The sequence below is a fragment of the Pelmatolapia mariae genome, linkage group LG16_19, assembly GCF_036321145.2.
Source record: "Pelmatolapia mariae isolate MD_Pm_ZW linkage group LG16_19, Pm_UMD_F_2, whole genome shotgun sequence".
Lineage (NCBI taxonomy): Eukaryota > Metazoa > Chordata > Actinopteri > Cichliformes > Cichlidae > Pelmatolapia > Pelmatolapia mariae.
The window spans coordinates 31,962,486-32,034,574 of NC_086241.1; the positions used below are offsets into that span (position 1 = coordinate 31,962,486).

A 72,089-nucleotide genomic window follows, 5' to 3' on the forward strand; every position below is an offset into this window, starting at 1 on the left:
TACAGTGCATCAGCTAAACACGGAGTTCAGTTGTGACTAAATGTAAGAAACGTTTTGTAAATATAAACTGGCCGACCAAACAGCTGGGTAAAATTTTCTCCCTAATTAACTTTCTGTTTTGCTTTGGTGTTTCCCGTGATATTTGTCAAAAGTGTGAACCAACCTGACATGTCTTTGGAGCTGAAGTCATGCACTCTGCGTGCCCATCCATTCATCCAAGCACCCTTCTCTAATATAAAAGTCACGCTACCTTCTGCTTTGGCACTGAATATAGACACAGTTGTTTTCAGCTGTCTGAACGAATGACTAATGCCGCTGCCTTTTTTTTCTTTCTCAAGAGGCCAGTCTTAAACAGACATTAATTCATTGCAGCAGACACAAAGATTGCCCAATACCCAATGTTTCCCTATATATGATATCATAAAGTGCACGACCCTGCAACTCAGAAAAAGACATCCAGTTTCTTTTCCAAGCAGCAGGTTGACTGATTTATTACTTTCCAAAGTAAAACAAATCATTCCACATCCATCTATTTTATATTTTAGTCTAGATAACTGTAAACGTACTGCTATGATCTGCTGTCTGCTGTTTACATTTGATGTGAGCGAACAGTCCCGTAAGAAATCCACACAGCCCGAGGAGACATCACCCGATACCTTCCCACACCAGTGTCTCATCAGCTCCCAGATGTTCACTGAACTGCATTGATTAGGCAACATATAAGTGGTGTTTCCCCACCTCTCACCCACACAGACACGTACATAGCCAGTTCATTTCAAGATTTTTCCTGTTTTCTTGATAGTTATACACTCAAAAGGCCTCAAGGCTTTCCAAAAACATTTTCTCTTACTGTATTTGTGACTGCTGCACATTATGATCTAACCTCATCATTCCCCACCCAGAATAAACCGGCACTCAAACAAAAAAACTTTAATCCAGCTGTTCCTCTTTAACACAGTCTGTTGTAGAAAAACGATTTTGGGATTAAATAAAAATTATGATTGAGTGGTTGCAATTTTTTGTGGTTTTACAAGTGAATTATAACGTTTTGTTAATGAAATAATACATTTTAGGCAGAGAATATTTCTTTCTATTTATAAATGTGTGTACTGCATTGCAACACTGGCTAGCTAGAAGTGGTGGTTCTTTTAGCGTCTATTTTGTCATATCATGTTTCAAAAAGGAGGATTATCAATGGTATATTACACTTGCGATGATTGGATATTCTTACTATGACAATTGTACCAGCAAAGGAATGTGTGACTGCTAGCTCACTTGCTAGCAGTAAATAAACTAGAATATGAGCAGCTTTATGCTCTATGTCTCTGTGATCTTTTTTGATATACTACTGAAATGCACAATACAAAACTGTAATATCTGTCTACACAGAAATGAAAATTTACTGACTTTGATTTAAATAGATGAGTTTATTTAGGGGTATACCACACAGTAAATATTTTTCACTGAAATTTAAATGCATCACCTTTATGACTAAGTGTAAAACTGCTGCAATAATATGTGATTTCTTGGTGTTCTCCAAAGGGAAGACATTTCCTGGATGACTCTGTAGCACTCCTCATGACTTCATGCTTTAGTAAAAGGGGATTTTCAGCCCCTCATGTTGAGAGCAACGCCCTTTGTTCCTTTGTTGCCGCCACCAGGTGATAACCACCTGTGCTGTCCAGTTCACTGATGTTATGAGGTTAAATTTTACTGCACCAGCAGCAGCTCACTGCCCACTGTGTAACACAGCGATGAGAAGCAAAGGGATGAAATGGCTACAACACATGAATATAAACAGTGATGAACATTCAACCAAACAGTGTTTCCCTGCAGCCCCCTAAAACAACTTTGACTTTGAACTGAAACTAATAACAAAAAGGCTTTCTACAAAAAACCTCGGCTTCGAAAAAGGATAACTGGACTTCTTTGGAAAAATGTCATTTTTGTATGTGCCTGTTAGAATGTTTCTGTCCCGACTGGCACAATGTGGCAGAACAATTTTCTAAAGTCAAAAATGACATACTTAAATATTATTTTTTTGCTATAGATACATTACACACAACTTTAATTATAAAACAGAACAAAAAGCATCATGCATGTTGCTAGTACTTTCTTCCATTTGCACACACTGATTTAATCAAGAGCTCCAAATATGAGCTGAAGATTTTGAGTCATTGCGATGACCTTTAACCAAACTGGTGAAAACGAGCATCAATTCTACTCGATGTCAAGACAAAACCACAACATGACTCACTACTGAATGCAGACAGATACACAACACCAAACACTCAGTGATTAATAGCATAATCAAAAACAGATCCCATAGAGCACATATTATGTAGGTATGTTTTCAAAGGAGTCTAATGCATTGTAGTCAGCTCTGCTTTGTATACTGATCTACCATCAAAGTAGATAAACTTTGTCTTTGCCAATTCTCTACCATCTGCACCCTGAGTAAATATGCTTATTTGGCCCATGGCCTAAAGTGTCAAACAGAAAATTAAGGACAAACAGCTCCTTCATTAACTCTTTCCTCTCTAGATGCCTGTAGGAGCTGTTGTAAATTGTTGTGTTTATGGGGGAAAGAATTTATAATACATGAAGTTCAACTCAGTGTGCTGATAAGTAGTGTGGACGCCTCCTCGTAATCCCTGTTACACTGGGTAAGGATGTCCTCTAGGAAGTCTCTGTCACAGTTTGGAAAGCTCTTGATGAGCTTCATCAGGGCCTGGTCATACTCAGCCCGTGGGTCTGGAAAACACACAGGAAAGAATACACATAAAGTTTAATTTGTTGCTCTCTTGAGACCCCTGTGGAAAGAGGGCTCTTTGATTGTCCTGAAATATACTTTCTTTCCTTCTCATGTATAGCTGGAGGCCTTATCATACCATGTTTTCATATTTTCTTTTTCAGCTAGCACGATCTGTTTTGCAGAACATTTGTACACATGATTGGTTACCAAAAGCTCTAGAGCCAATCCCCAAAATGTTGATTTGCTTAGATATTTTGTTAATAATCTAGTCAAACAAAGGAAAGGGGGATTCCAATGTTTACAGTCATTTCTTTCAGGCAGCATAGAGACTCTCCTGTCTGATCACTTTAGCAACTATTCCTCTCGAGTCCCCCATCGTTCATTATCATGCTGCTGGGGTATGATGACGCCCATTATCACAGTAATAATAGGGCATTATCATTGTTAAACCTAGCAGATTCATGACTAAAAAATTTATATAATGATCTTCTCTTTAATAAATCTCATTGATGGTGACATTGTAAGAGCTTACACGAGGCTGGTTTCCATTCCCATCTGTAGCAATGAATGGTTGCAGACATTCCCTAAATTAATCATTTGCATGTAAAAACACAGTCTGCACCACAAATTATTGGACTGGGTAATAAAAACAAGAGCGAAGAAGAGGCACACTTTCGCCAAACCATTCATCGGCGAAGTCGAGAAAAAGGCTGTGTTTTTTTTTTCAGTTGATGGTCTTTGATGAGTGGGGCTGGCAAATAGTGAGGGACAGACAGGAGAGGCCTTCACCCAAACAGGTTCCGGCAGAGTGGAAAGACATGATCATCGGGCTAGTTGGCAGATAGCGCTGGTGGCTAGTGTTCAGACAGCAATTAGCGAAGAATGAAAAGCAACTGAGTGGTAGGACAAGACACTGTTTACTACCAATACCAGATTCTAATACATCCTTAGCCCTTCCTTTGTCAAGACCAATTACACCACAGATTAGCTTAGCTTATTTGTCCTTTGTTCAGGTTTTGCCATCGGTGCACTGTGGTCTAACTCAAAACAGAATATGAGGTCAACAGGGCATGCATTAGGTCAATCTGAGAGTTTCAGGAGTGCCTTCCAGTGGACCGCTAGGCAAACTACTTTCAAGGGAGTGAAAAGTGGCACAGAAGGTTTGAATAAAGATGACACTATTAAAATGGGCGTGTGCTCAGCGTTGTCCATAGACTGTATGTAAACATGGACATAGCCTCCTGATCTGAAACCCTACGAAGTCCGATTGTAATCTGAGAAAAACTGCCGTGTTGCCTGAGTTATTATGTCAACAAACATTTTCTTGATGTCTTTATGGTTTCAAAGCTCCACGTCTCAATTAATTATTTCATTTATTTACAGCATTATGTTATTTTTTTGTAAATTATGATCCCACATAGTTACTCTGTATGGGATAACATTCTCTAACAAATAATAAAGAAAGTTAGGGTGTGACCATCTGATGAGATTTTCTGCGTTCATAACTCCACTAGCTGAAAAGCAGTCCCAAACAATGACAGAGCCTCGACCGTGTTTCACAGTGGGCTGCAGACACCCACTGTTGTAACTCTCTTTTAAATGATTACATGTACACTTTCTATTTGCAGAGAGTATTATTTATTAATAAATACGTTAAAAATATTATACATTTCTCTATATATATCATAGTTAAAAATATTAGGAATATAACAATATAAATGTTTTTAACCACAATAATTTGAAAAAGAAAGCACATTTGGTGAACATGTTCAAATGCAATAGGTAGTCTGTTTTCTTTTGTTTGCTGTGAACACGAGTTATTCATATCTGCATTGTATCCAGTCAGGTGTCAATCCAGAACAATTGGCACATCTATCTGGCTCCAGGCCTAGAGTCTGTCAGTCTAGCCTTGCTTCAGCACAAGTAGAGAATTTACCTCGAAGACTGCCAGAATCGTAATAACAAACAGTAGAAGTTTGCGTGTGTCAAGCTTTGATCCTCTCAGTGCCCTGTCTGCTAAGTCACACATTTAAATGTGTTTGATATTTGGCATCATCCGTGCTAACTGCCGGGCAGAAGTGGAAAATACTTTGTTACTCACACTTACAGTATAGAGACACACACACATTTACGGCTTCCCCTTACTAAAAGCACAAGTTTCAGCAGGTTTTGAATGCCCGGAGCTACAGTATCACAACGTACCACACATAGTTTCCTACCTACATTTTTGAAGCATGTAAAGCACCTACACCTAACATAGACTAAACAGGCAGTCAGAGTCCACTGAAAAAGGATGAGGTGGGCAAGTCTTCTCAAATGTCCGATTTAGGTTTGGTTAACCAGTGCTGAGCCAGACTAAAATAAAAAGGCATGAGAAACAGGACAATGAGCGTTATTCACACATCCAGTCTCAGCTCACCAGCTTCTTCTGTCCAGCCGGAGCAGCTCTGTTCTGGATCTGGTTTCAGGTGTGACAACGAGGCTTGACTTTCTGCCTCCTGAGTACTTTCGAATTTTGGCTCTCTCTCGCTCCCTCTGGCTTGACCTTCAAGCTTGTCCAAAAAGGCCGCGTTCACCCTGTCAAAGCATAGCGAACTTAACAAAATGCTTCACATAAAACTTGCAAATGTTCTATTTTACAACTTCACATGCCTGCAGGCTCCAAATGTCAGTGAGCGGGAAGTGTTTGACAGCTTTTTAAACTTCTGTACCCACTAAAATATAGTGGAAGTCGCAGCCACTTAACATCCATCAACCCAGCCAGTCTACACTGGTTTTGTTCCAAAAGGAATGAACAAAAACACACTATTAATCTTACTGAGATCATTATTGCATGGGTAGTTTGTATTTAGTTGCAACATTTTTTTAATATTGAGTGAGTCTTTCATCAAGTGGCTCAGCACCGTTTCTTCCAAATTGTGTGCTTTTATGTTAACTTTACATAAGATATAAGATATAAAGGGTCTTCATACCTCTTGTGTTCCAGCTGCACTTCTCTCAGATTTTTTGATTCCTTTGTCTGTTTACTCTCCACATCTGTGCCCTGACAAAAAAAAAGGGAAAAAAAGAAAATGTCATATTTCCTCCCGCTAAGACTGAAGAATCTGTATTATTGTAAAGGTCATAGGTCTGACAGTTGGAAAAAAAAACATTCCTCTCTCCCACTGACATCACCTCCTGCTGTCCTCATGGTGCCTCTTTGAGGTGAGGATAATTTCTCAACTCCCACTATGTTGTTCTGCTGTAATAAATCATTTTAAATGGATCTGTGCGGTTGGAATACAAACAAAATGTGGTTTGTTGTTATCTTGCTGAAATAAGCAAGACCTTCTCTAGAAATCGTCGTAAAAAAAAAACAAAAAAAAAAACCTGCACTCTGTTTAAATCCTAATGGTTAATGTATCAGATTATCATAAAGGTAGTATGGCCATTGGCAGATTTTAAGATTAGGTAAATACAACCTTAGATTGACATAACTAAGCCAAAATGCAGAAGCATTTTGTGAGAGTAAGTCCACACTTACTGCTATCGCAGGCATTAGGAGGGTAAGTCGCAGCTAGGTGCATTTGATCATAGTTAGCCGAAGTAAATAACTGGCTCTTATATGAGACATGCTGTTTATACAACATATCTCATTCACCTATTCACATACACACTTTTTTTCTACATCTAAGTGCTTTCTATTTAATAATTACACTCAAGCAACTGTTTGTTAACACGATGCCAATTAGGAAAATTGTCAGTGACAATTCTACAACAATTCCTTCTTTAAAAAGGAATTGCTACTGCCCATACTTAGGTTCGCAATGCTGCTTTTGAAAAAAAAAAAAAAGCCCCACAAGATTTGCAGAACAATGTGTTTCAGACAAACAAAACAAAAGTGGAGAGTTTGTCCATAATGCACAGCACCATGTTGTGAGAAAACTAAACATAGCATATCAGCACACACACCTGATAAAAACTGTCCAGCACAGTGGTGGAGGGTGATGATTTGAGCATTATTCATTTTGTAGCCACGGGACCTGGACAGCAGGTCAACCATGAACTCCTCTGAATACCCAAGTATTTTAGAGTCAAATGTGAGAATAATTTAAATTGGGTTATGCAACAGGACAATGAGCCCAAAGCACAGCAGCACATCTACAACAGAATGGCTAAAAAGGAGTCAAGGTGTTGTAAGTTTGATTTAGATTGAGTTTTATACCGGATGCCCTTCCTGAAAGAAGGATTTGTGTCTTTGGCTAGAATCAAAGCAGCACCCTTTTTTTGCCAAGCAAATACATCAGCCACTATACCACTGGAGGAGTTTACACTGGAGTTTGCTTAATTACTGACATGAAATTAATTCAACACACTCATCTCACTCGTTTTCACTCTGTTTTTCTTCCCAGGAGAGTTAATGGGTCAGTGAGGGGAAGACGGAGCACAGCCCACCTGTGTCAGCCCTCTGCTGCATCAAAGCTTAGTATCAAATCTCCCACTCAAACACACAAGCACCCGCCTACAAATAGAGGATATGAAGGGGAGATCAATGTGCCTTATGGAGCCAATGCTGAAAGAACAACAGTTCCCAGGGTCTTGGTCAGAACCACATGAAGAAGTTTGCCTTTTGCTGCTCTGCGGCCGCAAGCTTTCATCTCTTAATCTGTGACGTCGATCTGAAAGAGCTGAAGCCTGGGGGTATCAGCAGAAGGAGAGGAGAGGAAAGGCAGGGAAAAGAAAAAAATAGAAAAGAGAGGGAAAAAAAGCATAGCAAGAGCACAGGAGCAGAGAAGATGGGAAAGGATGTGGAATGAGACATGAGACAGGGAAAGGAAAGAAACTAGTGGTAAAAACAGACAACTAAAGAAGAGAAATGTAGGAGACACGATGAAAAAATTGGAGAAAGCAGGGAAGACAATAGGTGATGACATGATATTATTGGAGAAGGTTGTGTGAGATGAGAAAGTAGAACACCAGGATGAGGTGATGCTTTGGTACTGTCTGTGACCCTACTGTCACAGACAGCACCAAATCATCTATTTATCATCTATCCTGTCTGTTTGTTTCTGTGTGTGTATCCCACCCTAAAATAGAGACTCCTTTATCACTAGAACTGCTTTCTGTGTCTTTCTGCACCAAAGTCTGACCTGCAGTCTCCTTTTCCCAATCTCTCTCACCACTAATTTTCCTGGTGAAAGATTTGCACTACAAGCTCTACAAGATTCAAAAAGAGGCAGAGAGAAAGTAAAACAGTGAGAGAAGCCCACAAAGAAAACATTTCCTCACTTCTTCTCCTGTGTAACGTCACCGATAGGCCGGGTGGAAAGCACGCATGTTATTAGCACTGTTTTACTTTCTGACAGAAGCTTTCAACACTCTGCAATAAAACCAGGTTTTCTGAGCTAAAAATAGCCTTGAATTTTCAGAGGCTTACAGCATCTATTTGTTGTAAGACATTAAGCCATTGCCCCTGCAATGATTAAGAGAAATGGTATTTAGAGTTATTTATAGCCAGAGTAAATGATCGCCTGAGGACATTTTCAAAGTAGAATAATTATGGGATAATTTTATAATTACCATTCAGAATTATGTGGTCGAAAGGTAATTTTATTTTTCTATCTTGTATTGAATTAAGTAGCCCTGCGGCACACATGTGACCTGCTCAGAGTGTACCCCGGCAAAAGGCGGGGTACACTTGAACCACATAAATGGAGGAAAGATGGAATTCATTCAAAAATACATGGATGGAATTATTGATTTAAATTAAATTTTTATGTAAGTTTGGGATTTTTTCACTATTTTTTTAACTTAATTATCTTTGACGTGTTGTTTTGTATTTGTTTCACTTTTTACTGTTTACTTACAATACTCAGATGCTACATTAAAAGTTTGATGTGCAATCTTATGACCTGACATTATTATTGTGTAATTTTTTTAGCCACTACATCAGTCTTAGTATTTTTATAAATTTTTGGACACTTGCATTTTTGGTATAATTATCCTCTCTTAGTGACTCAGAATTTACACATAAGTGAAAATGTATTACTTTTTATACCATTTATTTACTTTTATTTCAGAATTTAGCTTTTTTAAACCTCAGTTTTGAATTTTGTATCTTCTAATACCGACTTGGGGAGTCGATGTTTCAAAGTAAATATGTTTTTTTAATCTGCCATTTTCATACACCCCCATTTAAGTGATTGTCTAATGATTTATGTCTCATTAGAATGCCGGTCATTACTTCCACCAAGAAGGTAATGACTAGCTAACTAGTTATTCATGTCTAGCTGCCTTGGCAGAGGTTTGCGGTCTTTGAGCATTTCTTGTTGGTAATCTGGAAAGGAAGGAAATTGTTTTCCATTCACATTATTAGACTGACAAGACAAGTAACCGGTTAGGGAGGAACAGGTTTTTTTGTTTTTTGTTTTTCCCTCTACATACTTCTTCCAGCACAGTTATACAACCCTGTTCTGTCTTCTGCAGAAAACCTTGCAGTCATGTCATGTTGTGTCTCTGTCTCTGCTCAGTGTGAACTCTGGGAAGTCCCTTGAACTTTCCTAGCCTTCCACCGCTTCCCTTCCAAGAAAACCAACATTCAGAGAGGAAGAGAGGCTGAGAAAAGACAAAAGGAAGCAGACATTAAAAACAACAGAGGCTGAAAGAGGTAGAAAGACAATACTGACAAGTAACAAGAATATAAAAAAAACAAACAAAACAAAAAAATAATAGGAAACTCCCCCAAAAACACTGGCATATTTATCGGTGTATTTTTTTTCCTTTTACTCATCTATGATCTTACTGTACCGGTGTGTGCTCCATGTATGACCAGTAGATAAACGTAAGCTCCTGACCCCTGCCCGACCTACATGGGTTACAGTTTAATACCGTGTGGCCTCAGACGATGACAATTCTGCACCTAAGGGTATTTACTCAGAAAACAGTCTACAAATGCAGATCTACTTGTGTGAAATACCACACAGATTCTCTGACGCCACACATATGAGAGTTAGCACTGACTCCTAGGATGCATAGAGCACATGCATGCATAGGCCCACTGCTGCACAGAGTAAGCAAAACATATATGATTTGGACACCACCTTACCCTGGATGACGTGCGTATGGCAGTGGTGGACGCTGATGAAGCTTTCCTCTCGAAATTCTGAAGAAACCTCTCCTGTGTTCTGCAATAGATAAACACTTTATTTCCTCTGTCGTGCAGCAGACATGGTCACACACACACACACACACACACACACACACACACACACACACACACACACACACAAAGAAATAATAAGGCCTTAAGTATTATTTTAATCAGCAGACAATCCACAGACCTGAAAAGCTGACAGTCTGACAAAGGCTGACCACGTTTGTTTGTTCCCGTGTGACACTGTCCCGACTGTGCACAGAGCATCTGCTCTGCTACTCTGTCTCCATTAGCCCCATTTCTAAATATCATCATTGTTTCTTCAGTTCTGTACACTGGTCTGCTGTCTCCTGTTTTTGTTTACCTTTAAGGAAACCAAGGATGCCACTTGACAAGCAATTACCTTGGGAGTCAGCCAGGGATCATATTCCAGTAACATCGTGGCTGTTGGGGTAATGGATTTAAAGTGGTCAGACAAAAAGGAACGAAGGGGCTGTAGTTACAGTAGACGCTCTGAATCATTAGTCTGTCTATATTCAATAAAATCTCATGACTTTTTTTGGAGAGCATGGAAAAATATTTCTGTTTTTTCTCGGCTTTAATTTGTAAGACATATTTTGAAAGGAAAATATATATTAAAGTCAGGCTAGGAAGCATGTGGAGCAAACCTTACAGCATGTTGTAATTCAAGATGTCTGAGAGGAAAAGTCCTTTCAGAAAAAGAAAAATCACACTACATTAAAACTATGGTGGCACAGAACTTTCACCTGCAATTTTGGGGTTTAAATCCTGTATGAAGCCAAAGGTTTCCACTGGCTTATATTTATTTAGTACTTATGAGAAGCATGCTCTGTCTGTGCTTGTGTGCTGGGAGACACTGAAAAACATTTTGACACTTTCTTTACTCTCTCTATTATACCCTCCACAAGTACTACTGTAATTTGTGGAATTTGACAGGGCTGTTGTTTTTCTCCAGCTCAACGCTTAAGCTGCATCAACACTGCAAATGTTTTCCAGTGCCGTGGCAACCAGAGACTATAAAAAGGGAATGACATTCAGCAACTTTAAGCAACTTTGGGCCAAATAACCAATGGCAGCAGGAAGTGGGCGGGACCCAAGATAAACCTTTGGGTCAACTTCCAGACAAGTGATTTTAGTTGCTACCATTGAGAGTGCAGAATACCATTGATTGATATAACCTAGTAGTGAATAGGATAGAGCAGTGATTCCCAAAATGTTGGCTGGGGCCACCTGGTGGGCTGTACTGTACTGTAATTGTACTTTTATTATTGAATTGACAGCATGCTGACATAATTTCAGGGAAGACCACAGCTGCATTAATGATGATTTAGTTATGATCCTGCACTTTAATGTGAAGAAGGATTTAAGAATTCAACTTACAACCAAAAAATTGCTTTTAAAATCAAATCAAATAAATAATCATAATAATAACAATGATACTACTACTAATAATAAGATGAACGAAAGCATAGACTTAGTTTTACCTCACTAAAATTAGGTTTTGTGTATGGCTTCTGTATAGGATCTATGCAACTACCAGCTCATCCCACTGAGATCAGCTGCTGCCTCGGTGAATGCTCAATGTCAAGTCATATTTTACTGGGACACATATAGGAAATTAGACACATATCAGCACTCCGCCTGCTCTTGTGACATCTGATGCTGAATATAACTAACAGAGATCCATGTTAGAGCATGACAGAACACAACACTGCACACAAAACCACACAATACCAGAAGGCAACAGCAATGAAACCCAAGCGACCCCGATCCAGGGCTAACCTGAGGCGGTCCTGCTCAAACTCCTCTCTCCTCCTCTGATCCTCCTGCCGCTCCTTCTCCAGTAGACGCTCAGCCTGCAATACATCACACTCAGTTGTTGTGCCACGAACCTGCTTTCCCCCAAATGTGCAAGTGACATTAACCAAAGTGACTAACGGAGCAATTACATTAGAGCATGCTATATGGACTGCAACATTGATGCATACACATGCTAGTCATGCTTGTTGGGCACGAACAACATGACACAAGTTCATGATATTTTAACAGTAAAATCCACTGTACCATCTTGTGAAGATTAATTGATGATTCATTTTACAATATTAGAGGTATAAATTGCAGAACTGGAAGCTTATTTTACTCTGAATAGGTGAAAATAGGGCTGGACCATATTATACCGTTCACGGTAATACCGGTATAATGTTGGGCAACGATAAGAAAATGAAATGTGATAGAATATGGGTAAAACACGCATGCGCAGTGCCTTTGTTTTCATATGCACATGGCGGAAAAAGCACGGCGGCGACAGAGAATGAGAAGGGCGAAAGCGGATCATTGAATGAAACGGATTTGGTTTGTAAAAATGCTGCAACTTCAGTGGTGTGGAACTGGTTTAGCTTTCGTCCGTCAGATACACAACAAAGCACTATTTTTGGTAGAGCATGCTAGTGGGCCGTCATTATTACCGTGTTTTTTGGAAAATACGGCACACTTAAAATCAATCCTTTGATTTTTCTGAAAATCGACAGTGCCCCTTATAATCCCGTGTGCCTTATGTATGAATTCTGGTTGTGTTTACTCACCTCGAAATGATTTTATGTGGTACACGGCGCTCGAAAATCTGTCAAATGTTTTAGTACGACTTTGCTAAGCTACGAAGCCGCACCGCTTGATGGATTGTCGGAGCATTACGGCTATCGTAGGCAGGAGCCTTGCGGATTGATACGTACTGTGCTTCAACGTAATATTACCGTATTGTCTGTGTATAACCTCTTTTTAAGTTTTGTGGATATTATACATGGTTATGCTGAGGATATGTCGGCCAATTTCCACTGGAAATGCCTTTTGGTTAAACTGTCAGCAAGGAATTTGCATTTGCACTGTTAAATTTTTATATAACTTTAATGCAAAAAACAGCTGCTTGTGTAAGTGAAAATACATTGATGGGTTTTTTTTGCATTAATAAAGTTGTGGAGTTGTAAAGTATTTTGTCTAGTGTCAATTATATTGACAGTTATATCGTTATCGCAAATTTTCAAATGTATATCATGATAAATATTTTTGGTCATATCGCCCTGCTCTAGGTGAAAATCCCTCCTAGTACCTATTTTAATTATCTTTTTCTGGCATCACAGATTTTATTTTCTCGTACCATGGTCTTACTGTAAAATAGGACATGGTGTGCTGTTTAAGATAAAGAGGGTGGTGGTGAGAGTCCAGAGACAGGGGTGAAATGTAGTGTGACCCAGCATGTTGTTTTATATGTATGTATTTATTATTTGCTGGATTACCGATACTCTGTTCTATGTTGTCACAGATGTCATGGCACAACAGACAAAGATCTGTGGAATACCGGCTTGGTCTTTGCCATTAATCAGCCTTCCACATTACTCTATCACCATTATTGGAAAGACAGCAGGGCCAAACGTTGAGTAGAACACGTCTGAGAACAGAGTGAAGAGCTTTTCTTTGGGGGCTGAAAACCCCAAAGTCCATTAATCTGTTAGTTCTCACATAGCTTTAGTGCCAAGTGTGTGTGAGAGAAACTCTCGCTACAGCTCATGTTGATGCTTGTCTCTACTGACATCTGCAGGGTAAGCATGATATTACTCCTCACTGAGGGAAGAAAAATTAGTTCCATGGGGTGGATTTATAAGCTTCTGAGCACTAACATAACAGTAATAAAAAGTAACTTGTCATGCTTACTGGTGAAGAAATGTGATTGATTTAGCTATATGTCTGTGAGTAGGATTTGCATGGGAATTTCACCAAAAATGGGGTTTGACCTTACTTAGAAGCGAATAACTCTATGGTGGTGATACTATTGGATCCAGGAACTCAGTTTTTACATGTGGATGGAATTAGCCTTGGTAGAAGAACACAAGTTCTTGCTGTTCTATGCCTGCTCTAGTTTACAATGTGCTGTGTTGTGTTTTACCTGTTTGCATCTGTTGTTTTAGGCTAACCTGGAAATACAGTGCCACTGTAGACAATGGCCTCAGCCTTGTATTCACTCTAATCAAATCCATCAGATCTTTTGTTTTTAGCATTAAAGCATTACAAATGGTTTGCTACAAGACCTTAGTACATACCCTTGATTTAATTCAATTATTCAGCAACAGTTACCTTTACATGGTAAACTAAAGACTACAACAATAATCTGATAATAATCTGCTTGATGTTTTGATCTTATGCTTACCTTCTCCCTCTGTATTGCTTTCATCTTCTGCCACTTCTCCTCCTCTTCCTGTTTCCTCCTCTTGTCATCCTCAGCCTTTTTTATCTAGAAAGAGCATTTGAAATGAAATATTTTATTTTTGGATGAATAGGAAAGGATGCGAGCTAAAGTAGAAATGCATTACTGCATCTCAAACATGGCATGTTTTCATGCACTGTCTGCTTATTTTCTTTTTTTTATTTATGGCAGCAGACAAAAATGGTATGTGCAAATAATTTGCTGTAATATTTAGATATATGTAAAGCGCCACAGAAAATAAAGGGATGGTTTCCAGAATGAATAACTTGGCATGTACTTTCTTCTGCAGTTTCATGGATTGATGATTTATTTGCTGTTTTTGCCTGACTTCAGCCAGTGTGACATCACCACCTGGATAAAAGATCATAATGCCAAATGTCAGTAAGTGAGGATGTGAAGATAAATATAGAAGTGGTGAAGGTAGTAGAGGGTAAGGACAGATTACCAAGCCTCTCTGGATTCACACGTACAGAGGGGACTCTCTGTGTTTCTTTCCATCGGTTAAGAGCCTCTTCTTCTTTTTGAGCAACTGCAGCAACAACAACAGACCTCTCATTTCATTCATTTGGAGAGAAATGTCAAATAAATGAAGATCAAATTGGTGTCATAGTTACTTGTTTTCATCTCGTTTCGCTTAGATTCATTTGGTGGGATAATGGTGTATCCATCTGAGCTGAAACAAGGACAGAGACTGGTATTAAGGCAGGAGAAGAACAATGCAAAAACTGAGTGCTTCTGGTGTAGAATATTTCCTTTGTTCACTTATAATGAGGTATTTTGAAAGTATTTAGAAAACATTGCAGTTTCACCTCCGCTAAGAAATTCATTTAACTTGGTCAGTAGTTTAAGTTTATTCATACACTTCATTTAAGCTTTATTAAAATAATGTAATTTTTTTTAAAAAAATAGTATAGGTAAAATATTGTCAATAAGGTATTTCCAAGTACAGTTTGAGTATCTTTTTCTCATCAGTGTGGTACAATTTGCAATGCTACACTGGTCTAGAAATTATTATTATTAATACTAATAATAATGTACACTGCAGTGTAATGAGCACTATGCAGAACACAGTGATGATGTCTTGATGTCAGTGGCTCCTTTGGCCAGCCTTATTATCCCAGCAGGGTACCTGATCACAGGCAGAATGTAGGTGTTGATAGCCCGGATCTTGTTTTTACCATTCAGCTGACTCCTTCAGGACTTGCCTGACCCTCTGCAGGTACTTGGTGATTGCAGCTTCCTAGCCGCTTTTCGTGGTTCCCATTTGCTTGTGGGATTCCCAGGTATTTGTAGCTGTCTGCAATGTTGTCTTCTGGTAGTTCGATCACCTCCAGTCTGACTACCTTCCCTCTCTATGTTACTATCTGACCACAATTCTCAAATCTGAATGACATTCCGATGTCGTCCTGGTGGTTTGGATCAGTGAATCGATATCTCGTGTTAACGAGATATCGATTCACTGATCCAATGGCATACAGCTTGATGTCATCCATGTAGAGGAGGTGGCTGACAGTATCTGAAGCCAGTCTTGTCAATGATCTCACTGAGGGGATTCAGGCCTATGCAGAACAGTACTGGGAACAGCGCATCTACTTTTTAGATCCCGCGACTTGACAGTGACTTGTGCTATGGGCTTGAAGTTGGCCTTAATGGGGATGTGGCGAACAACACTAGAGTTCCTGATGAAGGCTCTTAGGGTCCTGTTGATCTTGTACAAGAGAGTATACCTTGGATGGTTCTGTGGAGAACAGCTGGTTTATTCTCCTGCCTTCTATTTCTGTGGTGTACCTCATCAATTTCTAGCCGTGAGAGCAGTTCCTTCTTCCCAATGTTGTAACACTGAGCTACTAGTTGTTTCGCTGTCAATCTGGATGCTGGGTATTGAGGATTCCATAGGTCCCTCATTCTATTCATGTAACCTCTTCTGCTGGGATTAACTTACATAGTAGCATTCCAACAGCGCCCTATTTTCATCTCTTGCCCAGCTGTGGCTTCTTGTTCCAGTAGCCCACTTCTCATCTGTGTGTCCTGGTTCCTCAACACCTTGTTAATCCGGGCAACATCTGAGCTGCCATGACTTCATTTCTATGTCTCTCGTTCATGTCTGAGGTTTGGTTAGGCTAGGTTACACAGCAGTAGCTAAAAACTTACTGCATACATTTAGCTGAAAACGATTCAAGTGAAAATTTCCAGTAGTTATGTAAGGGATATCATTTTGCATTCCATCATTTTTTTCCTTGTTTTGTTTGTATTTCTGTATTTGAGGAGATTTTGCACTGAAGTCTTAAAAAAACATTAAAAAAAAAAGAATAAAGGACAAATGTTATGTATGGCCAAAAAGCCACTCAAAAGCAAAACCACCAGCAGTTTAAGAATATCCAAAAGTATGTGGTAATGAAACTAATATGATGCTGCTTTGAAGGAACAAGGTAAATTGCACTGCTATGGTTTTAAAATCATCTGTTTCCTTTCTAATCCCATAGCAAAATCACAAACCGTGTTCATGTGATTTCTGTTTACTTGAGTAAAATCAAGACATCTTTACAGACTGCACTTTGTTAAAACGCCTGTTTACTTTGCTCAACATAGTCACTGCTTATAAAACATACTTTCTTCGTACATAGAATCATTACCACGAACACTGAAGGCAACGTTTCACTCTCCGATTCCGTGAAACGAAAGTGAAAGTCAGCTCTGTAGGATAAACAGAAATCTACTCCAGTAAATAAAATGTAACACAAATAGAATAAATGTTAGGCAATGAAGAAATTTGCACATAAGAGGCTGGTTTATTCAGCCTCCGTGGATCTATAAATGACAACATGAGCTCTCTCTCTCTCTCTCTCTCTGTGTTTTGCTTTGTTTTTCAGTTTTCAGTTCTTTGTTTTAGCAACACAAACTTTGTACTTACTACCGTGGCTGTCCAGTTGGCACTTGTGGATTTCCGTGAACATTTGGATTTGGAAGTGTTTGATCCTGTCCACACTGATCTGTCATCTGTCTCGGGTGTCTGGTGTTTTGGTTTCCCTCGGGGTTTCCCTGGTTCCTTTTGTATCTTTGGTCGTAATCCATCGTGTAACCTGCACACCGACAGCTTCGGAGAAGATGTCTGCCTGAAGCTAGTTAGTCTGCGGGCACCTGTTAATGTGTTTCTATTCTAAGCCCAGTTTTCTTTTCCAAGTGTAGTCAGGCGACGTGAGGGCACAGCGGAGTGGGAGGATTTTTTTTAACCAACAGCGCCATCTGCTGAGGACAAATGGCAGAGGAGAATTTTAAAAGACCTCTCAAGACCTATTAAAAGGAACCCCGACTATTATGACAAGTTACTCTAAGTATGTTACAAATTATCTCCACTACATAAAAAAACATACTTGAGAATAACTACAATTTTTTTGTTATTCATTAAATCTTTGTTGTTTAAAACTACAGGGTGGGCCATTTATATGGATACACCGTAATAAAATGGGAATGGTTGGTGATATTAAAGTCCTGTTTGTGGCACATTAGTATTTGTGAGGGGGCAAACTCCTCAAGATGGGTGGTGCACATGGTGGCCATTTAGAAGTCGACCATTTTGGATACAACTTTTGTTTTTTCAATAGGAAGAAGGCCATGTGACACATCAAACTTATTGGTAATGTCACAAGAAAAACAATGGTGTGCTTGGTTTCAACGTAACTTTATTCTTTCATGAGTTATTTACAAGTTTCTGACCACTTATAAAATGTGTTCAATGTGCTGCCCATCGTGTTGGATTGTCAATGCAACCCTCTTCTCCCACTCTTCATGCAGCAACACTGCAGGAGAAATGCCAGCACAGGCATCCAGTATCTGTAGTTTCAGGTGCTGCACATCTCGTATCTTCACACCATACACAATTGCCTTCAGATGACCCCAAAGATAAAAGTCTAAGGGGGTCAGATCGGGAGACCGTGGGGGCCATTCAACTGGCCCACGACGACCAATCCACTTTCCAGGAAACTGTTCATCTAGGAATGCTCGGACCTGGCACCCATAATGTGGTGGTGCACCATCTTGCTGGAAAAACTCAGGGAACGTGCCAGCTTCAGTGCATAAAGAGGGAAACACATCATCATGTAGCAATTTCAAATATCCAGTGGCCTTGAGGTTTCCATTGATGAAGAATGGACCCACTATCGTTGTACCCCATATACCACACCAAACCATCACTTTTGTTGTTCCAACAGTCTTGGAGGGATCCATCCAATGTGGGTCAGACCAATAGCGGTGGTTTTGTTTGTTAACTTCACCATTCACATAAAAGTTTGCCTCATCACTGAACAAAATCTTCTGCGTGAACTGAGGGTCCTGTTCCAATTTGTTTTGCCCATTCTGCAAATTCTGTGCGCCGATCTGGGTCATCCTCATTGAGATGCTGCAGTAGCTGGAGTTTGTAAGGGTGCCATTTGTGAGTAGCTAATATCCGCCGAAGGGATGTTCGACTAATGCCACTCTCCAGTGACATGCGGCGAATGCTACGCTGTGGGCTCTTGCTGAATGAAGCTAGGACAGCCACTGATGTTTCTTCATTAGTGACAGTTTTCTTGCGTCCACATTTTGGCAAATCCAACACTGAACCAGTTTCACGAAACTTAGCAAGCAGTTTGCTGACTGTAGCATGGGAGATGGGTGGTCTTGTAGGGTGTCTTGCATTGAAATCTGCTGCAATGACCCGGTTACTGCGTTCACCAGATATCAACACAATTTCGATCCGCTCCTCACGTGTTAACCTCTTCGACATGTCAATGGCTGTGAACAAAGAGAAACTTGTAAGTAACTCATGAAAGAATAAAGTTATGTTGAAACCAAGCACACCATTGTTTTTCTTGTGACATTACCAATAAGTTTGATGTGTCACATGGCCCTCTTCCTATTGAAAAAACAAAAGTTGTATCCAAGATGGCCGACTTCTAAATGGCCACCATGGTCACCACCCATCTTGAGGAGTTTGCCCCCTCACATATACTAATGTGCCACAAACAGGACTTTAATATCACCAACCATTCCCATGTTATTACGGTGTATCCATATAAATGGCCCACCCTGTATTTTGGAGCCGTGGGAGCGGCCATGTTTTTTTTGCACACAATGCATTCTGGGACGATGACATGTATCACACGATAGGGAAGGCAAGACGCTGGAAAATTGGCTCTCTTTTCATCGTTTCCCCTCCTGGAGGCAACGGGAGGGATTTCATTTATCCGATATTACTAAACGAAGACGTCAGGCTTGGATTGCAGCGGTCAGACGAGCGGATATCGAGTTCTCTGCCATCCCCAATTTTTTGTTGGTTTGCTCGCGGCATTTTCTTTCCGGTGAGTTCTAAATAAATTCATATCTCTCTTAATAGGCTTTTCGTGTTATTTTGAATGCGCTGAGGTCATAGATAATTAGATAAAGCATCCTAATGTGTGATGCTATAGAATCACGTCATGTTGATGGAGTAGCGTATTATTTGGCATTGTTGCAGGCAAACCAGCATATGAAATATGAAACAGAAAGGAAAAGTATGTTTATTTTTTTAATTCAAGATCTGTTGACATGTACTTAGCAAGTACATACACATGAAATGCAAACTATTTACATGGCAACGCACAGCTGGCAACCTCTGGCTGTATCTTGGTCATATGGTCAACGTACTCACAACGTGGAGGCTTAAAAACGGCCAAATCTTGTACCCAACCGTTTGTGAATTAGATGTGCGCCTCCAGGAATTTATAATTCCGAAAATGATTCGCCGTGTATGCGCTGACTCCACAGACAAGGTATGCGACGATATCGGGATAGGACAACGGCGGTAGGCTGACTGGGTTTCCGCTCCACTGCCTTTTTTCATACGGGTCCACATTACCGATGCACGCTATTTTTTCCAAGTACCGTCTCTTGGCGTCTGGGCGCAATCGGTCGCGATACAGCCCTTTGTCTTTTGCGCTGATTTTAAGCATGGTTCTGGCAGTCCTGCTTCCAACACAGTGTGTTTGTTTTGATTTGTGGCCTTCTGACATGGCGCGGCGATCCCACAATGCACTGCGGCGTGACGTCAACTCCAAAGCCCTATAGAGATTGACAGACCACGTGACTTTCGCGCGTTGCATGCCGGGAACCCGTGGCAAAACAATCCAAGTACCGCATCAAACGCAACCCAGATAGCAAGACGACATTGAATCTATGTTGATTTTTCATCCGAACCGTCGTATATGGTCGGGGTTGAAATGCCAATGTTGTAACAACGTTGAAATACTGTGGTAAACCGACGGTCTTACTATAGAGACGTTGTAACGATGTTGATTCACCGTTGTTTTTTTGTCATTGATATTTGATCTATTTATAGTCGACCAGGTGACAACAACAACGTCGAGAAAACGTCTATTTATAGTTGACGATCATTCGGCTCCGGTCACCATCAAAAACCATCGATTTGTAGTTGAGCATTAAATTGCTTTGCAACTGATCGGGTATAAAGTACCAGAGAAAGTAGATTTATTGTTCATTTGTTATCAATGACTTGGTCTAGTTCACCAGCTTTAAAAAATCGTGTCTACGTGCAATTTATGTATAGTTGACCGGGAAATTAAAGCAGCGATCACTTGGACTATTCCGCAGCACCCCTCTCACATTGGTACACCCCCCCCTCCCCCCGGTATTCATTGTCTTCTACAGTAGAGCGGGACATTTAATTTACTCTCAGCGGAATTGACCGGAGAAGGCATCAGTTCATGCACTGCACTGGCCTGCACCATGATTAGTATAAGGTAAGAATGAATGATTTTTTTTCCTACTCGGTATTTCCATGTTTGCATTTGAATAACATTAAAAAAAAACTTGTTAATGTTGTACATTAACGAGTTTTTTTTACTGTTATTTAAATTGTGTCTACTTCTTACAATCCGGCAACAAATAAATTGCACTGCGAACAAAGTATATCAACAAAGAAAACATTTTCGTTTCATAATTTCTTCGTTATATTCCCTTACAAAGCTAGCTTTAACGCTTCGAGGTTTCCTTTGTTCTTGCCGTCGCCTCGGCGCTTGACCCAGACTTTCGCTCTGTAGTTGCTTAGTACTACAAAAAATTCTAAATCTGTGATATATGATTGATAAACGTAAAGTTAACTGTATAAACGTGTTCAATGACTTTGTTACTTTTGATGATTGGAGAGCACTCGCTTCAATTCGCACACGAAAACTTTAGGCTCAGTTTGAAAGCTCACGCAGCATGCGTGACTGTACGTTGCACGCTCACCTAACTTTACGTTGCACGCGTACATGACTTTCCGTTTGTGCCTTGAATAATGAATAAGGCTACGTCCACACGTACCAGCGTATTTTTGAAACCGCTGATTTTTCTATGCGTTTGCACCTTTTGTCCACACGTAATGTATGTCTGGCCGTACATTGTGTTTGTATTTCCAGGCACATTTCACGAAGCAGAACGCAGTCTTCAGAGATATCCACGTGAACGCTGTGATACGTCTGACCTTCAGTCCGAAGAAGAAACCCAGACCAGTCTTAAAAGAAAGCACAAGTAAAACCTTTATATTCACAAACATATCTTTGATTGTTAAGAATTTATGATCTTGTCTTTTATACATATCTGTGGTGCTTGCATACTGCAATATCACCACATAATATAGTCCAAAAAGTGGAAGTTTGTAAACTTTTTAAAAATGCAAAGCCGTGTACACTTGTGCACTTCAAAAATTCATTGTATGCTGTACCTTCTTGCACGTCTCTGTTTCCTGTGTGTGTTGTTAGAAATCAAACTAACTTTAGGAAACAATATGCCAAAAGCATATTTACAATTACTTAAGACCGTTTTTAATTTCTTTTCTTTAGACCAAATCCCCTGTACACATATACGGACTCAGAGGATGAGTTTTTTTGTGGGGAAAGCCTACAAAAAAACGGTTTCCCCAGGCCCCTCGAGTGAAAATACCAGGTAATAAAATACTGTCTAGTGTCTGTGTACATATCTGTGTCTGACACGAGGAAACTTTTTTGACAAGTTGTCTGTATTCTTAAATACTTAAAAAATTATCTTTTTCTAAACAGCCCTCATCACTCCGCAGTCTGCCCCCCAGCCCACTGATAGCAACCATCATAATGCCCCACCCAGCTTCCGGCACCTTTCGCCACGCCGGCACAAACCGACACAGCTTTGCGATCTCGCCAGCATGCAGAGTCTGATGTCTTCCCTATAGATGGTATGCTTTTAAAAAAGCTTTAAAGCTGCATCACAATGTCATTGTACTCTTATCTTCAAAACACCAGTTTATACTCCTGAATGTCATCTTGTTGTGATTTTTTTTTTCTGTAGATTCCAGAGACTCTGTGAGGCCACTATTACAAGGCAAGTTTGAAAATCTTGGAATTTCACAGTTTACATGGTATAACAAATATATGTGACAGGCAAAAACTAGTAAACACTTTTAGCAGTTACAAGAACTAACAAATGAATATCCAACAAAAGGGAATAGAAATACATTGCACTGCCAGTACTTTGGTTTATTCTTTGTATGACTTGAAAATCAGGCTTTAGGGAAAACTAAATGACATGTTTCTATCATCAATTACATGAAGTAAACACACAAGCACTTGCATACACATTTAAGACATGAGACTCGCTAATTCCATCTCATAAAATGTGTCTATAGGTGAGACGCTTTGCGTTGATTGGTGCTGCTGGACCACACTGGAGGTGCGAGTCCGCCGTGTAATGGTTTATGCCATTACAAAGGAGCTGGCCTCTGTACTCAACTGGGCAGGGAAAAAATACCAAGGACCAGACAAAGCAAAAAAGGGCATTTAAAGAGACAGCGCTGTGCAGATGCATATTTGGTAAGTTTTAACATTTATTGTAGTTTTATGAGCCTAAAGTGAACAATAAAGGGATCAATTGATGTGCTGGGTGCGTTTCACATTTCCTATGTCTGTTTTTTGCTATATTACTTTGTCTTTCTTAATAACAAGACTTTCATGTCCGGTTAATCTGGAGATGGAGTCTTTGGTCTTCGGCTTGTTTTGTCCTCGGGTTGTACACTTTGTACAGCCCGAGGACCCATGTTTTCTTTTTTTTTTTTTAAAGGATACACGGCACACCATGCTAAGACATATCGCATTTTCAGCTTATAGCTCTTTGGGAATCAAATGCGGCAGTTTGCTGATTTCCGCCTGGTGACTTTCATGTTTATCAGCCTAGGAGTTTACATACTTCCTCCCTGCTGAAGACAATTAACAAGAGCTTATTCATGTGCTCTAATTCCCTTTTTTTGTGTGTGTGTCTATTTTTTGTCCTAGATGGCCTGGCGCAGCAGGTAGGGGCGAACTCTATGTCTGAGTTGGTCTTTGCTCAAGCAGTCCAGAAATGGCTCAGATATGATCCAGATCGTACGGGTGGCGCGCAGGAAGCACATCATCCATCCCCATCCCGGAGTAAATAATAAAAAGTGACGTGAAACATAGAAATGTAAATAGGAAACTTTGTCTTTTAATAAAGTATTTTGCAAATGATACATGTCTATTGACCTTTTTTGGTTTTTTGGTTTTTTTCAATAAAAAGCAACTGTGCGAAAGAGGTGGAAAATCAATACCATATCTCAACAGTGTTTCAATATCAGAATCTGACATTGTTTCAATGTCAACAGTGTTAGAAAATATAACGTCGAATCAATGTCAGGTTTCAACATTGATTCAACATCAAAACCTGACGTTGTTTCAACGTTAAAAATGGGTGCAAGAGTGATGTTGGGTCAACGTCACACTTCAACGTTGCTTCAATGACGTCGCCTGATATTGACTCAACATTGTTTCAATGTTTCCTTGCTATCTGGGAAGCATTTGCAGCACCGCAAAACGTTCATTCTCCCGTTCCAATACCTTCTTGGTTTTTCTTTGCCCCCCAAAAAAGGACAGTACAAAACGAAGGAGAACAATGCCGAAGACAGACTCGACGAAAAGGCAAAGAAAAGGTACGAGGAAAAAATCAAAGGAGTGAAAGGGTCAGACCCTTACGAGCACACAGAGTGGACAAAAGACGTCAGCCTGCTGCCCAACTTTCACCACGCTCAGATTTATAATTATACGGTTCTTGGAGTGAGTACATACACATACACAAGCCCGGGTACAGTTTACCGACGGATGGGTACAGGACCTTGAAATGCACCGTGTAGAACGAAAGACCATCGTACGAACAAAGGTAAGTTTACCTCACAAATCGTCTTCATAAATACACATTCGTTAACCGTTTATTAATAGGACCTTTGAGCTCAACGGTAATTAATTAGTAGTGGAAATAATTTCTGGTAGGCATTACAGAAATGTAGCAGTGACAATAATATTGTATGCTGTATGCTGTAATCGTACTGGGCAATTAGTGATACAAAAAAACCTGTTTTATCCTGTGAATAAAAGTATATGTTTTTGTCAATGTACCGTGGTAATAACAGAAGCGAAACGCAATATTCTGTCAGGACAATTCACTATTTATGCACAATAAACAAAGGAGCATAGCGCGACCATTTCTGTTCAGCGCCAGACTTGCTTGTAACCTATATCACCAATTATGTTAAGAAAAATGACGTATTAACTACTACAAAACACTGACCTTTGTGGAAATGCTTGGAGCAGACTAACATGTGAGCTGGAGTGTTCTGGGACGTTATATTTGGTCTTTGAATGGCTGCAATCCAGGCCATCCGTCGGCTCTTTGTTACTTCGGAAACATGGTTTGAACAATTTCTCTTCAACGATGTAATCCGATAACAACCGATCTCTTTACCCATCGGCTTCCTGTGGCTGTCATGCGACCGGCTATTGCAGTTAATAATACAACAGCTTCTTGCCATTTTTTGTGTTTCTTTTTATCGCTGTGTAACTGATTTCAATTGAAAGCCTGGGTGCGCTAGTACCTCTTGCCACGGGTTCCCAGAATCCTTTGCGGTTTTACCCCTGAACGACGTCACATTTTCAATCTCTGTAGGTGCTTTCGTTCAGCTAACCTGTTTTGTTTTTTTAAAGTGTAGCAACGGTATTAATTAATTTGCCTATTAGTGACCCGGTTATGACTTGGTAGACCAGCACTATCCGGTCTTTGACTCTCATGTTATTAGCCATGTCTGGGCCCAAATTCCGCTGCAGGTCCCAAAGTCAAATGATAACTGCAGCATTAATGAGAGTTGAAAAACTTGCTAAATTTGTTCATCTGTAATAAAATGATCAGTGTGGCTGCTCTACCAGGTGTAAAAATTAAGTTTAACATCCAGGCATCTGTAAAAACGGAATTTATGACATTTTACTGAGTTAGAAGTTAGCAGGGAGTTAGCTCGCTAGCTTCCATCTAAATATAATATACCATGTTCTGACTGAGGGATTTATGAAACAAATTCAAACGTACAGCTCTGCTATCACTTCCAACATAAATGAAGACAGCAAAGTAAACAGAAGCGACGTTTGTAGGGTTACTGAAGTTGGGATTGCTGGTATATAATGATGTGCTACGTGATCGCTAGCGCGACAAATTTACCTACCGGTAAATCGGTAAATGAAATTCATATGCACAATATTCTCAATTTCTTGTTCGTTCAACACGCCACAATGAAATTCCCTTTCCACTTCTCACTGTTTGGTTCAACTTCAAAATTTAATAAAGAGTACGTTCAAATTCCAAAACAAAAAAACGTGTCAGTTTAAGAACATTACATATTTCACCAGAGTGGATTCCTAAATATGAAACTTAGAAAACAATTTACTGACAGACTTTAATTTAATGACATACTTTTTCTGCTTAGATCATAATTCCGGTTTTACTCACATCTGCAAATCTCTGCTGGGACAGCTGACCCTGACATCACTACTGACATCAGTGTCAGATTTTTGGAATCTGAGAGTTAATGAATGAATGAAACGTGTTCTCAGAATGTCCCACCCAAGTTGTTGTGGATCTACAGCTTGACATATCTTTTGTTGTAGCTGTAGATCTACAAAGGAGGCTCTTATGTACAAGGATTACTGACCGTGAATTATGGTCAGTAATCCTTGCCCGACTTCATCAGCTCATCACAGCAACTGGAGCATCACATAAACACAACAAAGCATCATTTCTTCAGTGAAAACATTCATCACTTTGTTGACAGTAGCAACCGATGCCTACATTCTGTGCCAGAACACATCAAATACCACAGAAATGTTCAGATTTCAACTCATATGGTTGGTTGGTACACTGCGGGAAAGGTATAAGGAAATGGCTTTGATTTTGCCACGCTATCTGATTTCCATGCCACCTTAAGAAAAAATTTCTCTACATTCGCCTCTGAACAGAACCTAAGGGAACTCAAGGGAAAATAAGGGAAAAATAAATTTAAGGGGATCGCTTTTGTACTTGTAGGATATGGTGTCCACTTTCGATTTCTTTCTCTTGTTTTTTGTCTAGCTGCTGACGTGAAAATCCACCTGTTACCCACAATGAAGTGTCATTATTCAAGTATCCATCAATCCATAAAACCAGCTTGTTGGTCCGGTGAACTGGATTTATCCTCGTCTGGCTGAGTGTAGGGAGCAGCACAATCAGCTGATGCAATAAGCACTATTTTATAGTGATGTGTCGGTCGCGAACGAAACGGCTCTTAGAGCCGACTCTTTGAAGTGAACGACGCGAGCCGACTCCTTATTGGGAGTCGTGGGGGTTTTTTTTTTCTTTCTCTCACCCTCTCTCTCGCACTTTTTTTCCGCTTCACTCCGCATGCGAGCCTTGTGCTTTGCGCTGGGAAGAGGGGGGAGGGGCGGTAGTTACACTTGCAGTAGCACAGGAACAGAGCGGGAGGGAGAGAGAGAGAAAGAGAGCCAGGGACAACAACGTCACATTAGAAAGGTATAGTAATCATCCACAACTATTTTCAGTTGTGGATGATAAAGGATTCAGAGAGTTTATTCATGCAGGCCTATATGACAGAGAATATGCATGTTCTTTTTGTTTTCATATTTTAATTTATATTTAATTGTGTTGTGGTTTGCAGTGTTTTGTGTTGTTTCACTTTAAATTTGTTTAAAATGAAAAAGTTGAAAATTTAAATACTTAAAAGTTGAAATGTAAATAGTTGGTTTTTGTATTATATGATTTATTAATTACATTTTATGTGGAGTGAATAAATAAAAGTATATTTACGGTGGCCCCTAGAGACAAAGCATGTACAAACAACAAAACACGTACAATCTCTGAAGCACGTACAAACTCCAAAACACGTAAAAACTCAGAAGCACATACAAACTCCGAAGCACGTACAAATCCCGAAGCACGTACAAACTCCAAAACACCTACAAAACACAACAGAAGTGCTTCAGGATGCTAGGCGCAGTGTTGAGCTTTTGTTGCCTAGTGGCTACACAAGCCAGGAAGTACCAACAATCAGATTTGGTGTGTGGTAGTAACAGGTAAATGAACTTTTTTTTTTAATTATTTGAATATATATGAGTGCTTCTGTATAAGTACACAAACAATACACATATGCTTTCAATTGTGTAATTTAAGTGATCTTGGTAGCTCTGTTTTGGAAGTTCAGTTAATGCTAGAAATGTGTTTTGGAGTCTGTATGTGCTTTGGAATTTGTACGTGCTTTTTGGAGTTTGTACGTGCTTTGGAATTTGTACGTGCTTTGTCTCTAGGGGCCACCGTATATATTTATATACAAACATAGATAAATAAAACCACTTTTTTTTACATTAGTAATTCCTTTTGTGTATAATTTTATATTGTTGTTAATAATAAATTAATTAAAGCAACAAAACAACCTGAAGAGCCGGATGGGAGCCGAAAGAGCCGACTCTTTTTAGTGAGCTGAGCCGAAAGAGCCGGTTCTCTAAAAAGAGCCGGAAATCCCTGATCACCACAATCTCACATTTCTGAATAAAAACGCAAACAAAGCAGTTACCTTCATTATCTCATATCAGTGTAATATCACTGAAATGGTAACTCCATAAAAGAAGCATATTTGACACGATAGCTTACAGTTCTTGCCCTTTTAGAGAAGTCCATTCGCCCAGTCCAGTGTTTTCTGTATGAGAGAAGTTGTTGTGTGCTGTAAAGTGTGAAAAAAACAAACCCAAAACGCCCTGTAGAAGTACAAATACTACTGTTAAAAATACTCCACAACCTAGACATCCAACAAATTACTCATACACTCATAACACATGCATATAGGGCCTTGGTGGTGGGCACGCTATACGGTCTGTGTATTCAACCTCACCTCTGGCACCAGTGCTCACCTCTCAATTTTAAATACATGTACACATTGAGGGTTCTCGGGAGGGTCCCTGCTGACACCTGCTGCTTTATGGCAGAAAGCACCATGCCCCCCCCCCCCCCCCCCCCCTTTTTTTTTCATTTCTGTTTGTCTCCACTTTGGGAGAGTGCATGATGGTGGGAATGCATGCTTGTGTCTGTGTGTGCCTGTTTGTCTATGTCTATGTGTTAGGACAGGTCTTAGGCTCCACCTCTCTGGGAACACCTCAGCCCCCCCTAGGTGTGGGGCCTATCTCCCCTCACCACACTGCCTGCCAGTGGCTGTTGCCCTCAGCCGTCTACATGTCTGGGGCCTGGATGTCCTCCATGCTTTCTTCATGTCCTGGGGGGCAGGGCTATGGCTCCCCACATCTACTATTAGACACTTACATGGAGAAACCTTATGAATACTAGCGCTCCCACAAACACACAGGTGTACAAACAGGTACACACAGACACACACTATCTTGGTTGGCTGCTGCCTCTAAACATATCATGTGTTGTCGGTCTTGTGTGCTGCTCAGTAAGATTCAGTATTTATTATTTACTGTTACCTATGTAATGGTAAATGGACTAATTTTTATATAGCGCTTTTCTACTCTCCCGGAGTACTCAAAGTTCTGTATACAACATACCACATTCACCCAATCACACCCGTTCTCCCAAGCACTGACTCTAAACTGAGTGCTTTTCTAACAACATTCACACACATTCACACTCCGATGGATGCATTGGAGAGCAACTTGGGGTTAGTATCTTGCCAAAGGATACTTGGCATGCAGACTGGAGGAGCCAGGGATCAAACCACCAACCTTCCGATCAGTAGGTGACCTGCTCTACCTCCTGAGCTACAGCCAGGAGGAGCTGTATTTTCCCTAATATGCTCGTTTCTTTTTGCTTGTTACTTTTCTCAGCAGGTGAGGAAGCAGATTTTCAGTGACTTTTCTTTCTATTCCTCTTATCCTCTATTTTTCTTTCCTTCTCCATCTGTTTCTTCCCAACTTCTCTTTCCTTCTTATTTTCTCTTTCCTGTTCTGGAGTCCTATCCTTTCTGATTGTAATAACTTACAATCAGAATCACAATCAACTTACAGTTAGAATCAGTGAAAACTGTACAATGACAATAAATCAAGTTATATGTTCTAAAATAAAAAAAATAACAAAGAGCGAATAAACTATGACAATCAAGTGTACCAATACAGCAAAAGCTCCGCTAGGGAAAGTAAATCTTTTGGCCATTTTTCTTGGCCTTCAGACAATAATTCTGATTGCTACAGTGCTGAACAGGGCAGGACAGGCAAAAAAAACCCCTCCAAGTACTGGAAGTACTGATTTAACTTCTTTACTCAAGTAAAAGTAATTAGTACAGGCTCTGAAATGTACTCAGAGTAAAAAAATAAAAAAAAGAGTTCTCTGCAAGATGTTTGTATTTTTGTGCTAAGCTAATTGAATCTTGTGCTATATTGACATAATCATAAAATAATATACATAGGAATACAAGCTTTAGTCTAACTTTCTTAAATAAATAAATCCAATTATACTCATCTTGAATCTGAAGAAAAAAAAAGGTAAAATAAAAAATATATCTCTTTTTTTCTGTTGCCTACGTCATAGAGGGTGACTTTGCCTCTAAACAGGAAAGTACAACTAGAGGTTAAAGTTGATTTAGCAGGTGTGGAACCCTAATGACAGTAAATGGTTCTTTGTTGTTTGTTGTTGTCACTAATTAACTAATTAGAATCTGTCTCTGTTTATATGAAAAACAAGGGAGAGCTTGGACATTAATGCTTTACTGATACAGAGAAACAGACAGACTGAAAAAACTGAAATCCAATCAGTGATGATAGATCCTTGTTTTCAGCTTCATTTTTCCCCATCACTAAACAAGCCCTCCATTTAGTCTGTTGAATCAAAACTAAATGTTTATCCTTGAAACACAGTGCTGAGGATAATGCTGCTGAATGGAAGAGAGGGTTAGGGTTAGTGGCGTCATTGGTGGAGTCATTCCTCTTTCTGTTGACATCGATAAAGTAATTGCATGTCACAGTTCAAAAATTAGGGCTGAGTTTGAAAACAGGTTTTATGCAGCAGCTCCATCTGCTGTTCAAATCAAGTAGGGATGAAATTCTCTCCAGCATCAGACAATTTGCTGCTAAAGCTAACTGAGCCACAAGGTTGTGCTCTGTTATTTTTTATTTGATATATGAAAATGTAATCTATCAACAATCCTGCATACTGCTGCTGGCCTGCATCTGCAAGTTGTTCTGTAATCCTCGCTACCATTTTTTAAATCCTTTTTGACAAAGCTCACAGTTAGGGTTGGATCAGGTGACCCTGAATCCAGTTATGCTGCAATAGGTCTAGGCTGCTGGGGGCTTCCCATGATCTTTGTTCGTCATTCACCTTTTAACTCACTATGTGTTTTATACATGACTCTAGATTTAATAATTAGTCATTCTTTGGCTGTCTTGGCTGTATCTCAGGTAGTAGAGCAGGTCCCCTATGAGTGACATGTGAATGAGTGAATAAGGCAAGTTGTGGAGAGTGCTTTGCAGAGTAGCAAAGCGCGATATAACACAGTCCTTATACCATCTCTTGCGCCGTCTTTCTTTTCTTTTGTCTCCCAGCAGTTGGCCGCCCCTCTCTGAGCCTGGTTCTGCTGGAGGTTTTTTCCTTCCCACTGTTGCCAAGGAACTTGCTCATAGGGGATCATATGATCATATTTTTGTATTAGGGTCTTTACCTTACAATATAAAGCACCTTGAGACAACTGTTGCTGTGATTTGGCACTATAGATATAAAACTGAATTTAATTGAATTGCTATTTCTGACAATCAGATATGTATTGTCCCTGCTGGCTTTTCTGGCGTGCAAAGAGGTCTTGCTGCACCTGCTGCTGTTCTGCCTGACTTGAGGCTTTCCATGTATGCACATGCCACCAAACGAATCACTGCAGAAGTGGATATAATGGGCTGCCATTTAAATAGCAATTCTAAAGATTTCAATAAAATTGTGAACTTCAGAGCAGCTAAATACATGCTACAGAAATCATCTTGCAGTAGGTTACTTATAAATAAGTGACAGCAACTGTGTGTGACACTGTGATTGTAAGTTGATATGTGTAGCTATTTACTGACTAGTCTGTGTAACTTGTAGAGGTTCAAACAAGGGAACATTTTGTTTGTGATAACAGTCAATGACCACCACCTTTTACTTGATACTACAGTATACTGTTTTGTTTATGCCACTTTTGGTGCACACTACATACTATCTGCAGTTTGTGTATGTCAGTATAGACTTTACACCTATGGGTTAAATATAAAATCCAAAACGCAATAACTGAAAAACTCATTTATTATGAGTTATCAAATCGGGAATGAATAAGTGTAATGTTTATAGCAAACTAACAGTTTTAATGTGGCTTTTTTTTTTGCAAGATCTAATAATCTAATATACTGGGTCTAAATTGAGGAGCACATAAACATGTACACACAAACAAAGGAGGAAAAATAAATACAGCTCTTTAAAAACTGACAATTAAAAATTCTGAAATTAAAAGCAAGTATTGTACTTTAATACCATTTGTTTTCAAATCATAAACTCTGTGTATTATAGTACAGTTAGTGTAAAACCTTCACTGAATGCATTGTCACTCTTCTGCAGTGCAGAGAGATTTTCATTAGTTACGTACAGGCTGACATTGCTCTGTTTTTCTGGCACTATTTCATAAACTCTTGCCTGAAGTACTGTTAAAAAATTACAAGGTGAAAGAGATGAAGAGAATTAACAGATGACAAAATGTATAAGGCAGTGAAGGTCCAGAGGCTCTTTCAGACCAATACTGTCCCCCTGCATGGTACAGATCACTTCAGGGGAACTGAGTGCAATTAGGGTAAACAAGGGAACTGAGATATCAGGTCACGGCCCAGCGTCACTGTCACAACCGTAATTTTATCTTGTAGCAATCCAAGGTTGTGATCAGAAGCCTCCATTCTGCTTTCTTCTGGACAAGGCATTGTTCTTGACTGACCCTCTCTGGCTGATGACTGACTTTGATTCAATCCTGGAATTCTGAGTGCACTCTTCCCTTTCCATGGGGTGGTGGGGCCCAAACTTCCAGTAACTGTGTAGGTGTTTCTGTGGGTGAGCATGTGTCTGAATGCATATGTGTCTGTGTTAAACTGCTTTGAAGGCTGGGAGATGAAATCACAGCTTGGGCTGGCTTGCCAACTTGATCTTCAGGTTCTCTGCCAATTTGTCCAGGAACTCAAAGGTGTTCAAGTAGTCAGCACGTTTCACACTGCAAACAGAGTCAGAAAACAGATGACTGTCAGCATTAAAGTATTGCAAAAGTTCAGAGATCACCGAATATGACTAATTTTGACAAATATTCAGGCTGCATTTATGAAGCTCCGTTAAGTCAAGTTCACTGTAGTCAAAATATGTTTTGACTGCAATAACTTAGTGCTCCTTCATGCCATCAAATCTAAGGCCCATTTCTCATATGAATAAATGCGTGGTCGCTGTTTCCAAGACGAGGAATGGTGTTGAAAATTTTTATTTATTATTACAGACATACTGAGCTGCTGTAAAGGCTTATGTGAGCATACGCTTTGCCACAGTTGGGCTCTATAAACGTAAGCATATGTCTGCATCTTTCTGTACTATTAGTAAAAATTCACTGTAATTATTCAACAAGCTCATTTTTGAAATGCCAAAGAGGTTAAGAGGTTGGGAGCTGTCACATCTCCCGTCACACGAAACTTGGTTGATTAATACCCAATAATTATGATTATGTTACATGGGGAAAAGGACAATGGTGAGTAAATCATAGTAAGAGATAAAAAATATGAAACGAATATTTAATACATTAATGGTTTTTTCCTTTGTTTTGTTCTTTCTGCATGCTTAGTTTCTGGAGTGTGTCAAAGACAATTTTGAACATCCACCATTGTAATATTTTATATTTAGCAGAACACTATAGGAAAGAAAAGGCATAACTGCTCTATATTGAAAAGAGCTCAAACATATTTAAAAACCTGATTGAATTAAACTTTAATTTACGGATGCCCCAATCAGGTACATTTTGAAATGGAGCTGTCCTTTCCGGTCACTGTATGTGGTGGCTTCCACAAACTGGTGCCCACTCTTATGTATTTTTAATAGATTATTTCTAAGTTCTGAGACTGTATCAAGAATGTATTGTAAGATCTAATTACACACTAATCTAACAGCACAATATCCTTATATGAATGTACATTGCATATGACTAACTTTGCAAGGCCTCTGATGCAGATAGCCAAATCTTTGGTCATGAAACCAGCCTCAATGGTCTCGATGCAAACAGCCTCCAGCGCCTCAGAGAACACTCGCAGCTCGGCATTGTTATCAAGCTTTGCCCGGTGAAGCAGGCCCCGTGTCCATGCAAAGATGGAGGCTGTAGGAAACAGACACACAGTGAAAGAGCATGCATTAGATAACTAACCTAGAGATAACCTTAGAGATAAAATCACATACGATCACTTTTCCACAATCCGAGCCTACCAATAGGATTGGTGGAGGTTTCCTTTCCCTGCTGGTGTAGTCTGTAATGTCGAGTCACTGTGCCATGGGCAGCCTCTGACTCTACTGTACGTCCATCAGGACAGACAAGCACACTGGTCATCATACCCAGGGAGCCGTAGCCTAAAACACAGGGACAACCAAAATCTACATTAACATCTGAATATCATTAGTCTACAGTACACTACATTTTTTTAGGCTTTTATTATTTAAGTTTCTGCATGGTTTTTCACATAACTTCTGATCTGAACCTCCTTTTTAAACCAACCTTGTGCCACAGAGTCAGACTGTACATCGCCATCATAGTTCTTGCAGGCCCAAATGAAGCCTCCCTCAGATTTCATGGCTTGGGCCACCATGTCATCAATGAGACGGTGCTCATACCAGATGCCCTTGGCCTCAAACTGAGCACGATACTCTCTGAAGCACACAAGAAGGTGGACAACACAGTTCTGGCCCATGTCTGCTACAAGGATGTTTGCATAAGCTGCTTGTGCATGTGCTGTCCTTACTTCTCATAGATCTCCTGAAAGATGTCTTTGAAGCGTCCATCGTACTTCTTCAGGATGGTGTTCTTGGTGCTGAGGTATAGAGGCCAGCCTTTGGACAGAGCAATCTGGAAAGAGCTATTAGCAAAATCCCTGATGGACTTATCTGTGTTGTACATTCCCAAGGCCACACCACCTGTGCCTGGATAGACACAAACAAATAGACATACAGACAGACTAAATTCACATGAATTATCGACTTTAAAGGCAGACAATCTTGGACAAACTTAGAAAAATCTAGAAAAGAAACCAGTGTTACCTCTTACTCCTCCATTTAAAATTTATTTCAGTTCATTCAGTGTTAAACCTGAACATATCAATATTTACAAGAGCATGAACAAAGATATCATCTTTCACAGTATTTCACAATAAAGCCCATACAATATAAGGTTAATTGTACTAACAGACTTTTTAAATTTTCTACCAATCTTGCTAGTTTTAAAACTGTACTATAAAACAAATATGGAGGAAACAAACTGTCAGCTCTTCTAAATCCTTGTTTTATATACACTCTGTGGGGTGGACATGCAAGATCTGGTTTTATACTACAGAGAAGCTTGATGATAAGATGGAGACAGTAAAGAGTAGATCCAATAGAATATTTGTTTATTTATTTATTTTAAACAATCAGACCTTTTGCATGTGGTAAATGGATTGGAAATATATATATAAAAGTATATTGGACTGGCTTCTTACTCACCCTCAAACTCATGGACAAGATATTTGACAGGCTCTCCATTTGCGGGTGTGTAGGTCATCTCCACTTTCCCAGGCCCAGGCACCACAAAGTCTGTGGCTTTGTACTGTAGGGAGAACAGTGAGTAAGAAAAATGATACAATCCCCAACATACAGTGGCTTGCAAAACTATTCGGCCCCCTTGAACTTTCCCACATTTTGTCACATTACAGCCACAAACATGAATCAATTTTATTGGAATTCCACCTGAAAGACCAATACAAAGTGGTGTACACGTGAGAAGTGGAACGAAAATCATACATGATTCCAAACATTTTTTACAAATAAATAACTGCAAAGTGGGGTGTGCATAATTATTCAGCCCCCTTTGGTCTGAGTGCAGTCAGTTGCCCATAGACATTGCCTGATGAGTGCTAATGACTAAATAGAGTGCACCTGTGTGTAATCTAATGTCAGTACAAATACAGCTGCTCTGTGACGGCCTCAGAGGTTGTCTAAGAGAATATTGGGAGCAACAACACCATGAAGTCCAAAGAACACACCAGACAGGTCAGGGATAAAGTTATTGAGAAATTTAAAGCAGGCTTAGGCTACAAAAAGATTTCCCAAGCCTTGAACATCCCACGGAGCACTGTTCAAGCGATCATTCAGAAATGGAAGGAGTATGGCACAACTGTAAACCTACCAAGACAAGGCCGTCTACCTAAACTCACAGGCCGAACAAGGAGAGCGCTGATCAGAAATGCAGCCAAGAGGCCCATGGTGACTCTGGACGAGCTGCAGAGATCTACAGCTCAGGTGGGGGAATCTGTCCATAGGACAACTATTAGTCGTGCACTGCACAAAGTTGGCCTTTATGGAAGAGTGGCAAGAAGAAAGTCATTGTTAACAGAAAACCATAAGAAGTCCCGTTTGCAGTTTGCCACAAGCCATGTGGGGGGCACAGCAAACATGTGGAAGAAGGTGCTCTGGTCAGATGAGACCAAAATGGAACTTTTGGCCAAAATGCAAAACGCTATGTGTGGTGGAAAACTAACACTGCACATCACTCTGAACACACCATCCCCACTGTCAAATATGGTGGTGGCAGCATCATGCTCTGGGGGTGCTTCTCTTCTGCAGGGACAGGGAAGCTGGTCAGAGTTGATGGGAAGATAGATGGAGCCAAATACAGGGCAATCTTGGAAGAAAACCTCTTGGAGTTTGCAAAAGACTTGAGACTGGGACGGAGGTTCACCTTCCAGCAGGAGAACGACCCTAAACATAAAGCCAGGGCAACAATGGAATGGTTTAAAACAAAACATATCCATGTGTTAGACTGGCCCAGTCAAAGTCCAGATCTAAATCCAATCCAGAATCTGTGGCAAGATCTGAAAACTGCTGTTCACAAACGCTGTCCATCTAATCTGACTGAGCTGGAGCTGTTTTGCAAAGAAGAATGGGCAAGAATTTCAGTCTCTAGATGTGCAAAGCTGGTAGAGACATACCCTAAAAGACTGGCAGCTGGAATTGCAGCAAAAGGTGGTTCTACAAAGTATTGACTCAGGGGGCTGAATAATTACGCACACCCCACTTTTCAGTTATCTATTTGTAAAAAAAATGTTTGGAATCATGTATGATCTTCGTTCCACTTCTCACGTGTACACCACTTTGTATTGGTCTTTCAGGTGGAATTCCAATAAAATTGATTCATGTTTGTGGCTGTAATGTGACAAAATGTGGGAAAGTTCAAGGGGGCCGAATACTTTTGCAAGCCACTGTATATAATAACAGCAAGAAAGACTGTCATAAACACCTAAAGAGGACTAGTCAGAGTGTACAGCATTGTTCTTTCTGACATCTAACAGATAACTGGTAACCAGCAGCCATCTGATACGTCACCCAACTGGAAGCAGAACTGTTGACTTTGGCTATGCACCATGAACCAACCTGTGATTTACTTCTGTGGCTGTTGAGGTGGTACACTGTGGTCCAAAGGACAGCTGATGAAACCTAATTATTGACCAAGTCACTCCTAACAAGCCCACAACGTCCGATATAACTGTCAATTCCCTGAGCTCATACATCAGCTGACGGAGGGAAAGAGCAGTTACAGAAGTGTGGTAGAAAATTACATGCAGCCCCCGAAATGGTAACAATAATTAAGATGAAGTTTTAGTTTGAAACACATTTTATTTTAACCTCATTTGGAAAACTTCAGAAAACTACGGGCATTATTTTTCTTTGCCAAAACATAAACCATGAAAATACTATTTCACACTAAAACTAGATGAAGACAGACTCACTACTCTTTGCTCTTTGGTGTAGAATACACATCCTGCTTCTAATGCAAGGCTTTGAATAAACGTATGGCTTTGCAAATGAATGTGATGTCTGGAGACACTTTCCTACAGGCTTGACTCTTTGTTCTTATCACCTTTTTCTTTCATTGTCACCTCCCTACCTCCTTCTAAATGCTAATTTGCCTGAGCCATCTTACCTTCACAGACGCTCTATAAATCTGTAGGGCATAAACAGACTTCTACAGTAAACTAACTCTAGAACAGGACATTGAGTCATTTCCTCAACATCCTATTGACACAATAATATACACGACATGAAACTACAAAAATCTGAGTAGTTTTACATCTTAAAAGATGGAAAAAGGTATCTTTGTGTCACATATTGATTTGTAGGTTGCCATTTTTAAATACTGTTGGAATGAAATTCTCTATAATTACAATCTTATTTTTTTGGAGACTTTGAAAAATTTACATGAGATGTGTGAAATCTTGACTAGAGATTCACAGACCATATATCCCCCCCTTAGCATGCATACTTCAAAGTTTTCAGTAAGTGGGACCAATAGGGTACCTGATCTCCATGGGCATGTCTGCCGATGATGATGGGCTTGGTCCAGCCGGACACCAGGCGGGGGATATTCTTACATATGATGGCCTCCCTGAACACCGTGCCCCCGAGGATGTTACGGATGGTCCCGTTGGGTGAGCGCCACATCTGCTTGAGCTTGAACTCCTCCACGCGTTTCTCGTCCGGCGTGATGGTGGCGCACTTGATGCCCACATTGTAACGGTGGACTGCCTCTGCTGCCTCAACTGTCACCCGGTCGTCAGTTGCATCTCGGTTCTCCATCCCAAGGTCATAACTTTGCAGGGGGAGATTAAGAGAACATGATTAATGGTGCTGAGAGAAAGCTAATACATACATTTATAATGTCTTAGAAATGTACCTAGACTGTCAATGAAAACCTCAAAGTTTTAGTACAAAAAGCAAAGAGTACTTTTAGCTGCTCCTTCACCAGGTGTCACCAGGACGCAGCTCCACATGTGTGACTTAGTAAACTTTTATGCCCAATGCCCTTCATCACACATTGCCAAGGGTTTTTACCTCTTTTTGCTTGTTAGGGTATGGTGTAAACCACTATACTGGGGAGCTAGTGGTAGTAACTACTACAGGGCTCAAATGATTAGTAAATATAACTGATTAGTAATTATAATTGAGAATATTTGTGTGCTTCTAAGAATTAGAGTACAAGATTAAGAATGAAGACAGGGACCAAACACACACAAAGAACACTGATAATCTCAGCAGCAGAGGCACTAGATGCTATGAGCGTTACAAAACACATAATGGCACAACTTAGCAGCAGACCCCGGTGCACTAACTACCGAACACTATGCTATTGATTTAGCTGAGTGAAAAGCAAAGCGGAGAATGTCAAAGTACACCTGCTGTGATGTGGAACACAATAACTGTGTCAAAGGACATGAATGACTTGAATGAGTGGTGAAAGTGAATCTGATTATGGAATAATTTGAACTGCTGCCAGAGATTTTTGCACTTCATTCTGAAGGCAATTTTCTTGCCTGCAGGCCCTGACACAGCATTCTTATTAAGGAGACCTTCTATTAACCCTCTGTTCCATTTATTTTTAGGCACTGCCACTGTAACGAAGCAACACGAAGAAAGCAAAAAAAGGAATCAGTTGTGCAACGAAAGCGGGCACTCTGCCGGCATAACTGGATCGGTTTGCTCCACTTGTTATACTTGAGAAACCTCACAGCTTTAACAAACAGTTAGAGGAGGGGCTGAAAACCAGCTCAGTGTTCTTATACTTCTCTTTGGCAATTATCTTGTGTGCTGGCTTTGTATGAAAGTGGCCTTGACCTTTCACCTACTTCCCTCCTCCCTCAACTGAAAATCCAAGCCACATGAATGAACCGATGAGGGGAGAGGCAGACATGAAAGATTGTTGACCTGAGTGGTTTGATGTGATGTTGCTTTTCTCCAGATTCTTTGGAATCTTTGCAGAAAACCTTGCACATGTTCCAAACTATGTGCTTCCAAGAATTCCGTGCCCAGCATAGTGAACCACCTGACTGTGTGGTGGGAGTTCTAACCATTGTACTATCGTGGATGGTTAACAACAGTGCAAAGTCCATGAAACAGATAAGTAGAGGAAGGTCAAATTAAGAAACCGATGACGCAAATGGATGTTATACTACCAATTATCGTTATTACTTTGTTTGGACATTTCTGATCTACAATATCACCCATCATTGCATTAGATTTAATAATACTTGTTGAAACTTTTCATTGTCTTCTTGATTACAAGACTTTTGTAAACAGCTTTTAATGCAATGGTGATTTTTTTTCTGAGGTGGCAGCTGCAGTTAGTATATTCTGCTTTGCAGCTGAACCATTAGACACATTTCGGGTGGGGGGAATGTATTTTCAGGGCAAAGGTCAATGATGGGGGATGCATTAAAGCAAGAATTCAAGCCAAACAAGAAGTACCAGGCATGGAGAAAGTGTTGCTTGAATTCCCTTTTTGAGTCTGTTTTACTAAGACTATCCCTGCTGGGAGTACTTACCACTGCACCACTATCATGTAAACAAAACTATATTTAAAAAGAAACCGTTAAATGTAAGTGATCTGAGTGCACTGAGCTGCTAGAACAATGGGATCTTTACACAGTGTAGGAGTACAGGTGTATTCACCTGTGCAGGTCAAGCTCCAGGTACGGAAAGATGAGTTTCTCCTTAATGAGCTCCCAGATGACCCGAGTCATTTCATCTCCCTGCATCTCCACCACAGAGCCAGCCTTGATCTTGGGAGACATCTGTCACAATAGAATGACCATGAAGAGGACAAAAACAAATAAGTTACTCTGACACTTATTCTGATTACTGAAGTGACTGGAGAGAGATTATTATAACACAACAATTTGTCAAATGATGATGCTGATACCCAAGAGGGGGTAAAAGGTCTGTAGACTATGAATGAATTCATTCACAAGATGCTTAAAGTATCCAGAGCTGTGACTCAGCGTAAATCCATAATAACCCTCTTCAATTATGCCAGTGGCCAAAAAAAAAAAAAAAAAGAAAAAGGGGGGAGGGGATACCTCCTTGGTTATTATTTTTGTTATTACCATTGTTATTTTAATAATCTCGGTTGAAAAGACATGTGATATTTGCATTAATGCGCACCTTATTGGTGGTGTTTCACAACAGATGATTTCACAACTTTCAAAGATTTCATTTTATAATCTCGCCTAAAATTCACTTAAAGAAGAAGCGACTTGAGTTAAGCAAAGAAGGAATGCAGAGCACTAACAGGACAAGGTAAAAAATCTGATAAATAACAATCTGAAACATGAAACCAGGAAGGAGGTGTTGGCTGAGGATATCAGGCCCGAATGGCCACTATGCCGGTTTGCTTAAGCTACCCGCAATTTAGCAACGCAAACAGAAAAACGCGTTACTTCAACTTTGTCACCATCCCCCCCTTTTCTTTTTCTTCTTTGGACAGATGACGGCTAATCCCAGCAGCAGCAACACAACAACAAAAAAAAGAAGGAGCCGCCGAGTATTTCTTTCTTTCCTGCACGACGCCATCGTTGTGTTCTGCAGTAAGCGCTGTTTAATTCAGTGCTACAAACGCCTACCGTATTGAGTTTAAGATCCACGACACAACCAGAGATGAGGAAGCCGAACGATGACCTGCTGGAGAAGACGGCGTATCTAGCTGCTAGGTGCCGGTTTCTATTCCGCGAGCTCACTGGCAAGAGTCTTGGCCAATCAGAGAAGAGCGGAAAACGTTTAACGCCAATCAGATAAATCCACACCGCAGAAGGGTAGGTCTGAAAGCGGTGATTGTCCATCTGATCGGGGTTTCCACGCCCACCGATACGCTTGTTTTATGCATGGACTGTTTTGAAGTTGCACAATGGGTGCTATTTGACAGTTTGGTGGCAAAAGGCGTTGGCAAGGTGGTGCCGGAGATCCAGTTATAATGGTCCATCTGAAAGGATATTAGTAAAACTGACAAACTACAGATTCACTATTTTGATTGGCTAGATCACAATTCTATTATTTTAATTTTAAAAAGAGAAACTGATCATAAATGAGTCTAGATTACACCAGAGCCCATATACAATTTCCAAGAAAGTAGGAAACTAAAGCTAAACGCTAATGGTAAAACACATATTATCATATGTGTCATTATTATTATTATTCACTTTTTAAAACGGCATACAGAATAATAATTTTGTTATAAACGACAAATTACAGACTCAGACCAAGTCTTTTGAACTACTTTCAAGTACTTTGTTCTCCAACGTGTGCCTTTCTGTTGTTTTGTATATATTCCTCTAGTTTGTGCTTATTGCACAATCTTTGTGTTGGTGTTGTTCCCAAATCATCATAATTCAGTGGTTCCCAAACTTTTTTTGCTAGGCCCCCCTTTGTTTTACAAGAAAAATGTTCTAACACCTACACGGGTATTTTTGACAACGCAGCTGTTTCGTCCACACCTAAACAGCGTTTCGAATCACCGAAACCGGAGATTTTTTAAAACTCCTTTTTTGCGTTTACATGTGGACGAGGAATACAGAGTTCGTCACGCAACGTCAAAGGTCTGTGCCTTTTTTTCTGTCACGCTGTGCGCCACGTTATTGTTTACATGAGATGAATTGCAGAATGGCAGATAGAGACGAAATACTGTTAATCTGACTATCTTCAGTTTTTGCAGGCTTACATACAGGCACGCAGTTACTGTCCCTCCATTTAGAAAGGCAGAGGCCTCACGGTGTGATTATTTTACGTGTAGTTGTTTTTTTCCCCGTGTAATAATATTCAACATTGCTATCAATACATTTTTCAAAAAATGCCTCTCTGTGCAAAATGGGTTTAAAAACATAAACAACTGTGGGATACTGTTTGTCTGTGATTTGAACCGGGGGAACAAATCGTGGCAGGATCAGCCTGATATTATTTGTATCCCACTGTAACTTTACTGAATAAAGAGCTAACATCTCCAAAATGTCAGGAGTAGTTAGTCATTACAACAAGTGTTTGTGAACTAAAAATCAAGAATGTGGGATACTGTTTGTCCGTGATCTGAACAGCCCAGCGCGTGCTCCCGATGCAGGGAAAACCAATTCTGCTGGGGAGACCTACCTTGGCACTTGTGCAGGTGAAACCAAAGGGAAGATATGCTTCACCATATTTTCTAGTCTTTGGCTTAGAATGAAGTTGGTTTGGAAACATATTCAGTGGTGCTTCATCTTCTGCTTTGCGTTTCTGTGGCCGCCGGGGCTAGCAGTGTCCAAGCGTTTTGTCCCCCCCCCTGCAATGGCTCTGCCCCCCCCCCCCCCCCCCCCCCCCCTAGGGGGCGGGCCCCACACTTTGGGAAGGTCTGTCATAATTAATGCTGCATTTCAGGATACTTTTCTTTCATAAACAATAAGAATTATACACATTTTCTTTGGAAAACTGAAACTACTTGACGGTAGCATTAGCTAACCAATTAAGGATTCTGATTCTGATTTTCCTGCTCAGAACAGGCTAATTCTCTGTATAGAGAACCAGTGTTGACATACACCCTGCCAAGACACCGGTCAGTCAGAAGTGACAGCTTGATGACGGATCCAGGGAAGACCTGTTTTCTATGGGCATGCACCAAACCACAATCGGGCCAGATGTGGCATGCCATCGCAAAAACAGTGGCATCATTGCCAGACCTGGCTCATACCTGGATGACATACGGCTTACCATGCTAGAAGTCAACCAGCAGTGCCGGCTTGATACCAGATCCGGCCCAGACCTGCTTGCTATGTGGGATTACATGCACTCGCAGTGGGTTATAAGTTATCTTTCTTGCCAAAAGAGAAAGGTTTCTTCATTTTTTGAATAACTTGAAAATCTTAGGTCAAACAGCTGCAAATCCTGGTTGCAAACAACGGGTATACTGAATTCTATAGTATTCATGGAGAAATATGTTTGTCTGTGTCTTCTTTCAATAATTACAGCTATCTTTATGAAGTTGTGCAAAAACACCTATAAGATTAAGCCATAAATAATATTGTCTGAGTCTGTTGGAGCTATGTGTTCTTTATTGTTAATATTTTGAAATTTGCTAAAGTTTGTTGTTGGTTTACTTATATTTTTGGGTTATGCACAAGTTTTATTTGTAGGTTAATACTTGCTTCATTGTTTGGGTTTGTTTTGTTATTTATCTCGTTAAGTCAGCCAGGAAGAACTGTAGTGCAATTTTTTCTATAAATAAAGGGACTGGTATAGGACCAGCATGCACTGGGGTGGGACTATGGTTTTCTTTGACCAGAGCAGGAGAAGCAGTAGGAAGCAACAAAAATGGTCTTGTTATTGCTCTCCAAACTGGATAAATAAACCATGGAATGGAACTTTCAAGTTTGGACAGTCGGCTCTTTTGCCTGCATACAAGATCTTATGTCAGTGCAGCAGTGGCTTGTGGATTCAAGGATGTTTGGTTGGTCAAACAAAAGGAATCGCCACTACAAAGTCTTCTTTCAAAAGTTACAGCTGCCTTTATGAAGTTGTACAAAAACACTTCATTTCGCCCAGACAAGGCAATTCTTACTGTTAGATGTATTTGAATGGCGTTCTAGTTGTTGAAAAACGTTTTATTGCGCCAGAAAAGTGCGTTTCTCGCCATTACATGCATTTGAATGGAGTTCTCGCCCAAAACAAAGTATAGGTTTTCATTTTGTGAATAACTTGAAAATCTCAGCTCAAACAGCTGCAAAACCTATTTTCCCAGCACGGGCGTGTTGAATCCTATAAGATAAAGCCATAAATACGTGTGTCTGAGTCTTCTATCAAAAGTTACAGCTGTCTGTATGAAGTTATAGAAACACGCTTTATTTCGCAAAGACAGTGCGTTTCTCGCTATTACATGCATTTGAATGGAGATCTCGCCCAAAACAAAGTATAGGTTTTCATTTTGTGAATAACTTGAAAATCTTAGCCCAAACAGCTGCAAAACCTATTTTCCCAGCACGGGCGTGTTGAATTCTATAAGATAAAGCCATAAATACGTGTGTCTGAGTCTTCTATCAAAAGTTACAGCTGTCTGTATGAAGTTATAGAAACATGCTTTATTTCGCCAAGACTGCGTTTCTCGCTACTACATGCATTTGAATGGAGTTCTCGCCCAAAACAAAGTATAGGTTTTCATTTTGTGAATAACTTGAAAATCTCAGCTCAAACAGCTGCAAAACCTATTTTCCCAGCACGGGCGTGTTGAATTCTATAAGATAAAGCCATAAATATTGTATCTTATAGAATTCAATATCCCCGGGGCCAAGTTATTCACAAAATGAAAACTTATACTTTGTTTCGGGCGAGAACTCCATTCAAATGCATGTGATAGTTAGAAACGCACTGTCTTTGCGAAATAAAGCGTTTTTGTACAACTTCATAAAGATAGCTGTAACTTTTGATAGAAGACTCAGACAGGCCAGGGTTCAATTCCCGGCCAATGCACAGTGCCATTATCTGTGGGGCCTTGAGAAACATTAACTTAAGTGTTCTCGGTTTCTGCCAAGATCACATGATGGGCTCTTGCTTGTGTGTGCATCTAGCAGCGTCCCAGAATTTGGAGGTGGGTTTTCAAGGTGAGATGTCCGTGTAGCCTGTCGGTCATGGTAGTCTTGCAAAGAAGGCAACTAGATGCCGTTTGTGAAGACTCTTCAATCCTCATCCAAGAGACTTCTTCAGGCCTATAGCGATTAATGAAGACTGTCCGGTATTTAATCATTGCTGGGTTTGTCCTCTTGAGAGTTGTTGACCCACTAGGCAGTCGACACTTAAGCTGGGGTGTGAAAGGCAGGTCTTTACTGCCACAGAGGCCAAGGTGTGCACAGCATGCAGGGTTGGACCTTTGGAAAGTTTTACCTAAACAACCGCATGGCCCTAGCCAGGAGAGCCACCTCAACAGGACAAGACTCATCACTGCCTTTGCACGGTATGTGACAGAATGCGTCCAGCCATTTTTAGGATCTCCTGTGGCACTCGTCACTTCCAAGACCCGTCCAGGGGGTAAATACTTGGGGACTCGCCTTTGATTGCCCAAGGTCAATTTCTTTGCAGTGCGGCTTCGAGGAATCGTCCATTTGCTGTGTGTCGCTCGGCCTCGCTGGAGCAGTAGGCAGTGCGTCAGTCTCATAATCTGAAGGTCGTGGGTTCGAGCCTCACACAAGGCATGTTTTTTGGTGTACGGTACATGACAGAGTTCGTCCATCCATTTTTTTAGGGCTCGTCCATTTTGAGGACGCTGGAGCCTAAGAACCATGCAGTTTTAGTGGATTTTTTGCCTCCTTGATGCAAGATCCAGAACATACATCATTCCGGATCATTCTTGCATTGGTGGTGGGTGAAAGCCTTCCCATCTTTTTGATTTCAAGACTCACACGTGGCAGGCGATCCTCCCTTATGGATGTCCTCTGGAACCACTTCACCCAACTTTCACCACAATTCCTGGACAGAATTGTCACAGAATTGTCAGTTTACTCCTGGCTTGTGCTACAATAGTTTTCCTCGGTCAGAAGGCGAAGCTGACATCCAGGGAGTAGATTATAACAGTTGGAGTTTATTTGATAAGCTGCAGGATTCAAACACAAGTGTAACTTATAAATACATGTTGATACTTTTATTACACAATCAGAGAAAAAGAATAAGAGAGAGAGTGCAGGACAGACAGACAGGTGACAGTCTCAAGTGTATACACTGCTACAAAACAGTGCAAGAGTATTTTGTGTTTGTGTTAGTACGAGTGCTAAACAAGAAGAGTTCCCAGATGGTACAGTGGACACATGTGTGACTCCTGTGATTAAAGCATCTTTCTTTCAGCTTAACGAGTGAACCGTCAGCTCGTTCAAACACACGTTCAAGTCTGTTTGGCTCGACACCACCGAACAGAGGCAGCAATATAACATAGCTAACATTAACAGTGCAGTGAATCCTGCTTGTGCCGTGATATTCAGGACTGCAAACCAAGCAGGATTCACTGACTTTCAGCTTGTTGTGTTTGTGGATATATGACTGACTTTAAATATCCATAAAATCATCACATTCTCTGTACGGTTAAGGTCAACTATTGAACGGCGTATATTTTAAAGTAAAGGCTTTAAAACCAAGTTGGTACTAACATCGCTAATGTTTGTAACGCCCACCGCCGCGCCATGAAGTCTGAGATATGTTGGGCCATGAAGGATACACTGACCCATCCTTAAAATTCAGGGAAATGAAGGGCACATTTGAGGGCCGCATTTCGAGCAGCCTTCGAATTGGGACTGCATTCATTGTGCCACTATGACGTAATGGGCCTTAAAATGCGGCCTTTGAGGATGCAGACCCCGAGTAGGGATACAGCCATTGTCTACCGCTTGTTTCTATTCGGGTAAACTGGAGCTGGGTCAAAACGTACATTTCCTGACTGGGAATCGAACCCAGGCAGTGGCGGTGAGAGCGCTGAAAGCTGACCACTAGACCACCAGGGAGCTGCGATTAAGATGTCTTGATGAGTGACCACTGGTTGTTTCTGGCTGTATTGCCACATTCATTGTTGCCCCTCCACAGGAGCGCTTGGGCAGTGCCTCGAATTTGGTGGGAAAAGTGGCACACGCGTGAGCATTGGTGGTTCACTGGTAGAATTCTCGCCTGCCACGCGGGGGCCCATCGCAAAATAGGTGTAACGGAGAATCAGCCAATCAAACTGCAGCCTTTCAGCCAGTGTAAAAAAATGAATTTTTTTTGCACTGAACCGTCTGAGCGCAGGTTCAAGTCCTGAGGGGTACAAAGGTTGTGTTACATTACCAAAAGATAAATACCATTTTTAATTTAGTCAATGTGGATAAAATTTATTTTTCACTTTGCTTTTTCTTATTATTTGATTATCATTTTATTTATATTATATAGTGTTACGGCCTGTGGAGCATTATGTACCTATACTGTGTAAAGGAATATCTTTTATTTATATTTATGTATTACACATTATGTTATTGTACAATGATTTGGTGCCACAGGATTTTAGCATGCCTCAATGCCTCTCACATTCATGCCGCTAACAGAAGGTATCTCCGGAAGCTGGAAGCAGGCATTCACACGGGAAGAGTTCATCTTTTGTCCTCTCCACTGTAACAGGTAGCAAGGGAGTGTGAACATTTCTTTGGGGGAAGACCAAAGGTGTGAAAACAGCTGTGTACTGCCTTTTGGTTATGTAGAAGGTGTTTAAACCAAGGCTGTGTTGGGTTCAGCAGAGACTCTGCCTTGGCGGCTGCTCTCACCCACGACGGCTGCTCTCACCAAGTAGGTTTTGCTGTTTTTGATGAAAGGAAGTTAGCTACAACCCACCGTTGTCTGTAGGCTTTATTTAATGGAAAACTTCCACAACAACTGTCACAAAGTACATCACTCAGAATAAATTGTATCATCACAGTTTTGAAATGATACATACCAGACATATACTCTTCAGTTATGCAGACATCCAACTTTTAATACAAAGACTAAAGTTAAAACTATAATTCAAATACATTCTGATGGCATAGAAAATTAAGCTTATGCATAATTTCAATAAGGAAAATCTGTAATAAGTCATTTGTCTGCTTCCTGGAGGCTGCTAGTTTATATCTATTCATTTTCCAGCACAAACTTAGTACTGACATCATTACTTTATTCCAGTTATGCTCTTGCCTGCTTTCACTGAGCAACTCAGCCTCCACTCTGCATGTGTGACACCCTGAGTATTTTGAGCATCAAGAACAAGTCTGAGATGTGTTCCTTATGTGTTCGTGAAAAAGCAGAGGAATCTGAAGTGTTCCAGCAGTTCATATGTGATCTCCAGTCATTCATACAGTCATTACAAGAACATCCTGCGACTGAAGTGGAGATACAACGTGCAGAGCTCAGTGAGACAGAGAGACTGAAACAAGAGTAGAGATGGCACGATACCACTTTTTTATGTCCGATACCGATACCGATATCATAAATTTGGATATCTGCCGATACCGATATGAATCCGATATAGTGTGTTTTTTAATCAATAAAACTGTTTTTTTAATATCTTGCTGCATTTTGTATAAGTTCATACTCAAGTTTAAATAAACAACACTAAAGCTATTCTGTTATACCTGTATGTAAAAAATACACTGCACCCAAAATATTTCATAGTTCAGCAATACTGATCAATCTAATAAACTTAAACCTGCACCATCCTTCCTATTCTGGTATTTTAAAGAGTACTTAGAGAAATATTAAGCAACCTGACTAATAGGGTTGCCAACTCCCAGCAAAAAAAAATAGGGAACCACCCCCCACCCTCCACCTCATGATGCTTAATCGACGTAATCAACTTTAATTTGATGCAGTGTGAAAAAAAAAAATGCACAGAAATAAATTATTTTTCAAGAATAATTAAATAGATTCAACATCTTTCTTCAACAGAATTGCAGACTGCACAGATGGTATCTTCCCAAAGGAAAAAGTAGTATAGCTTACTAGGGTATATTAGACTTAATAGTTACTATATACAGTAATGGACTTCTATACATTTTACATCAGATTAAAACTTTGGGTGTAAGATTCAGATAATTATTTATTAAAAGCTAGATATTTTAAATGAAAATAAGAAAGAAAAGTATGTCTTTGTGCCCCCCTTTTCCCTGTTAATGCCCTATCGGCCCCCCTGGCTAAACTTTGCTAGATCCGCCCCTGCACAGTTACCAGCCGTCAGCTACGTAGAAAAGGATCCTGGTGCACCAGAAGTGACTCTGAGAAAAGACTTTCGGATCTGTGGTCAGATTGGGGAGGCGGGACAACAAGACAAGTTATCTTTTACCAGCTTGACCAATCAAATTGATTCCGGGCTTAAGAAAGGCTACTCAGAGACTGAAATAACTGAAGCTGTGATTAAGGCAGTAAGCCCTGGCCTTCACCTGCGAGACTTGCTGGAAGTGAAGCGGGACCTCACACTTCCCTCACTAAGAATTATATTAAGGGGCCATTACAAAGTAGACTCATTAGCTGACCTGCTTCATCAACTCATGAGCCCAAAGAATCTGCTCAATGCTTTTTGTTCAGGGCAATAGAACTCAGAGAGAAATTGCTCTGGAAGTCTGGTGACGATGATGAAGGGGAACAGTTCAGCGCAATTCAGCGCAAGTTCCTGCTCTCATTAGAGACTGGTCTCCTAAGTGAAGCTGTGCAGTTTCAGTTAAAGCCTCATCTTAGCAACTACCAAGTCACAGATGAGGTTTTGATTGAGAAGATAAACGACGCAGCCAGCCTTGAATTAGAGCGACAAAACAAACTAAGGAGAAATACTACAGTAAAAACATCAAGGATAAATGAGGTACACACAGAGTCACAACACAACCATCCTCAGCCACATTTGAAAAGTTGACCAGACTGAAAGGATGAAATTCAGACAAAAGGGGGGTGAAGTGGTTGCCACAAAGAAAAAACAAGGACAGAGTATGGGCATGGACTCAGAGACAGCTAAGCTGATTGAAGGCCTGAAAGCTCATGTACTTGAAGTAAAGAAAATGTTTAATGAGACTTTAGAAGCAACAAAGTTCAGGTCAAGTATGGACAGTCAGTCCTCTCCAACAACAAGACGTGCAAGAGGATGTCAAATGTGCAGAGAGGCTCAGCTTGGTGACCTGTGTAGACACTGCTACCGCTGTGGTCAGGAGGGTCACCTGTCTCGAGGGTGTAGACAGGCTAGGATCACCCAGGAAAACGGGAGGGGGCTACTGAGCCGTGACCCACAGTAGCCCACTCATCATCCAGGTCCCAGGTAAATCCTGTCTCTGTGCAAAACACCCCGCATCAACAAGCACCACAAAATGACTCTACACGTACTGAAACAGCACCCAAAGAGCCAAACAGCAACAAATTGACAAGTGACACATCTGATGGTTATATACCCTCACAACGGCAAATCAAGCTCATCAGTCTCATTGGGAAAAGATGCACAGTTCAGTGCCACCTAGATAAGGTACCAGTAGAGGCCCTGTGGGACATCGGAGCTCAGGCAAGTCTTATTAACAATGAGTGGCGAAAACAACACCTACCACACAGCACTGTCAGGCCACTTGCTGAGCTTTAGGGAACAGAACCTCTATGGAATCAGAACGATGCCACCTTGAAACGAAACCAAAAAAAATATTGAAACCGAAAAAAAAATTGTAACTGAAATAAATGTACTGAAAAATCTTGTATTGAAACCGAAAAAAAAATTTGATAGTGAAAAACAATTAATTGAAACTGTAATTTTTTTGTTTTCGCTTACAATTTTTTTTTTCAGTTTCAATCCATTTTTTTCGGTTTCAATCCATTTTTCAGTTTCACTCTGCTGGCACTGTTTTGGCGTCCGGGGGCGCGCTGGGGGGGGGGGGGGGGGGGGATTCCGACCCGCATGTATTTGCATATATTATAATGCTGACCAATGACTGGAGAAAACACTGACGACGCGGCTGCGGTCACGGACAAACTTGCATGTGTCTGTTCGGGAATGGCAGATGCTGAGAGGTCCAGCGTTTACATTACCGACTATTTCAAAGTGACAGCCTGAGGTGTTCTTCAGTAAATTGGACTACCGGACAGGAGGACCTGAGGCCCCACCGCATTATTTTTGGTAAGTTAAATGTGTTTGTAAGCTAATCTGTAATTTAGGTCCTTAGCTAGCTAGGATGAGCACTCGGCTGTAGGGGAAACTTGTTTTGTAAAGTTCGTTTAGCTAACCCGTGCAAGTGAATGAATTTACCCTGACTAAAGAAATCAAGAGAAACGCACCGGGCTGCTCAGTGACTAACCACGGTTACTGTACTTTTATTATGAGTATTATACTGTAAGAGGAACAGGCTGGACTCTGCTTCTGCTCCTGTGCAGAGCTGATTATTAAATATGTGCAAACAGCAACATGTTTTCTGTCGCTTTCCACATGTGGAAGGACATTAACGCCAACTTTTAAAAACCTGGCACTTTAGTAACCCCTCATTAGTCAATAGCTACGGATTAAATAGCAAAGCCCGATACTTATGTACTGAAACCAACTACTTCCGCTTGTCAGCTTAAGTTAAAGTGTTACATTTTTCCTCTGATTATTTTTTTAGCATTTTTTTTACTGAGTTTGTTACAAATATTCAGGTTAAAAAACTGTCCGAATTATTTTTAATGAGTTATGTTCACAAAGTCACATGTGCAGTACTCTGTACAGCTTGCATCCTTTAGGACAAATAATTTGAAGCATTAATATTTCTTGTTCAATACCACTGCTGATAACACCTCCGTATGTTGTGACCAGGATGCAGCAGCAGACTGAACCTCGACTGAAACCTGTTCCATCATCTCATCTTTGCAGATGTCCATTTATAAAGCATCAACAACTCAAAGGTAAACATGATAAAAGAAAATGTGTTAGTATATAAGGCCTTTAAAACAAATAAAAAATAAACAGCTCATATGTCAGCTGTCGGCAGAACTGTAGGACTGAACAACTTCAGATCCCAAGTGTGTGAGGACAGAGAAGGAATCAGCTCTATTTCAGATTTGAGAGATAAACTTTATATTTCAGTTTGTGATGATTCTGTTCTGTTTGTGATTACAGGAGCTGCCCTCAGATTCAGACCTCAGCACCACCCAGTGACAGCAGACAGAACATCCTATATCTTCAATCTTTGTAGTAACTCCAAAATTAACTGAAGAAAACAGTACCACATGTTAAAGTACCACATGTGCTGTCAGTGAAAGCTGCAGCTGTTTTATTGATAAAGTTAAAGACAAAAAGTCAAAAGCAATGTTCCCTCTAATTTTTCATGTGTCTGAGCGAACACACAAACTCCCTGAGCAGTCCCTTGGACCACTGTGAGCAACAGCAGACGTGTGCACTGTGGTCACGCCAGCATCGAATCCATCCAAGTTACATGGTTTATTAAAATAATCAAATTACAGTGTTTACATTTATGTTAGACTACTTTTAATTAATGCTTTAGCCCACTTACAATGAAAATTAAAAAAAAATATTGTTCATGACCTGTGTAGTATGTTAACACAGTAAAAATAACTTGAACTCCAAAACACAACTTTCTTTCTTTTCTTTTTTTTTTAATATAAAGCTCTAATTCTTATTATGAGTCTGTGGTCTGGGAGAGAGTCCTGTAACTCTCTGTCTGCAAAATACAGTATATAATGACCAATGTTGGGCAATTAATTATATAGTTACTTCTTCAAAAAAGTAACTGAGTTATGCAAACAAAGTTTTTTGCAGCTGTTTACCTAAAAATGCAGCCAAGGCATTTTTTTAAATAAACATTTCAAACTATTTACAGAACAATCAGCTGTTCTGCATCAAATCTGATGCCACACAAATTATTTGTGCCACTCCAAAAAATAATTTCTGTCCACTATGAGATAAAGGAGAACAACAGCCTGATACCTGCAGGCCTGACAACAGGAGACGTATCACTCCTGTAACACCTGTAACATTCAGTAGTCGCCTCATTGTTCTGACGCACACAAGAAAACTATTGACTACACTACACACTAACTACACAAGATTTGCGCTAAACGTCGCAAATCTCTCACATCTCAAAACACCGCCGTCACTCCTAAAACTTCCCCCTTCCTAAACAACCATGTTGCCATATCATTTTTTTGATTGGTCGACATGGTACATTTTTCCACCAATAGGAAAGCGTGGGGGGGGGTTGGTTTTGTTTTTGCTCACAGGCTTTCGAGCGTTTTCCTTATAAAACGACGTTTTTACCGTTTCTTCCCGCAGTAAATATAAACAACGATAGTATTCAGGAAGAAAACCAAACATTGCATACATTTTTATCATAACTCTGGTTTTACGTGGCCTATCAACACAATTTAAAAACTGGTATAAAGTCCACACTTTTTCCGTCAATTGTTCCGTCTGTCCTACTCACATCTCCAATGGTTGTACACGTTGTCATTAACGTGGCTTCACTCCACATCAGCCACGCCGCTTTGCTAAAACACCGGTGTCGGCACATAAGGACGCTGTCATAGCCTGTCAACGACGTTGATTAGCTGCGTATATACGAATGTGAATCGCATTATTGGCTGGACTATGGGATAAGGTGGCATCGTTCTAATCCCATACGGGAGCAGCCAGTCACTGACTAACACTGCAAAACAGAATTGTTAAAGTATTAATTTTAATTTCAATTCAGGTTAGATTTTTTTTTCTGTGCGCAGAGACCGTGCCAGCAGTGCGCAATTGCGCACGCGCGCAGCTTAGAGGGAACATTGGTCAAAAGGATTAATCACCCCTGTAACTGTGTCACTATACATCAGCATTAACAGTACCTCAGTTTGGTGTTTCAAAAAACTGCTGATCTCAGACCTGCACAACTTCTGTTTTAAACACTGAATGTACTCAGCTACATGAAGAGCACATGATGTTTTCTCTGACACAATTAAATAAAACCTGATTAAAGTCAAAGGTTGTTACTTGTATTTGAACTGAAAACTTGTAATCTGGAATTCTTTCACTGTTTTTTGACAATAGTGTGTTATTTATCATAAAGTAATTCAGAGTCATTCATACCAGAGTAACCAGAGAGCACAACATATATTTAACTTTCTACAGGACTTAAAGCTATTATATTATGTAAAAGTCCAGACCCTCTGAGGATTATCTGAGTACTTCTAACATTACACAAAGCAAAGGTCTCCATCAGTGTTCATGAAATGCTGGGTTTATCTTTCTTGTGAGGGAGCTGCTGGTGAAGATCATGAGTCCTGCTTGATCCCGGCGATGAGTTTCAGTCTTCCTGGTGTTTCTGAAATGATGCCTCTCACTGTGGGTCAACAGAACATCTGGCACAGGACAGCTGTAATGAAAGAAATTGAAAAAGTTTTGAAAAAAAAAAAAAATCTTGGAAATGCCCTATATGTGAGAAGCAGATTTTGTATTTACTTTTCTTTTGCCAATCAAGATAACTAAAAGTATAATTTTCACCATACAAATACTAACTTTGTCACTCCTGCACTGTCTGTTTTGGGCTCTGGGCTTGTCCTTCCCAGCGCTCATGAGCCTGCTTTGCTGCACTGTGGTATGAGGTGCTAACCTGTTGACAGTGTTGGGAAGGTTAATTTTAAAATGTATTCCACCAAAGATTATAGAAGTAATGTATTCTGAATACTTTACATCTACATGAATGTACTATTGCTGTGTGATTTATTACTATTACTGAAGGCTACTCGCCATACTAATATCAACTAGATGTTTAAATCTTAATATAAATGAGTAACAGTAGGGTGGACATTAGGTAAGGCTGCACTTTTTGCAGCGATCTCGAATAGAAAACTATTCCGCGCATATATAAAACAGGTCAGCGGCTCCGAACCGTAGTAAAGGGACCTCTGGCTAATACGTCGGGTTCGTGTCGGGCTCGTAGCTGAAAACTAGCTTTACTTTGTTGTCTGGGTCAACTTTGCTAGCGAGAGACAGAGAGAGGCGCTGAAAGGCTGCTCCAACGGAACTTATTCTTTCGGAGGAAAATACGAACACGGTGTACAGTCGAGTCTTAATAGCTTACTTACAACTGGGCTCTTCAGGCACTCTTTTTGGCTGCAGTGGTTATTATTATATTTACATGCTTCCAGCTCCGGTTTCTGCTCCGTGACAGCTCCTACTTTTCCTTTTTCTCCCTCCCTCGCTCACAGACACATAACGGGTATGGCAGCACGGACTACACTGCCCATGAGGCTACATTGTTTAGGGCGATGCCTGTAACACTCTGCTATTGCCTTCATATTAAATCATTTTTGTATAATAATTTTTAGAGCCTCTTATTGCGTGTTTTGTTTGGGTTTCCACCCGCGTGGAATTACCAGAAATAGAGAGACCATAGCCTAACATATGAAACAGGAAAATACTGCCATGTAATCCATTTATTTCAACAAAGTAACTGTATTCTCAATATCACCTATTGAACGGTAACTGTAACGGATACATTTACTCATATTTTGTATTTTAAATACGTAACGCCGGTGCATGTATTACGTTACTCCCCAACACTGCCTGTTGATGAGATCTTGTGCCGCTCCTAAAACACCGGCCTCCAACTCCTAAAGAGACACGGGTATCCCTAAATTTAGCAAATATTAGCTTCAGGCTAGCTTGCTATGACGAATAGGCTAATACCAGCATTTTACCACAACTTCACCAAATGTAGCTAAAAAAACTAAACTGATGTCCAGTCCAGTGGGACAGCAAGGAAAGATGACAAAACTGATTACTTACTTGCGGTTTAGAGGGTCAAGCTGAAATTGAAGCAGCCATTGAAAAACGGGAAGAGAGAAAAATGGCAGCTTGGTCAGCACTAGTGGCCTCAGCATCACACATTAGGATGTTTTATCTAATTATCTATGACCTCAGCGCATTCAAAATAACACGAAAAGCCTATTAAGACAGATATGAATTTATTTAGAACTCACCGGAAAGAAAATGCCGCGAGCAAACCAACAAAAAATTGGGGATGGCAGAGAACTCGATATCCGCTCGTCTGACCGCTGCAATCCAAGCCTGACGTCTTCGTTTAGTAATATCGGATACATGAGATCCCTCCCGTTGCCTCCAGGAGGGGAAACGATGAAAAGAGAGCCAATTTTCCAGCTTCTTGCCTTCCTTATCGTGTGATCTAACGTTGCAACACAGCACGTACGAACCATAGCTGACACTTCCGTGTGCTTTCCTTGGCCTACTGTCATGGCGGGAGGGGGCGTGGCCCCGCTCCCGTGACATCACGCTCCAAAGCCCTATAATGTATGCAAATACATGCGGGCCGGAATTGATTGATTGATTGATACTTTATTCATCCCAAGGGAAATTGGGTTAAGGCTGCCAGCCGTGCCAGCGCCGTCTTACCCATCCGACCATACATACATTACACAAACATCACATGGGGAAGACAGGTCAGAGGGGTATAACATGGAAAAGCACAACATGAGGAAAGATAAGGAGAAAAAAATAACTCCCCCCAGACTGAGCTCCAACAGGGAGATCAGTTTGAGAACAGAAAAAAAAAACACCTCTGCACATAGCACATGAAAAAAACTCTTAATACACCAAAGAAACACATGACAAGCAACAGGGTGGGTAAAGGGTAAGAGACATCCAATGTAGACAGTACATCCGGGCTCCATGATCCACCGTCAGCATCGGAAGGGAATAAGCGTCGAAGGCGTTTGGAGGGGGGAGGGGGAGAATGGGAAGAACAGTCTAAACACAGTCGTTATCTGGGTGTTGTTGTTCAGCTCCAGCCTTGAGCCCACAGCTGGCGCCGAAGGGGTCTCCGCATAATTCCTCTTTTAGGTTTTAGAGAACAGACTGTGAGAGAGTGTTCCAGGGAAAAGTAATACAAAAAACACGAGACTAGACAAGGACACAAGAGGCTAAGCAGGGAAGCTAAGGGAGAGGAGAGGAGGAGGAAAAAAAAAGTGCGACCGCCTTCGCCAAGAGCAAGAGAGAAGGAATCCACGACCCCGCCCCCCCAGCGCGCCCCCGGACGCCAAAACAGTGCCAGCAGATTGAAACTGAAAAATGGTTTGAAACTGTGGTATCGCAAGAAATTAGTTGGTTATATAAATATATGAGTATGCATAATAGTTATTATTCATAGATACCTACATCCTAAGTTCCTGTTATTCATCTGAAAGAAACAGAATGAGTGTGTCGTTACAACGGTAATGCCAGGAGAGGCAGTATTGATTCTGTGTTACATTTATGTTGTAAGAAAGTGGAAGAAGAGAGTGTCCTGTAGGAGGCAGTAAAAAATGGACACTGATGTTCTGTACATGCACTGAAAAGAAGGTTCAGTAAACCAGTTGCAACGATACTCCATTGTAAGTCTCAGTTATTTTATTTTTGTTTTTGAAGATGCAACATATTTTTGGCGACGAGGATGGGATTAGGGGGAAGGAGTTTGGGCGATCGGACTGAAAGAAAAGAGAAAAAAAAGGGACGGAGTCGGCTACAGGTTTGGCTAGCTTTTCAAAGAATGCAAAAGTTTTCGGCTGGAAATAGAAGCCAGTAACCTCGAAGCGGAAATGGCTACAATTGGCAGGCTAGTAGCGTTCGATCCAAAGAAACAGACTTGGGATGAGTATACGGAAATACTCGAGCAGTTTTTCGCAGCTAACGGGATCGACGATGCAGAAAAACAAAGAGCGATATTAATAAGTGTCGTCGGAGCAGCGACATACAGCTTGATGCGAAACCTTCTCAGCCCGGCCAAGCCCAAAGACAAAACCTTCCAAGAGCTGGTACTTCTGATGATAAATCACTTTGACCCGAAGCCCAGTGAAATTGTGCAAAGGTATAAATTCGACTCTCGCTCCCGCAAGCCGAATGAAACCGTCATGGAATACGTAGCGGAACTGCGTCGCCTGGCACAGGATTGTAACTATGGCAACACGTTACAACAGATGTTGAGAGATAGGATCGTCTGCGGAATTAAGGATGACCGAATTCAGACGTCTCTTGTCAGAAATAGATCTCACTTTTGACAAGGCTCTGTCAATTGCAGTAGCCATGGAGACTGCAAATAAAAATGCACAGGATCTGCAGACCTCAGGGGCGACAGCAAAATGTTTCAGTCTTACCAAAGGACAACAGGAGAGTCGTACCTTTAAAGGAGAAAGCAAAGAGTGTTATTGTTGCAAAGGAACCAAGCACACAGCAGCAGACTAAGTACAAACAAGAAAAATGTCATGCTTGTGGTAAAGTGGGACATATAGCCAGAGCTTGTAGAAGCAAGATTAAACTGAACCAGAAAAAGTATGGATCAACATATGTAAAGAAAGACAAAAAGCAGAGTTCACACTACAGTACTCACAATGTGGGCGAGAAAGCAGATAACAGCAAAACTGATAGCTCTGAAGATGACTCTTCCACTTTGAACTGTGTCAAGTGCAGTCAAGGGCACAAAAGAAAACTGTTCAAGTTAGGGCGTGGCAGTGTGGTACACTTGAGAAAAGTAGACCCCTACACTGTGGATATGCAAATTGATGGGAAAAAGGTGAACTTTGAAATAGACACTGGATGTTGCCTAACAGTCATGAACGAAGCAACATTTAGAGAAACAGGGAAAGACACCAAGTCCCCCAGCCTGCAGCCCATCAAAATCAAACTGGAAACTTATACAGGGGATCCTGTTAAGGTGATTGGTGCAACACGAGTCAGCGTGAAATACAAGCAGCAGAATAAACATCTGCCCCTGGTGGTGGTCGAAGGCGACGGCCCCAGCTTGCTAGGTCGAGCTTGGCTTGAGGAAATTAAATTGGACTGGAGTGAAGTGAAAAACAGTCGTATCAACAGAAAGCTGCACCAAGTCAAGACAACAGAAAAAACACTTCAGCAAGTGTTAAGTAAACATGAGGATGTATTCAAAGAGGAGTTGGGCACCCTGAAAGGTATGAAAGCTGCTATTCATGTGAAAAGTGATGCCACCCCACGCTTCTTCCGTCCACGGTCTGTCCCCTTTGCTATGCGAGCAAAAGTCGACGAGGAAATAGACCGACTGTTGAAAGAAGGCATCATCTCGCCAGTGAAATGTGCTGAATGGGCGGCCCCAGTAGTGCCACTTCTGAAGCCCACAGGGACAATAAGACTGTGTGGGGATTACAAGCTTACTGTAAATACAGGTGCTTCATTGGAGCAGTATCCAATACCCAGAATGGAGGACCTGTTTGCCACACTATCCGGGGGTAAGCAGTTCTCAAAATTAGACATGAGCCACGCTTATCAGCAAATCCTCTTGGATGACGAATCAAAAAAGTATGTGACTGTAAACACATCCAGGGGGCTGTTCACATATAACAGACTGCCTTTTGGAGTGGCCTCTGCTCCAGCAATATTCCAGAGGACCATGGAAAGTCTTTTGAAGGGGATACCTCAGGTAGCGGTGTATTTAGATGACATCTTAGTGACTGGAGTGGATGAGGTAAGCCATCTACAGAACCTGGATGAGGTGTTGGCCCGGGTGGAGGAAGCTGGGTTGAGGTTAAAGAGGTGCAAGTGTGCCTTCATGCAAGAGAAAGTGGAGTACTTGGGGCACATAGTGGACGCCCAGGGGCTCCACCCAGTGGAAAAGAAAGTTAAAGCAATCATGGACGCACCTACCCCCACAAATGTCACTGAACTGAAAGCATACTTAGGTTTGCTCAATTACTACAACAAATTCCTTCCAAACCTGGCAACCCTGTTGGCACCCTTACATGAACTTTTGAGACACGAGGTACGGTGGACATGGCAAAAGAGACAAGAGGAAGCATTCCAGAAATCCAAGAACTTGTTGAACTCAGCAAAGGTGTTAGTTCATTATTCTGCTGACCGTGAGTTGGTTCTCTCATGTGATGCATCCCCATACGGCGTAGGCGCCGTATTGTCACATAAGATGGAGAATGGAAGCAAGAGACCTTTGGGGTTCATGTCACGCACACTCTCTCCTGCTGAGAAAAAGTATTCTCAGCTTGACAAAGAAGGTTTAGCTGTGATATTTGGCATCAAGAAATTTCACAAATACTTGTATGGCCGAGTTTTCACGATTTACACAGATCACAAACCCCTGATCTCACTGTTCAATGAAAAGAAGCCTATACCTCAGATGGGCTCACCAAGAGTACAAAGATGGGCCGTGACATTGAGTGCTTACGAGTACAACATCAGGTACAAGCCAGGAAAACACCATGAAAACGCGGATGCGCTCAGCCGGTTGCCGGTACCAGACTCAGCACCTGAGCAAGAGATGGCTGAGCAGGTTTTGATGATGGATGTACTTGATGACACATTAGTTGGCACTGCACAGATCAAACGTTGGACAGCTAAGGATGTCTTGTTGTCGCAAGTCCACGAGTACACCTTAAAAGGCTTTCCAGCTAAGACTGATGCCTGTTTAAAGCCGTATCGACAGAGAAAGCTGGAACTGAGTGTGAGGGATGGTTGCGTGCTCTGGGGAGCCCAAGTAATTATTCCCACCAAAGGCAGAGACAAAATATTGAAACTCCTGCACCAGACTCATACAGGCATGTCGAAGATGAAAGGCTTGGTAAGGTCTTATGTATGGTGGCCAGGGATGGATGAGAACATTGAAAGAGAATTGCAGGCATGTGAGGAGTGTCAGAAACACCACAAGTCACCACCTACTGCACCATTACACCCTTGGGAGTGGCCGGAGTCACCATGGTCCAGAATCCATGTGGACTATGCAGGGCCTTTCCTCGGGGAGATGTTTCTAATCATTGTGGCTGCTCATTCCAAGTGGATGGACATTTACCCTGTGAAATTCTCTACATCACAGGTAACTATAGAGAAACTGCGTCAGAGTTTCAGTGTGTTTGGACTACCTAAAATGTTAGTTTCAGACAATGGAACATGTTTCACAAGTGCTGAGTTTGAGTCATTCATGAAGCAGAATGGAATTGACCATGTGAGATCAGCACCTTTCCACCCTTCTTCAAATGGGCTGGCTGAGAGGGCGGTCCAGACCTTTAAGGAGGGGATGAAGAAAGTCAAAGGTGACTTGTACCTTGCAAACCAGACTGTCCCGATTTCTGTTCAGTTATCGCATCACACCGCATGCCACTACAGGTTTATCACCTGCAGAGTTGATGATGTCACGGAGACTCAGATCATTTTTGGACTTGCTCATGCCTGATGTGAAAACCAAAGTGCAGCACAAACAATTGAAACAGAAAGAAAATCATGACACCAAGAAAAGACTGAGAAGTTTCACACCAGGAGACAAGGTCTTCATCAGAAACTACTCCTATGGCCCGAAGTGGATTCCCGCAGTCATTGTGAGAGCATCGGGTCCAGTGTCTTACATTGTTACCATTGGATCAGGTCAAACTGTGAAGCGGCACGTGGATCAGGTGAGAGCAAGAGTGGCTGACACTGTTCCTAGTACACCAGACAGGGAGGTGGAGCCATTGCTTGACAAAGAAGCAGTGCCTGAGTGCTGCTTGCCATCAGAGTTGGACACATCGCCACAACCTCCGGCAACGGAGTTACCTTATGCTCCGGAGACTCCGGCTCCCGGAGACTCCTCAATGACACCAGTGTTGCGACGTTCCCAGAGAGAGAGACGTCCACCAGAGACTTTAAAGGACTTTGTTAGATAGAGTGAGATCTTCCAGGAATAGAGCAACAATGCGCTCTGATCTCACAGGAAGGACATACATTCCTAGTTAATTAAAAAAAAAAAAAGTAAAAAAAAAAAAAAAGAAACATTGAAACATATGTACAGTTGTTTGGTTGTATGGTTACCTTAATTACGTGTTGATTGCTTGTTAAGCATTCTTTACATAAGCAGTTATTTTGTAAGTCAAGGGAGTTGTTGACTTAAGGGGGGAGGAGATGTGGTATCGCAAGAAATTAGTTGGTTATATAAATATATGAGTATGCATAATAGTTATTATTCATAGATACCTATATCCTAAGTTCCTGTTATTCATCTGAAAGAAACAGAATGAGTGTGTCGTTACAACGGTAATGCCAGGAGAGGCAGTATTGGTTCTGTGTTACATTTATGTTGTAAGAAAGTGGAAGAAGAGAGTGTCCTGTAGGAGGCAGTAAAAAATGGACACTGATGTTCTGTACATGCACTGAAAAGAAGGTTCAGTAAACCAGTTGCAACGATACTCCATTGTAAGTCTCAGTTATTTTATTTTTGTTTTTGAAGATGCAACAGAAACCGAAAAATGGATTGAAACCGAAAACTGGATTGAAACCGAAAAATGGATTGAAACTGAAAAAAAAAATTGTAAGCGAAAACAAAAAAATTACAGTTTCAATTAATTGTTTTTCACTATCAAATTTTTTTTCGGTTTCAATACAACATTTTTCAGTACATTTATTTCAGTTACAATATTTTTTTTCGGTTTCAATATTTTTTTCGGTTTCGTTTCAAGGTGGCATCGTTCTGATTCCATACAAGCGACAACCAAGATCACGCAACATTCGAAAAATCAGCCAAATCCTCTCAGTATCAGTAAACACTGCTAAACCAGTGCTAAAACTATTGCAGTCACCAGACCAAAGCCAAAGTGTGGGCACAGTACTGGCAGGAAAGAGGGGACTATGTCTGACTGCTGAACAGATTACCACCACATATGTCCGTGCACACATTTAGAGCTCAGTTTTCAGGACAGAGTCTGTTGTTTATCCCAAATGAACCATCACAGTTGCCTGAGGGTCTTGTCATTCAAGAGGGACTGGTCACAGTAATGGAGGGCAGGTCAGTGTACATCCCAGTCGCGATAGCCATATCCCAACAAGCGGGATGTCAACTTAATTCCTCACACTGTTCTGGGACATCTGGAAGAAATAAAAGCAGTGTACCCCATCATCCCTGAAAAGACACAAGACTCAGTGGAGCAGATTTCTTCACAGCCTCCTATACAGGTGAATGAGGTTATTAACACACCCTCCTCCAGCCATAAGCCACCCCAGTGGGACCCTCCAGTTAACTTGTACCATCTCAGTGAAAATGAACAACAAACTGTGAGACAGCTGTTAAAAGAGGAATGTCATGCTTTTGCTTATGATGATAAAGATGTTGGGTGCATCCTCAGTTTAAACATGCACATCACATTGCATGACACAACACCTGTTCGAAAAGACCTACATATCTGTGCCGAAACCTCTGCACCAAGAGGTGAAAGACTATCTTCAAGACCTGCTGAACCGTGGGTGGATTCAGAGTCCAGGTCACCCTACTCGTCTCCAATTGTCTGCGTTCAGAAGAAGTCAGGCGAAATGAGATTGTGCTGTGATTACAGGGAACTCAACCGGAAGTCAGTACCAGACCGGCACCCAATCCCCAGAATTCAGGACATGCTAGATTCCCTTCATGGCAGCTCCTGGTTCTCTGTTCTTGATCAGGGGAAAGCATGCCATCAGGGGTTCCTGGACCCTGAAGTCGTCCCCTGACAGTCTTCATCACACCTTGGGGCTTGTACCAGTGGAACCGCATACCCTTTGGCCTCAGCTCAGCCCCAGCAGAGTTTCAGCGGAGCATGGAAGACTGTTTAAGGGTCCTGCAGGATGTAATATGTCAGCCATATTTGGATGACAACTTAGTCCACTCTCCTTCATTTGATACTCATCTTGAACACATCAGAGCCGTCCTTCAGAGATACCAGAAACATGGTGTCAAACTCAGCCCACAGAAATGTTACATTTTCAAGAGAAAGGTACGTTTCATATGCATTCGGGAAAGCTGGAATTCTTGGCCTTAAAATGGGCAGTCTGTGAACGCTTTCGGGACTACCTATATTATGCCCCACATTTTTTTGTCTACATGGACAATAACCCTTTGACATATGTCCTCACGACAGCAAAGCTGAATGCCACAGGCCACCGCTGGGTGAGTGAACTTCAACTTCACTATCAAAAATGCTGATGCAGATGGCCTATCCCGCTTACCACTCAACATTGAGCAGTATATGGCACAGTGCACATCAGAAGTCAAACAGGGTGTCGCTAGAGCTGCTGTTGAAAGTCCAGTATAGCAGAGGGAGAATCTGCTGCATGAAACTGTTGTTGTCAGCCTGAGTGCCGTCAGTTTAGTGCAAGACGCAGTCACACTGTCTGCTGGAAAGCGTCTATCACCAGAGGAAATCCGAATGAGTCAGGAGAAAGATCCTATCATCGGTCGCTTTTTACAACACAAAATCAACAACTACGTACCAAAAGGTTACGCCCTAACAGCTGAACCCCCTGATGTCAGAATCTTGCTGAGGCAGTGGAGCAGAGTGCACATAAATGATGATGGAGTCCTCTATAGGAGAGTGAGAGGCAGAGATCAGTTCCTTCTCCCTAAAGAGAATTGTGATACTGTGTTCAGGGAACTGTACAAAGAGATGGGACATTTGGGGGCAGAAAGAACTCTGTGTTTAGTAAGGGGCAGGTTCTACTGGCCCATCACAAAAGTAACGCTGTGTTTCAGGTAAGAGCAATCTATGAGCACTACATACATTTATGTAAAGTTGATACTTATTTAACCTGTTTGGAGTGTAATTCTTGGTTATAAGCTGTTTAATGTGACCGAATAAGATAGTTGACTCATGTTATCTCTGGGTAATACTAGTAACGTTTGTGCGCTAGCTAAGTCATGTTAGCCTCCTGCATTAATCTCTGTAACCGTGTTGTTCCATCAGTAATATGAAAGAAAACTGTTAGCTGGTTTCAGTTATAGGAAATAGACTAGCCAGTACATGTTATGTTGTCTATTGTTTACTGGTTGATTGTCTGTCATTTTCTCTGTGTGCTAAGGGCTGATTACTACAGGGCCATTAAACGTAATGCTTCAAAAAAGTAACGCAGACCAGTTATTGTAATGGCAGTCGTCAGTAACACAGAACTGTTTTGCTGTGTTTCAGTGCAATAAACCTCCGTGTGCACCTGGATGAACCTTGTCTTCCTTCAGTGTGTAACACATGCTTTAAATCTGTTGCTCTTCTGCTTCTGCCATTCTGCGTTTCAGATCCTCAGCCATGCAGCCCACCTCCTCTCCTTTCTCCTCCTCACCGTGGTCACTCAGAACCCTGTCCCAGCCTCCATATTCATCACTACCAGCGTGTTGACTCTGGGGTGGGGCTTGTGCAAAATCCTGTCACTGCTGGGATTCCTTCTTCTATGATGGGTCATTGGAGTTTAACTGCCTAACAGTTAAATTTATTTCTGTATCTCAACAAATCATGTTTGTTTTTTCCACATGATCTCTCCTTATTGAACTGTTTTTGTAGATAAGCTTCAAGACAGCAAGCAACAATACCTAAACCAAAAATATTATCACCAGAAGTGAGAAAGTGTCTGGACTATCTCCAGCTGTGTTGCATGTATTAAAGATAACTTCAGACACTGTCTGGTTGTCATGTCTGAAACAGGCAGTACAGTCACACAGATAAAAGACATCAGTCATGTTTCTAATATTACAAATCAAACAAAAAGATTATAAAGACAAAAGCTGTGAGACCCCACTAGAGAAAGGATGGCTTGTTATTATTACATGAAGTGATTTAGAAATAATATGTAAGCTTTCAGGGCAGCACTCACAGCTTTTTAAAACTGATTACCTGATGGTAAGTTTACACAGATATATAAACATACAGGTGAACTCTAAGAGGTTATAAAGAAGAGAACTGTGTTGATATTTTTACAGAACACAATTTATTTACATTTTTATATTTACAATCAGTTTTTATTTATATAAACAAAATAAACATTACAAAACTAGAACAAAACTGTCTTATGTACAATATCAACTGTTTCTCCCCTATTTCCTTTTTTCTTCCACCCATCTTTGTCTCTCTGCCTCATAGAAAGGAGACTCCTGAAACTCCTTCCAGGTCATGCCTTTGTCCCTGTACAGAGAGCGCACTTTTGAAGGGCAGTAGATATATTTCCCTGCCACTCCAGGGACGCCCGTATGAACATGTGGGCTATTTGGGCCCTGTTCAGGTCCATGAGGCAGAACCTGCAGAGGCGGCCTGTTTGTTGGGTTTCTGGCCTTTTCCTCTTTTTCTCCATCCTTTCCTCTGACTTCTTCCTGGTAGCATCCAGTTCCCTTTGAAGAATTTGCCCAGACAGAATTTTTCCAAAGGGCATTTTAGGGTTACTGATTCCCTCAGCAACATAACTTTGATGCATCTTATTGGAACAATAGAAATAGTGCACAGGCCCTCGCTGGTAAAAATAGTGGACGGTGGATCCATCTGTCTCATATTGAGACTTGGGCTGTCCACAGGCAAGACAAGTCTTTGTCTGCCTTCTTTTTCCCTCAGGCTGCTGCTGCTGCTGCTGTTGCTTTTCTAAGATGCCCTACACCTCTGACACAAGACTCAATAGAGAAGATTGTGGACGGCACAAGACGGCAGGGTCTATGGTGACCACAGGAACACTAGTTGTTTCACTGCCTTCAGTTAAAGAGTGCCACAGCTGCTGAGTCTCCAGAAGTTTTTCTGGGCTTGTGTTCAAAGATGAACTGGTGTTGAGAAGCTTAGCCAAGTGCTACACATAACGGGATATGTGCACCTTGGATGTGGGATGCAGCAGGCTGTTGGGATCTGTAGCAGAATGATGGACCATGTCTGCATAATCTTGATCCACAAGCTTCAGGATGTCCTTCTTCCCATGGTACTTTTGCAGCAGATCATCTATTGCCTCTTTCATGGGTTGTGTCCAGCGTGTGTGGTCCAGCACAAAAACCCGTCCACCTGTCTTTATAGGTCCAGTGCGAGCACTCCTTGGTGAGGCCCGCATCGGCAGAGCTTCAGAGATTTCTAGGAAACAATAGTAATAGTTCGATGGTTACTCATATATCTTGTAATGAACTAATAATAATAATGAATACATTAATAATAACAATAGTAATTACACGGAATTGTTTGACAATACTTACCCATGACTGTTGTAGGTTGCTGGGTGTCTTCTGATGCTAACTCCTGCTTTAAAAGTGCACCAGAGAAAGGGTGGGTGACAGGTGGTGCTGGTGCGGGGGATGCCACGCCTAGCGGTGCCAAGCTGGAGGAGGGTCCCGCTGCTGGAACCTGAAGTTGGGCAGTCACAGGTTTTGGTACAGAGGATGGGGGCTGAAGGGCAGCTGGTTCATCTTTCCTCAGGGTTTTGTGTTTGTCCCAGTTCAGAGGGACTGGACGGCAGCCTGGCTCTCTGTATTCAAGTCCAAATCACTTTCCAGTGTCTCTGTCAGAGAGTTGAAGTGCAGGGTACTTCTCCTGACCAGTCACTCTTCTGGAGGCTGAATTCAACTCCACCACTAGAGCTGGATCAAAAACAGAAGGGAGAATGGCATCTGGCTGCTTAAGGTCCACCAGTCTTTGGTAGTTCCATCGTGCCACCCCTGTCATGCCCTGGGCCTGGAATAGTTCAGTGGATACATGAGTCCCGGTGATCCACTGGGCCTGGTAGAAATGGTAACCCTCCTGCTGTGAAGTGCCTCAGACAGGAATCCAGATGGGGACCTTGGCACCTTCACCAGGGATATGGTTAAGCTGTAGAGTCCCACCTCACCTAAACATTACACCCTCTGAGAGTTCAGGGTCACTGAGGCAGCCAAGCAGAATTTGCACTCTCTGTATGCGCCACGCCTTCAGCATGGATGGCTTGAAGAGTGGGACGTTGTTGAGGTCTGTGGCCAGCTGAAAAGGGTTCAAGACCTTTTCCACTTTGTTCAGCAGCTCAGTGGGTTGTGGTATTTGAACCCTGCAGTGCTCTCGTATGTGTTGCTTAGTGGGATTAGCAGGATGGATGCCACAGAACTTATAAGCATCCTGGAGCCTCTTCAGATCCGCCTGATCAACCACTGAGAAGGCAGCAGAGAGAAGTTGGCAGAAAGTGCTGAAAAGAGGATGATGCTCAGAGGTGCACTCCCGCGAAAATCGCCTCAGGCAGTGGAACAGGTCCAGTTTCACAATAATGCTGTTATTGTAGTGGGTTCGAGAGGCACAGCTGTTTGCCACTGGTCCAGATTTGGCTGCAGCAACAACAGCAAGAGTAGTTTTCCAGGCATCCCACGATAGATTTTCACCAGGGATGCAGTCTGGGATCTTAAATGGAGCACAGCAATCCCTAAATGTAAGAAATACAAAGACCTTATTTTCCTTCCTCAGGAACTGCCCAATGGTCCTCTGTCCATGTGCTCCTGCCTCAGGATTCCAGACTGATTCTGTGGCATGGAGGTACGCCAGGTGAGCTCTATGGGCTCAAACTGTGGTCATAAATATTTTGTACTTGTAAATCAGTTTTGTACTTGTAAATTAGGATTCGTATGTGTAAAAAGAATTTGTGTCTGTGTAAAAAAGATTTGTATGTGTAAAAAGAATTTGTGTGTGGACTTAGCCAAAAAATACGTGTGAAACTCTGTACTCAAGTTTCAAGTTACAAGTACGAATTTTGACCATGTTTTTCTTCCTTTCATCTGATTGGTCAATGTCATGTCAATCACAAATTTAACTATCCAATCAGAGAACAGATGGGTTTGGCTGTCGGAGGGGGCGCTTTTTTGAACTGCAGGTCCTTGAAGGGTAATACAGTTTGAAGCTGGAGGATCTCTATATAAATATCCGATAGCAGCTAGGTCCCCTAACTTTCAGTAGCTATTGAAAGGATAAAGTTGTGGTATGTCAGTGGTTAGAAAGACCCGGGACCATGGCTGTGAGTCACAGTGCGCAGCATAAAGGTACTTTCACATCGGATGCAGCATGTGCTGCTAATGCTAACTGCTAACTAAAACCCAAGGATCCAGAATTTGTTGCGCTGGCTGCTGAGCTCTGTGGGTTTTTGCAGCAGCTCTACCTGTACTAGATGCACCTGCTCCTTGTCGTTTCTATCTCTGACTTTATGTCCTCTACAAGAGTTTCTGGGTTTTTTTGCTGGTTCTCTGTAAGGTCTCTGTAAAGCACGTAAATCTGTGACACAAAAATCACCAAACTGAGACCACCACAGACTGTTTTCATGTTGATGAAGGAAAACGCTGAGCTGGCATGTAAAAAGGCATTATTTCCCTTCAAGGACCTGAAGCTCCATAAAGCACCCCTCCAATAGCCAAACCCACCTCTTCTCTGATTGGAAATTTGTGATTGACATGACATTGGCCAATCAGATGAAAGGAAGAAAAACTGGGTCAAAATTCGTACTTGTAACTTGAAAATTGAGTGCAGAGTTGCAGACATATTTTTTGGGCTAAGTTCACAAAAAAATTCTTTTTACACATACAAATATTTACAATAAGCAGACCTCAGTGCAAGAAAGTGTCTTTCCAACACTGAAAAGCACAGAGGCCAACTTTAACATTAAAAGGTGTAAAAACAAGTACAAGATATTTACAATAAGCAGACCTCAGTGCAAGAAAGTGTCTTTCCAACACTGAAAAGCATATATGGCCAACTTTAACATTAAAAGGTGTTCAAACAAGTACAAGATATTTACAATAAGCAGACCTCAGTGCAAGAAAGTGTCTTTCCAACACTGAAAAGCACAGAGGCCAACTTTAACATTAAAAGGTGTTCAAACAAGTACAAGATATTTACAATAAGCAGACCTCAGTGCAAGAAAGTGTCTTTCCAACACTGAAAAGCACAGAGGCCAACTTTAACATTAAAAGGTGTTCAAACAAGTACAAGATATTTACAATAAGCAGACCTCAGTGCAAGAAAGTGTCTTTCCAACACTGAAAAGCATATATGGCCAACTTTAACATTAAAAGGTGTTCAAACAAGTACAAGATATTTACAATAAGCAGACCTCAGTGCAAGAAAGTGTCTTTCCAACACTGAAAAGCACAGAAGCCAACTTTAACATTAAAAGGTGTTCAAACAAGTACAAGATATTTACAATAAGCAGACCTCAGTGCAAGAAAGTGTCTTTCCAACACTGAAAAGCACAGAGGCCAACTTTAACATTAAAAGGTGTTCAAACAAGTACAAGATATTTACAATAAGCAGACCTCAGTGCAAGAAAGTGTCTTTCCAACACTGAAAAGCACAGAGGCCAACTTTAACATTAAAAGGTGTTCAAACAAGTACAAGATATTTACAATAAGCAGACCTCAGTGCAAGAAAGTGTCTTTCCAACACTGAAAAGCACAGAGGCCAACTTTTACATTAAAAGGTGTTCAAACAAGTACAAGATATTTACAATAAGCAGACCTCAGTGCAAGAAAGTGTCTTTCCAACACTGAAAAGCACAGAGGCCAACTTTTACATTAAAAGGTGTTCAAACAAGTACAAGATATTTACAATAAGCAGACCTCAGTGCAAGAAAGTGTCTTTCCAACACTGAAAAGCACAGAGGCCAACTTTAACATTAAAAGGTGTTCAAACAAGTACAAGATATTTACAATAAGCAGACCTCAGTGCAAGAAAGTGTCTTTCCAACACTGAAAAGCACATAGGCCAACTTTAACATTAAAAGGTGTTCAAACAAGTACAAGATATTTACAATAAGCAGACCTCAGTGCAAGAAAGTGTCTTTCCAACACTGAAAAGCACAGAGGCCAACTTTAACATTAAAAGGTGTTCAAACAAGTACAAGATATTTACAATAAGCAGACCTCAGTGCAAGAAAGTGTCTTTCCAACACTGAAAAGCACAGAGGCCAACTTTAACATTAAAAGGTTTAAAAACAAGTACAAGATATTTACAATAAGCAGACCTCAGTGCAAGAAAGTGTCTTTCCAACACTGAAAAGCACAGAGGCCAACTTTAACATTAAAAGGTGATCAAACCAGTACAAGATATTTACAATAAGCAGACCTCAGTGCAAGAAAGTGTCTTTCCAACACTGAAAAGCACAGAGGCCAACTTTTACATTAAAAGGTGTTCAAACAAGTACAAGATATTTACAATAAGCAGACCTCAGTGCAAGAAAGTGTCTTTCCAACACTGAAAAGCACAGAGGCCAACTTTTACATTAAAAGGTGTTCAAACAAGTACAAGATATTTACAATAAGCAGATCTCAGTGCAAGAAAGTGTCTTTCCAACACTGAAAAGCACATATGGCCAACTTTTACATTAAAAGGTGTTCAAACAAGTACAAGATATTTACAATAAGCAGATCTCAGTGCAAGAAAGTGTCTTTCCAACACTGAAAAGCACATATGGCCAACTTTTACATTAAAAGGTGTTCAAACAAGTACAAGATATTTACAATAAGCAGATCTCAGTGCAAGAAAGTGTCTTTCCAACACTGAAAAGCACATATGGCCAACTTTAACATTAAAAGGTGTTCAAACAAGTACAAGATATTTACAATAAGCAGATCTCAGTGCAAGAAAGTGTCTTTCCAACACTGAAAAGCACATATGGCCAACTTTTACATTAAAAGGTGTTCAAACAAGTACAAGATATTTACAATAAGCAGATCTCAGTGCAAGAAAGTGTCTTTCCAACACTGAAAAGCACAGAGGCCAACTTTTACATTAAAAGGTGTTCAAACAAGTACAAGATATTTACAATAAGCAGACCTCAGTGCAAGAAAGTGTCTTTCCAACACTGAAAAGCACAGAGGCCAACTTTAACATTAAAAGGTGATCAAACCAGTACAAGATATTTACAATAAGCAGACCTCAGTGCAAGAAAGTGTCTTTCCAACACTGAAAAGCACAGAGGCCAATTTTTACATTAAAAGGTGTAAAAACAAGTACAAGATATTTACAATAAGCAGACCTCAGTGCAAGAAAGTGTCTTTCCAACACTGAAAAGCACATATGGCCAACTTTAACATTAAAAGGTGTAAAAACAAGTACAAGATATTTACAATAAGCAGACCTCAGTGCAAGAAAGTGTCTTTCCAACACTGAAAAGCACATATGGCCAACTTTTACATTAAAAGGTGTTCAAACAAGTACAAGATATTTACAATAAGCAGATCTCAGTGCAAGAAAGTGTCTTTCCAACACTGAAAAGCACAGAGGCCAACTTTTACATTAAAAGGTGTTCAAACAAG

General features: G+C 40.9%; 2 protein-coding genes and 2 long non-coding RNA genes across 4 annotated transcripts; 2 read left to right on the forward strand and 2 right to left on the reverse strand.

Moving 5' to 3' along the window:
• Positions 1–1,431: 1,431 nt before the first annotated feature.
• epsti1 (epithelial stromal interaction 1) lies at positions 1,432–17,369 on the reverse strand. Its single transcript, XM_063496769.1, has 10 exons — positions 17,075–17,369; positions 14,778–14,836; positions 14,609–14,692; positions 14,441–14,514; positions 14,107–14,190; positions 11,691–11,764; positions 9,840–9,918; positions 5,728–5,798; positions 5,175–5,332; positions 1,432–2,754 (listed from the first exon to the last, which is right to left on the reverse strand). The coding sequence occupies exons 1-10, from the start codon at positions 17,233–17,235 to the stop codon at positions 2,609–2,611; spliced, it is 990 nt and encodes a 329-aa protein (XP_063352839.1). The 5' UTR covers positions 17,236–17,369; the 3' UTR covers positions 1,432–2,608.
• Positions 17,370–20,835: 3,466 nt separating this feature from the next.
• On the forward strand, positions 20,836–22,324 carry LOC134644146 (uncharacterized). The gene is made up of 4 exons (XR_010096462.1): positions 20,836–20,936; positions 21,597–21,708; positions 22,020–22,122; positions 22,236–22,324. It is a non-coding gene; the product is annotated as an uncharacterized LOC134644146 (long non-coding RNA).
• A 457-nt stretch (positions 22,325–22,781) lies between these two features.
• Positions 22,782–23,693, forward strand: LOC134646288 (uncharacterized). Its single transcript, XR_010096647.1, has 2 exons — positions 22,782–23,021; positions 23,481–23,693. It is a non-coding gene; the product is annotated as an uncharacterized LOC134646288 (long non-coding RNA).
• An 8,137-nt stretch (positions 23,694–31,830) lies between these two features.
• On the reverse strand, positions 31,831–41,314 carry idh1 (isocitrate dehydrogenase (NADP(+)) 1). The gene is made up of 9 exons (XM_063497934.1): positions 41,214–41,314; positions 40,264–40,385; positions 38,116–38,407; positions 35,266–35,368; positions 34,530–34,707; positions 34,286–34,437; positions 34,000–34,140; positions 33,730–33,892; positions 31,831–32,755 (listed from the first exon to the last, which is right to left on the reverse strand). Exons 2-9 carry the CDS (start codon positions 40,383–40,385, stop codon positions 32,662–32,664), a joined length of 1,245 nt encoding a protein of 414 aa, XP_063354004.1. The 5' UTR covers positions 41,214–41,314; the 3' UTR covers positions 31,831–32,661.
• Between the last annotated feature and the right edge of the window lie 30,775 nt (positions 41,315–72,089).

Excerpts from the sequence above, each read along its gene's own strand:
- epsti1 (XM_063496769.1), bottom strand. The coding sequence starts at position 17,235 with ATGGATTACGACCAAAGATACAAAAGGAACCAGGGAAACCCCGAGGGA. Across the intron at positions 14,837-17,074 it reads CCAACTGGACAGCCACGGTA|CTCAGATGGATACACCATTA; the intron begins GTAAGTACAAAG and ends TCCTTGTTTCAG. Across the intron at positions 5,333-5,727 it reads GTGCAGCTGGAACACAAGAG|GGTGAACGCGGCCTTTTTGG; the intron begins GTATGAAGACCC and ends ATGCTTTGACAG.
- idh1 (XM_063497934.1), bottom strand. The coding sequence starts at position 40,385 with ATGTCTCCCAAGATCAAGGCTGGCTCTGTGGTGGAGATGCAGGGAGAT. Across the intron at positions 38,408-40,263 it reads CTGGAGCTTGACCTGCACAG|TTATGACCTTGGGATGGAGA; the intron begins GTGAATACACCT and ends CCCCCTGCAAAG. Across the intron at positions 34,438-34,529 it reads TTTCAGGAGATCTATGAGAA|AGAGTATCGTGCTCAGTTTG; the intron begins GTAAGGACAGCA and ends TGTGTGCTTCAG.